At 44.1% G+C, this 71,150-nt stretch overlaps 3 protein-coding genes and 1 non-coding gene across 5 annotated transcripts in view; all 4 read right to left on the bottom strand.

The window, feature by feature from the left end:
* The window catches only part of Ube2a (ubiquitin conjugating enzyme E2 A), an 88,861-nt gene extending 79,143 nt beyond the window's left edge, over nucleotides 1-9,718 (bottom strand). The window contains exon 1 of the mRNA XM_036175050.1: nucleotides 9,667-9,718. The gene's annotated coding sequence lies outside the window, so the exon portion shown is untranslated. The remainder of the gene's footprint in view (nucleotides 1-9,666) is intronic.
* A 2,430-nt stretch (nucleotides 9,719-12,148) lies between these two features.
* Slc25a5 (solute carrier family 25 member 5) lies at nucleotides 12,149-15,639 on the bottom strand. Its single transcript, XM_036174544.1, has 4 exons — nucleotides 15,400-15,639; nucleotides 13,924-14,410; nucleotides 13,118-13,258; nucleotides 12,149-12,564 (listed from the first exon to the last, which is right to left on the bottom strand). Exons 1-4 carry the CDS (start codon nucleotides 15,508-15,510, stop codon nucleotides 12,407-12,409), a joined length of 897 nt encoding a protein of 298 aa, XP_036030437.1. The 5' UTR covers nucleotides 15,511-15,639; the 3' UTR covers nucleotides 12,149-12,406.
* Nucleotides 15,640-27,331: 11,692 nt separating this feature from the next.
* Slc25a43 (solute carrier family 25 member 43) lies at nucleotides 27,332-62,437 on the bottom strand. Of its 2 annotated transcripts, XM_036175261.1 has the most exons (6): nucleotides 62,046-62,357; nucleotides 54,293-54,534; nucleotides 48,766-48,938; nucleotides 45,299-45,307; nucleotides 29,314-29,448; nucleotides 27,332-28,118 (listed from the first exon to the last, which is right to left on the bottom strand). In XM_036175261.1, the coding sequence occupies exons 1-6, from the start codon at nucleotides 62,318-62,320 to the stop codon at nucleotides 27,918-27,920; spliced, it is 1,035 nt and encodes a 344-aa protein (XP_036031154.1). In that variant the 5' UTR covers nucleotides 62,321-62,357; the 3' UTR covers nucleotides 27,332-27,917. The 2 variants fall into 2 exon arrangements, with proteins under 2 accessions (XP_036031154.1, XP_036031155.1); XM_036175262.1 differs by lacking the exon at nucleotides 45,299-45,307 and having other exon boundaries at nucleotides 62,046-62,437.
* Nucleotides 35,634-35,758, bottom strand: LOC118574905. The gene has a single exon (XR_004943782.1). It is a non-coding gene; the product is annotated as a small nucleolar RNA SNORA51 (small nucleolar RNA).
* Nucleotides 62,438-71,150: the final 8,713 nt, after the last annotated feature.

Raw genomic sequence — 71,150 nt, 5'->3', positions numbered from 1 at the left:
AGCCACCCAAGTGTCTGGATAATGCATTTAGCACACATTTGGTGCTCTCTAGCCATAACTCTCCAATCTATATATGGATGTTATCTCTTGACCCAAGAAACATTTGCTGAGTGTTTATTATGGATTTCAACAGTGGGGAAAGTGGCAAACCTTTGTAGAGGCTTTCAGTTAACAAAGCGCCATCATAGCTGTTTTATTTTATGATTGTCACAAAAAGCCACTTGCATTTTATCTTTCAACTAGAAAATTGTAATTCAAATTACTTCCTGAATATAGTCTCATCAGGAAAATGAAAGAATGACAGATCCGATTACTGTATTCTTTGATCAGCCCCAGCCCCACCCCTATTCTGGACTCTAAGATACGAAGTCGGAAAATGAGGCTCAGAGACTAGACGTGGTGTGCCCAAGGTCACACAACTTAGTGTGCATGAGGGATTTTTCAGACTCAGGCTCTTGCTCTTCACATTTTCCCAGGGCTGTCTTTCAGAGGGCAAGAAGTTATAAGGGGTTCTACATTAAAGCTGGGGCTCAGCAAATGTTTTTGTTGTTGTTGTTGTTGTTGTTCTGTTTTGTTTTGTAAATCAGTGAACTCCCCTGCACATGCCTCTGAGGTGGGTTACACTGACCCCATCTGGGCGGTCAAGGCTCTACGGGGCAATTGAGGCCATTCAGGCACTCTTGTAGTGCCTCTTTTATTACCTCGAAGCACTATGTCATTAGGGCCCTGGAAGTCTCCTTTAGCAGCTTCTACAGCAAGTTGAGGCGTGCCAAGCGTTTGTTGGACATGTGCCATTGAAGGAAATACTAGGTATGCTATTGTTGAGGAGCTAAGACTTGCCTAACACACCCCACACACTTAGCCGACCAGCCAGCACATGCCCAAATTCTAAATTATACAGTGCTGATGACGTTTTTGAGGGTTCAGAAGAGCAAGCGAGTGGCTGGAGCGGTGTTGGGAAGGCTTCTTGGAGGAGGTGGGTCGGACTGCATTAGTTGGCAGGCAGCCTGTGTGGTGAACAGACTGCGTGGTGGAGGAGCGCGCCCTCTGCAGGTCACTTCGGGAAGAGCGGCTAGAACACCCAGGTGGCCCGGGGAGGCGGAAGTGACGGGTATTCCGCTGCCGCCACTCCTACCGCTGCACCACGCTGTGCTGCCGCCCCTTTCTTTGCTTCTCTTTCGTCCAGTCCGGCGCCAAGCGGCTTCCAATCCCCATTAGGCTCGAAGCAATTGCGATTTCCGCTTGGGGCGTTCCCAGCCCTCTCCCTTATTCGTCCTTGGTTCTAGGCGTGGCGAGCCGGGCGTTTCCTTCAACTGCTCACCGCTTTCCCAGTGGTGATTATGTCCTCCACCATGCTGAAAGTGCCCTGACAAACTTTCCCAGGGAAAGTCCCGGCATCTAAGAGACCATATGGGCGGCTACTGAAGGAACACTTAAGCATTTCGTCTTTTAACATTCTTCTGGCAAAATACTAACTCATTTAATCCTCACCACAACGCTAGACAGGTGGCAATCGCCATTTTTACAACAGAACAAATGAAGTGCTGAGAGTTTAGTGTTTTGCCCAGAGTCTCACACCTGGAAAGGGGCAGAACCACTGCACAAGCACCTCGCTATAGGCAATCCTGAAGTATGTTGGGTTAGTACCCAAACAGGCCCATGTTTCCTGGTCTGAGTCCTGCTCACTTCTAAATCCTCTTTCCAGACACCACCCCATCCCTCTTGAAGTGGAAATCTGTATGTTGATTAGGTGGTTTTTTTGTTTTGTCACTTTGACACAAGCTAGTATTATTAGAGAGGAGGGAACCTCAATTGAGAAAACGCTCTGATCAGATTGGCCTTGTACACAAGCCTGTGCGCCATTTTTTAAATTGTTGGTTGAATGTGGAAGGGACTAGCCCACTGTGTATGGTGCCATCCCTGGGCAGTGGTCCTAGGGTGTATAAGAAAGCAAACTGAGCAAGCCAAGAGGAGCAAGCCAGTGAGCAGTGTTCCTCCATAGCCTCTTGCATCAGTTCCTGCCTCCAGGTTCCTGCCTTGAGTTCCTATCTCCGAGTTCTCCTCTTCACCATGGACTAAATCTGTAAGCTGAAATAAACCCTTTCCGAAGGTGTTTTTTGTTTTTGTTTGTTTGGTTGGTTGGTTTTTTTGGTTTTTCGAGACAGGGTTTCTCTGTGTAGCTTTGCACCTTTCCTGGGACTCGCTTTGGAGACCAGGCTGGCCTTGAACTCACAAAGATCCGCCTGGCTCTGCCTCCTGAGTGCTGGGATTAAAGGCGTGTGCCACCAATGCCCGGCCGGTTTTGTTGTTGTTGTTGTTGTTGTTGTTGTTGTGTGTGTGTGTGTGTGTGTGTGTGTGTGTGTTTGTCATATTTTATTGCAGCCGCAAACCTGACTAATACACTTTTCTTTCGGGTTTTCAGCTGTGGACGTCAAAATGTTCAGCTGCCTCAATTTCCCCATCTGGGAAATGGTGATCACAGAACCTGCATTGTAAGGCTTGAGGGGAGGGATTAAATAGAAGCCACGTGCAATTAGAGGAAAGTCTGCCTTACAGCAAAAGCTGAAGAAATGACTAGGCACCTCATTGTGAGAGGGGACAGCATATAAGAAAGAACAGTCCCCACTGGCTTTTAAAGCAGGTCAGAGCCTCATATCCACTCTAGGTTTTCATCTGCTTTCCGTGGCTGGGCTTAAGAGTAGGGCACTTTAGGCTCAGGCCTAGGAACATGTCTGGTCTAATAAGCCCTAGTTAGTCACATGGGTGTGCATTTGGTATAGCTCTAATGGCAGTGTCCCCAGGTGCTCCAGTAATATGATTGCTCTTCTCCCCTTGGAGTGGCTTGAATCATCTTATGTGACAGCCAGTGTTCATTATTGGAGCCATCACAAGCAGATGCCCATCAAGTGCTAGCTATATGGAGGCTCTGTGTTAGAAGTTCATGAAGGAATGGCCATCATATGTTTAGAGGGTGGTAAAAGCATTTGAAGTGGAGTCATCTGTGCTTTACACAGGAATGGGAGGAGGTTGTTTCATGCCCCTGCCTCTCAGATCATCTAGCTTGCAATGTAACAACAGGACAGAAACCATGCTATTTCCAAACTCCTATTGTGTCCAGATCTTCCCTCTAAGCAGTCCGCTTAAAAATAATAGATACAAGTCAGAAAGGCAGGGGAAAGCTTGCAGGGGAATCGACCCTGAAAGAAAGATTATAGAAGTAAGAACAGCCGATGTGACCAGAGACTGGCAAGTGAGACTACGCGCATGTGCGCAAGTCACAGAACAGAAGGGGTGTGCTCCAGTCTCTCCATCAGAGGTGCAGGCAGGTGCTGGTGAGATGGCTCTGCAGCTGAAGTGCTTGCTGTTCTCCCCCATGAACTGACTTTCACCCCTGGCGGTTGAAGGAGAGAACTGAGGGAACTGATTACAAGTTGTCTTCTGGTTTCCACAGGCACACAGTGCCATGCATGCATCCCACACACAAACAAGTAAGTAAGTAAATAAATAAATAAATGTTTTTAAAATAGAAGAGCTACAATTAGAGAAAATAGTCCAAAGCCAAAGCCTTAGCATTTTTTTGAGTGCCACCCTGACTAAAAGTGAAGGGTGCCCAATGTCACTTGCTCTCGTGCATGTACTTAGTAATTGGGGCCTCACCCAACAGGCTAATCATTCTAGCCTGAGCCTTGTATCCCCGCCACCATGAGAGGTGTTTAGCATTCTGGGCTAAGACCCATTGTTTAAAAAGCAAGCCTAGGGCTCAGTGGACAAAGGTGCTCATCAGGTCAGCCTAATGACCTGAGTTCCATCCTGGGGACTAGTACACACACATACAAATAAATAAATAAATCTTAAAGGAAAGTGTTTTGAGAAATATCTTAGAAACCCAACATTCTCTCAGGATCATATTGGTGCTGCCAGGAGCAATTGTGTCTCACATCAACAGAATTCTAAGTTATTTACATGCCATATTCTCTAGGTCTATGAAGTATTTGAAGATTACCTGTCCATCTGACCTATGTTTTATTTCTGTAAATCTGGACAACCTAACTAATATAGCTATAGAAATGACAAGCATGGGTGACTATAGCTCTGTAAGTCTTATCTACTTAAATAACCTAAGGACAAAGGCTTCACACTGACAAAATAAACAGTCTGTAAGCAAAAAAGAAAGAAAGAAAGTGTTTTGGAGATGATGAAGATATTTGAATAAAATAAAACTTAAATCTAGAGTTTTAGGTTTGAATATTTTGTGCAACAATAATTCCTACATTGGCTAAAATAGAAAACCACCCACAAGCTAAAAATGGACTGTAGTGGGTAGCCATTCCAGTTTTGATCTGGAAGTTCCAACCCCCATTGAGGCTTCAGTAACTGTCACGCCTACAAGGCGGGGCTGAGAGAGGACCCTGAAGACCCGAGATCAGGATGCACCAGCTCTCTTGGTTCATGGACCCAGGACGCTGGAGGTAGACCAAGCAGAGTTCTCCAGAGAACACTGCCAGACTGCGCTACACCTTTCCCAGACCCTGTTACCTATCCTTTCACTTGTAAGTTACCCTACAAAATAAACCTCCCTTTTAACTACATGGAGTGGCCTTAATAATTTCACTAATAATGGACTCTGTAAGCAATGCTTTTTGTGATTAAAATTTCTATTTGGTGTTTGTCAAAAGGACTTTGTTGGTGGGTGCTAAACTATCTGACTTTTATTGTTATTTTATTTTGACAGGCTCTCCATATGTAGCCTAGGCTGGCCTTGAACTCAAGATCCTCTTGACTCTTGAGTTCAGGAATTACAGACACACACCACCATGCCTTGCTTGGGCTTTCACATTTCAATACATTTTATGGCTCATCCCTGATAGATTGCCTTGAGCTTTTCTGATGAGTCAGATAGTACAGAGCACATTCCTTTACCTTGCTATGTCTTGGTTTTATCAACTGTAAAATGGAGCAAACAATAGCACCTGCATCTCAGGGCTGGTATGTTGAATTCCTGTAAAGTGTGCATAGTGAAACACCTGCCATAGGAGAGGTCAAAATAATGGGCCATGATCCTGCATCTGTAGCTTGAGAGGAACCCTTGGTATGCAGTAGCAGCAATGATTTCATAACCAGAAGCACATTTTCTTTTCTTTTTTTTTTTAGTTGTACTGGAATTTTTTTTAAATTTATTGTTTAATTACATTCATTATATTCATTAGTTATACTCATGATACTAATTACATTTGTGGTATTCATTGATTACATTTGCAGTATTCATTTGATAATTATATTGATGATATTCATTAATTACATTAATTGTATTGATTTATTACATTCATGATATTATGTCCTGATACTACTGTCCATTTGTGGGATTTTTCCATCACACAAAACAGAGATTCTGTACTTAGGAAATCATTGCTCTATATTCTTTTCTTCTCCATCTTGAGATAATGTCTAATCTTTCTGTCTCTGAATTTGTATATTCTATATATTTCATGTAATACAATTCTATAGTATTTGTCCTTTTTTTAATGTAAAAACATTTTATGTACAACTGCAGGAGAAATAATACTCAGATAGCTTGAACATTAAAAATAGGTTAAAATTCAGAAGTCCAGGGTTATTTGAAACTGGAAAATATTTTCTCTGTAGAAAATAGTAAAAATGATAACATTTCCCAATAAGCCCTTTTAAGCCAAATATTAGTTGAATAATAGATATAAATATTGATTAGATTCTGGGATACAGATACCTGTCTTCATCTGTCTTGCTCTAGAAACCCCAAAATAACTATAGCCCCATTTAAGAAATGAGCTGGATATGCTGGTACATGCCTGTATTTCCACCAGCCCTCAGGAAGCTGAGATAGGATAATCACAAAGATTGTCAATTCCAAATTAACCTGGGTACATAGCAAGACCCTGCCTCAGCCAATCAACTAATATAAAATTTGCCTTCCTGGAAAAAAATTGCTTTCTTGGATGTAAACACACACACATGTGCACACGCATGCACACGCACACTGCTGCCCCCCACCCCCACCCTCGTGCACAAAGTAGGTTTCCTGATGGAAAAACTGACTCAAGACAAACATGGAGCTGAAGTAGGATTAGAATTTCTTTGTTTTGTTTTTTTTGTTGTTGTTGTTTTTGTTTTTAGAGACAAGGTTTCTCTGTGTAGCTTTGGAGCCTTTCCTGGAACCTGCTCTGTAGCCCAGGCTGGCCTTGAACTCACAGAGGTCTGCCTGCCTCTGCCTCCCTAGTGCTGGGATTAAAGGCATGTGCCACCACCACCACCCGGCAGGATTAGAATTTCTGTGGCTAATTGTCTAAGTGGTAAGTAGGGTGCTTTTACCCATAAGCCCAAATGCTTTTTATCCTGACCTTCATTTCTTGAAGCTACTTACTACAAGGCTTTTTAAAAAATATCTTGCAGTGCAGACGATTGAACCCTGGCCTTTGGCTGCCAGGGCAAGCACTCTACCACTTCGCTACCTTCCCACCTCTTCCAGCTTTACAGCTCAGTTTTTACAATGAATGGACTCCTGAACCCTGAGCCTACTTGCAAAAGTGAAAGGAGATCATTGCCTTTAAAGGTCTCAGGGGCTTGTCTCTTCGCAGCAGTTTCTTTCTCTAGGGAGTGAAATCACAGGATTGGGCAATCAGGTGAGGTCCTCGCAAATTCCTTGAAATACTGTGAGAGCAAAGGGAGCTGCAAGGGCCCTGGCAATTGCACGGGGTTGGCTGGCTGAATGGCACAGACTGCTTGGGAGGAGGCCGGATATGCTTTTGACCTTTGCTCCCTTTCATAATCAGTGTTATAAAATACAACCACATGTGCCGATTGTTCAGTCCATTCCAGGAGTGTCCTTTTCTTTCTTTACAACCTGTATCTAATTTACTTTCTACCCAACACATGTGGAGTTTTCTTGAGACTGGTCTTAAAAAAATGTGCAAATCGGGCTGGGGATATAGCTTACTAGAATTCTTGCCTTGCATGCAGAAAACCCCTAAGTTCACCTCCAATACTGAAGAAGAAAAATGTACAGATCAAGGATACATCATTTACACTAGCTTTCCATCAGTGATATGAAAACAAAATATATTGATAAAGCAATTAACAGTTTTAAGAAGACTAAAATTGTCCAGCCTAGTTATGTAGAATGTGACTAGCATAAGTGAGTCCTTGGTTCTGATTCCCAGCATAAACAAACAAACAAACAAACAAACAAACAAACAAACAAAAACCAAATAAGACAAATGAACAACTACCACAAAGGCAAAACAAGTGGTTCAAAAGTATTTCTAGAATAATGGTCTAGCCTACCTTGGGGAAAAACAGACACGGATTAAAGGGATTAGTTTGTAGCAAGGCCTTAAAACAATGCTACAGAAACTGAGGCAACAAAGCAGCTAGGTAAAAGTTGAGTATCAAGTGAAACACTGTAGCTGTAGCGTTGGAAAAGTCAGTGAGCGCTCAGGCCTGAGCACGAAGCCTAGGAATGGTGTGTTTGGCTCTGGGAGAGAGCAAGTAAGAAGGAAGTCCCAGGCTTAGATCCTGCCACTGCCCTGGTATGCTGCGCTGGCTCTAAACCCCTTCATCTCCTCCTCTAAACCCCTTCATCTCCTCCTCCAAACCCCTTCATCTCCTCCTCTAAACCCCTTCATCTCCTCCAAGTCCACAGCAGGAATGGATCCAGGTTTAGGATTTGAGAGCCTCTTAAAACAAAAAAACAAAAACAAAAACAAAAACAACCTTATGAAAATTTTTACCAAACCATCTAAAGTGAATGCATTGCAGGCCCCTTTCTAGGGCTTGGAAGGGGCCAGTGCAAGGGATGCTGGTGAGGAGGACGTATCCTCAGCATTGTCTCGGCGAGACGGGCTGTGCTGCTAACATGTCTCCCTTCTCAGCAGCCAGCCATTGGCGCTCATTCAGACAGAAGAGTTTTCTTTTCACTCCCAAACGTGAGGCCCTTGGAAGTTGACCTGTCAAAAGCTATCTGGAAGAGACTTTTCTTTGGGTAGGCAGTGAAATGCTTTTAATATTTTTAATATGATCAGGTTCTAAATCTCACAGTGCTAAATGTCTTCCCTGAGTTGGCAAATGGCCTAAGGGATTGACTCTTCCTCCCCAACCCCAGAATGGATGTTCAAGGCTCTCTTCCATTGCCCGCTCCGTTGATAGTCATGGGGGAAACCATAGATTAATAGGCTCCTTTAATTCAACTCAGTTTTGTCTCCGAAAAGGGTCCAGTAAAAGCAACCACCCAATCTGTCACTTGAACGGTGTTTCTATCTGTTGCTGGGATACCAAAGGCTCTTTTGAGCCTTTGGCTAAGAGGGGCACCATGCCTCTGACCTTATTCACCTGCACACACACAGCAAATAATGGCTAAAATGACAGGAAAACACATCCAAACATTTGGAGTGTAACACAAGGCATTCCCAAATTGCAGCATCCATTATTTGTTGTTTAAATAAATTTCAACGTGCATACAGAAGTGCGCATTACACATAATAAGACAAGGCTTTGGAAAGACGGATGTTAATTATTTGGAAGTAAATCGAATCACCTCTGACCTACCACCCTGAGCTGTAATTTTGTGGCTCTGCTTGGTCCTGAAATTGATGTAAATCTTTACATTTGTAATTTTGCTTACCCACCCACCCAGTCTGTAAATGACTGCTGTGAGTCAGAAATGAAGCAGTTACGATTGTGGTAGGTATTTTCAACTGTGCTCTGGGAGAATTAAATCACCTAACCCAAGTCTTTTCATTGCTTCAGCATTTTATGTGAAAATGATGGAGCTGGAGGCTATATAAACTGGAAGGGACTTTAGAGTTTATCTTCTCCCCAGACTCTGTCTTTCATGGATGACAAATTAAGGCTCTGAGATGTTAGAAATGGTTTGATGATTTGCCCCCTGGTTGCTCAGTGATCATGGCTAAAACCCCAAAGGAAAGTACTGTTTTGGGGTGTTAATAAAGAGCCACACTCAGCAAACGGTGCTCAGAGTCTAAAAGCCACCGCTTCCCTGCCCTCTTGCCTCCGACAACATCTGTGAGTCTTGGCTCCCGCTGAGTGACATGCTTCTCAAAAAAAAAAAAAATGACATTTTAAAATCCAACTGGTGAGAATATGGTTCTGATAAATCAGCTACTGTTGTAACAACAAGCATCAATTTGATGAGGATGGGTAGATAGACCAGAAATTGCCAATAATGGTGACTTTTGAGGAGGGATGCTAGGCATGGAAGAGGCAGATGGATGGAGAGATCTTTACTTTGCATTTTATGCCTCGTCTTTACGATTTAGCTTTGATTATGATGGACAGACATTAACTATATTAAAAAACTAAATGGCAACTTATAAACACCATACCCACAAATATCAAAGGAGAAATAGAAAGCATCCTAGTAACACTGATGCCTGAAAAGCCATTGCACAGTCCATCAATACTTTGAAAATTTTTTTTTTTTTTCTCCCAAAGTATCCGTAACAGCAGAGGAGACTGAATGGACTTCCCTGTCTGGGGGAAGTGCCAGCAATGGTCCTTGTTTACAAGAACTCACTTTGCAGTTTAGGTTTTAAAAATAGTTTCTAATTAATAAACCCCTAGTCTAGCACATCTGCATCTCCTTTAATACAAAAAATAATGGCTCAAATGACTTACCCTCCACGAAAGCTGTCCCTCTGGGAAGCCACCTCTTGTCTTTCCCCGGCAGTCTGGAGCACTGGCAGCACTCTGCTTCCAGAGACCGAGTGGAGTGGCCCTCCGGAATAGAAAGCGCGCTGTGCACAAGCTGACCTGTATTCTGGCTCTCTCACCTGGAATCAGGCTCCACAGATCCTGTTATGCATTCAATAGTAACAAAACAACAGCATAAATTAGGGTGTTGCTAAGATTGTGTACCATCAACGTTTGCATGAGCATAATGGACGTAATGAATTCTATAGCACTATCCTGCACAGCTTGGAGAGATTAAAATCACTTTGTCTTTAAATTAAATTTCAAAAATCATTGAACAACAAGAATAGCAGGAACAACAACAGAAACCCCACCACCACCACCTCATCTGTGTCAGCCACCCAATGACAGGAGGTACCACTTCTTGCTTCCTGATCATTAATGCCCAGTCCTACGTTTATTTTAATAGCTGGCAGCTCAGTGAGTACACATCTATTGTAATAACCATAAAGGGGGCTTGGGTCCTCTGTCCTCTTGTATTGTGTTTGCAACCCTAAGTGGAGAGCCTCTTATTCCCTTTCAGGAACAAAATCTATAACTGAAAGGCCTGAGCTGAAGTTTATTTTATATCAATGCTACACAAAATGATATGTCTAGTTTTTTTTAAAGGTGGGCTTGAATTTATTCATAAGTACTGCCATACTTTGTTTAATAGGAATGGGTGCTGAATGGCAAAATGAAACCTCACATTGGGGTGTTGATTAGATGCCGTATATCACACCCACTACTCAACAGCATTCTTTATCCTCACAGCACCCTCCAAGAAATATGGCTAGCATCACTGTCTTGCCATTTTACCAGTGAGGTAACTGAGGCTCCTGGAGATTAACTGACTTGTCTGAGGTCATACAGTATGAAAATCCAGGTACTTCTGATCACAGAACTCTGGAAGCTCAACTACCTTCTGATGATCACAGGTACCATTTAGGAAGTGCTTATTACATATGTTCTGGAGCATCTGGTTCCCATAAACAATTTAGCCTTTGCAATTACCTCCTGAAACAGGTGTCATTACCCTCACCTTATGCATAAGAAAACAGAGGCTTAGAGAAATTTAGTAACTTGTCGAACCTAGAGTTCAGATTTTACTCTAGGCCTCTGTGATACCAGAAAAGCAACACTTTTAAAATACTTCCCTCCAGAAACATCTCAGATGATGCTCTTTTTATCTTCTGTGCTGGAACGGGGACCAACCACTGGAGAAGAATGAATTGAGGCAAAGCAACACCAAGTGCCATCTTCACACAGGAGAGAATGGGGAATGCTGTCACCTCCTTGTCATCAACACAGTGCTCTTAACTAAGCTACACTGTGACTTGGGTGCCTGGCCAGTAGGTGCACAGCAAAAAGCCTTAGCATCACCCAGGCATTATTAATAGGTCCCATTATTTGTCAGTGAACAGCCTTAACACACCAGTGAGTGGCGTTCATGTGTCCTGAGCTTTATCTGCAAGTGTACCCATCTTACTTCCTATACGTGTTGAGACTTGACTGGATGGGATACTTCATTCTGCATATAAATCCCATGGTACAGGCAAAATCCACTGTATTTCTGAGCCCTACTGAGAGCTTCTGAAGTTGCACACACTCCCCTGTGGACCCCAAATAAGAGTTTATTCAATAGAAACAGGAACATTCTTCCCTGAGGGCTGTGGGCATGTCAGGCAAGATGCAGGTGCCGCTTCTTTCTTAGTCAAAGGAGTTCCGAGGTTGTGGCTGTCATCCAGCTCTCCATAATCTTGAAGAGCACTGCAATCTCAGCACTACAGAGCAGTGCCAGCCCTAATCCTCTGCTTTGAATGAGATTAAATAAAAATGGCTCGAGCCAGGTGAAGATGAAAGAAGGCAACTGGATGAAAACTGAGAACTGTGATCACCTCCTATCTCAGAGAAACATTTAAATAAGGTGATGTTAGCCATTCAAAAGTGAACAACTTGGCTTATGGTTCTTGTTTAATAACCACAGGAGTAGGAAAAGCAGATATATGATACTTTTGGGGGGAAAGCTCATACAGCTAAGACAGGCTACAGACCAACAATGTTTAGATACACTGATCCCAAATTTTATTTCGCTAGTGCACTGGGAATATTGACAGGTACATATGCAAGCTATTCATTGAAAAAATTGATTGCTGACAATTGGTTCTAAAAGTTCATCTCATCTCAGCCGGGGTGGGGGGTGGTGCACACCTTTAATCCCAGCAATCGGGAGGCAGAGCCAAGCAGAGTCGAGTCTAGCCTCGTCTACAAAGTGAGTTCTAGGACAGCCAGGGCTACACAGAGAAACCCTGTCTCAAAAAATGTGTTTCTTCACCCAACGAGATACTGCTGGCCTCTATTCAAATGTAGTGCTTACCCACACACAAAGCAGATTTTTATATGGAAAGAAACAACAAACAAAACTATCTTTAGATATTTTTTATTTCTTCAATTTTTATTATCAGGAGTGACTGAAATAAAAAATATAATTGAGTCCCATCATTATTGTCATTATGGAAATGGCTTTAAGAGAAAACTGGTCAGATGAATATTATTGCTTCCCACTTCTCAACTGGTAAATAGTTGCCATTGATAAAACAGACAAGCCCAGAGAATCTGTCCAGAATGTTCAAGATACGGTGTATTATACAACATGCCTGTTCTCAGGAGAACACCTAAGACATAATTATGTGTACTTCTTGATCTCATCATACAAGACGAGCACAAAGGCACCACCCATCCCCCTGAGAACGTTGGACCATGCACCCTTGAAGAAAGCCTTGCTTCCTTCGTCACGAGCGATCTTCCTCCAGCAGTCAATTGTGCCTGTATACATGATATCAGCTGCAAAGAATAAAAAGACATGGAGTTGATGTCTAGAGGCCAATGAACATCCCCATGTTCACAGCACTAAAGAAAACAGTCCCACTTTTAAAAGGTATTTTCAGTTTTTTGGGGGGGGGAGTCATACTGAGGACGGAACCTTGGGCCTTGTGCATGCTAGGAAAGCTCTCTACTATTGAGCTATTCCAAGTACTTAATGTAAGTTTTCAACCCAGTATTTACACATTAGCACAGGCAATGCTTAAGTATTAATGTTCTGATAGGAGTACAGGGATGAACTCTTAATACAATAAGGCACTCCAAGTCATAGGCATCCAAAAAGCTGCTTGCTCACAAGGCAGTTGTGCAGCCAACATGGATGTGGTCACCTTCATCCCTTCACTATCTACAGTGTTTTATGACACTGGAGATTGAACCCAGGACCTTGAGTATGGTAGGCTAGCATTCTCCCACTGAGCTGCTTCCCCAGCCCCAGCCTGCAGTTTTAGTCATCACTAGTTTGTGGCCATAACTTGCCCCATGCCCATGACTTTTAGGCTCAAGCAGAACTTACTTCCTTTGCGTCCTGACTGCATCATCATCCTACGGCGAACTGTGTCAAAGGGATAGGAAGTCAGGCCAGCAACAGCAGTGACAGACTGTGCAATCATCCAGCTGATGAAGATGTGGGTATTCTTGGGATCTGGAAGCATTCCTGAAAATAATATCTACATTTAGGTAGGTGCAATGATTTTTCAAATCATCTCTTAAAAGCTTCAGGCCAGGTGGCAGCGGCGCACACCTTTAATCCTAGCACTTAGGAGGCAGAGGCAGGAGGACCTCTGTGAGTTTGAGGCCAGCCTAGTCTACAGAGTGAGTTCTAGGACAGCTATGACTACACAGAGAAATCTTGTCTCAAAACAAAAAAACCCCACAACCACAGCTTCAGAGCTTAGCGTGGTGACACAATGGTACAAGCCCGAAATCTAAGGCACTTGGGAACCTGAGGCAGGAGGACCTTGAATCTAAGGTGAGCCTGGGCTAACTAAAGACCTTATCTAAGAAAGAAATCAGGAGCTGGGTGTGGAGGCCCACGCCTTTTAATCCTAGTACTCAGGAGTCAGAGGCAGGTGGATGGCTGTGAGTTGGAAGCCAGCCTGGTCTACATAGTGAGTTCCAGGCCAGCCAGGGAAACACAGTGAGACTGTCTCAAAGAAAACAGAGGAAAAAGGAGAGAGAGAGAGAGAGAGAGAAAATAACCAGGGCTTGGGGATACAGCTCAGTACTGGATTAGTAAGCACACGACCCTTAGGTTGAATTCCCAGCAGTGCAAACAAATAGCCAAACCTCCCATGCCTTCTAAGTATATAGCATACTTACCCTTTGCAGTGTCATAGATGCCAAAGTAGGCAGCTCGGTAGATGATAATGCCCTGTACTGACACATTAAAGCCTTGGTACAGGCCTCTAATCCCATCAGATTTGTAGATCTTAACCAGGCAGTCACCAAGGCCTTTGAATTCCCTTTCAGCTCCAGCTTTGCCCACATCAGCTGCTAGACGGGTACGGGCAAAATCAAGAGGGTACACAAAGCACAAGGATGTGGCCCCAGCGGCACCACCTGATGCCAGGTTCCCAGCAAAGTAGCGCCAAAACTGGGTCCTCTTGTCCACACCACCCAAAAAGATCTGCTTGTATTTATCTTTGAAGGCAAAGTTGAGAGCCTGGGTAGGGAAGTATCTGATGACATTGGCCAGGTTACCACGCCAGAAGGACAGGACTCCCTGTTCCTTGGGGATACGAACCACGCAGTCTATAATGCCCTTGTATTGCTTATCTGCCGTGATTTGCTTGCTGGCATGCTGCACCTGATGGACAGGAAAAAGGCAATAGGGACAGTTATAACCACAGGGAAGGGAAAAAAGGAAGAATATAGACATATAACCTTTAAGGTTGGTTCCTCTTTCTCCAAATCTAGCTTTCAGAATCACACGAGCTGGACACTCCTAAGTGCAGACACTATCACAGGGGTTAAGAATTGATCTGCACCATCAGAAGAAGAGGCAAGCCTCTTCTGTGTGGGGCACTCCCAAGTGGATCTATGACCTTTAGACCTGGAAGAAAGGTCATTCCTTGCATGTCAGGTTCAGAGGCATTAGGGTGGGACCTGCATAGGACTCGGTCACCTTGGTGAGCACGGTTAACTTCTCTGGTCTCCTGAGCCGCTTCCCTTTCGCCCCACCCCCACTTTTGTCCTGGGAGGGGGAAGGGTGACTAAACTTTCGCTCACGAGTGCCCTCTAGAGGCACAGCGCGGCGAGTGCGCGGCAGGAAGGCCGGCGAGGGGCTGCGCGGGGGCGGACGTAGCAGGCACATGCTCTCTCTTCCCAGCGTCCACTTCCGGCCTGCCGGCCGGCGAGGTTACACCGCGTTGTTCACAGGCGGCGCGGCCGCGGAACCGGTCCGCGTGGCCTGCCCAAAGCTGTAATCTCCTTGCCGTGACCTTGAGGTTCTCGGTAAGGCCAGGTGTTGTTTTCCAGGGCCTGCTTTCAGGCCTATTGCCCTTACCCCTAAATCCGGGCTAGATGGTGCCTCTCCGGCTGCCCTATCCTAGTTCTCTGTGCTGGGCATGGCCCCAAGCGCCTCGGCTCCCTCTGGCCCCCGATCACTTGCGACACTCCAACTCCAGGTCCTTAAAGGCGCCTTCCTCCAGCTTGCCTTTTGGTCTGATTCTGTGGCCAGACCCGGCCTCACCTTGCCCCATATCTAAAGATTGAGCCCCACTCTCCCGCTAGGGTACCCCCCTTTCTGTTCGGATCCCCGACTTCCTGCCTGGGCCCCTTGATCCCAGGACATACCTGCAGCAGCAGCTTGACCCGCTCGATGGGCGCTACCGCCGTCTTGGAGATGGCCGCGGCCACTCCACCTGCCAAGAAGTCCTTGGCGAAGGATACAGCGGCATCTGTCATGTTGAAAGAAAAAGAAAAGGCAGAGGACTGCGGGACAGGGCTGGGTTGACAACCGGCTTTGACTCCCGGGCTCTGGGGCGGAGCAAAGCAAATGGCCGATTTATATAGTGGCAGCCGGGCGCTGAGCTGCCGGCGTAAGGGGCGGGCCGAGGCAGGCGCCCAGCACAGGCGCGCAGAATGGCTGAGCTGCTGAGTGGCTGGGGACCTGCGGGAGGAGTCTAGGGAGGTCGCCCTCCTAGCCTCTCCTGCCCTTGCCACCTGATCAGGCCAGAGTAAGGGGCGGCCACAGGCAATACCTACCTACCTACAACTGGGACGCTGGATCCTGAGAAGGGTCTGGGAATGGCGAGGAAGGGTGAAGATAAATGTGCCCAAAGGAAAAAACAAAAAACAAAAACTCGGGCCTAAGGCCAGGCCTTGGGTGAAGACGCTCCAGACAGACAAAACCTTCCCAAACCTCAGGAATCGAAATAAATACCTAATGGAATATTAAAAAGATTCCATTCAGACACACTGACTGCAGGCCACTCACGCATTTTTGTAAAAAAATTACTTGGAGACCCAGGACTGGGATTACAGTGAGGCACACGAATCAAGGTCACGCTAGTACAGGATAGGATCCTGTCTTTGTAAAGTTTTGAACATTCATAATCCAAGGATGTTTGCATTGTTTTTTTAGTTTGTTTGTTTTTTGTTTTGTTTTTCAAGACAGGGTTTCTCTGTGTAGCTTTGTGCCTTTCCTGGAACTCGCTTTGGAGACCAGGCTGGCCACGAACTCACAGACTCAGCCTGCCTCTGCCTCCAGAGTGCTGGGATTAAAGGCGTGCTCCACCACAGCCCGGCTTTTTTTGAGTTTTTAAAACACTGCACCGAGATTCATTTATCTTGGTTGCTGAGTTGTTCTCTGTCAAGTTCTGTGAACTTCACCCTAGACCTGGCACTACCCTGAAGCTTGTCCACAAAGCCAGAGAGAACTGAGGTATCAGCAGGGTGTGATCCTGTCAGCTTGCCCTAGACTGGTTTGCAAACAGTGTAACAAAAATCTTTCAGGGAATTGGCCTAGGAGAGTCCAAAGGACTGGACTCAAGGGGAGGAAATGATTTTAACTGGAAGCCAAATAGAGAGTATCCAGAAGAGTAAAGGGCTTAAAAAGGTTAAGAATGCAGTTGGCATTTGACTCTGGACTCCAGGTAAAGTGCTTTTGGATTGAATAGATTGCTGAACTCCATCTGTAGTGCCAATGGACCTGTGTTCTTTGAGCCCCCTTAATCCCTGAACTGAATATTTGCCACAAATGCACTTAAGATCAGGAGCACTCCCTCAGGTTCAGAATGGCAGCAGATAGTGTGATCACAAACCTGCTTCCTTTTTTTTTTTTTTTTTTTTTGGTTTTTCGAGACAGGGTTTCTCTGTGTAGCTTTGCTCCTTTCCTGGATCTCACTTTGTGGACCAGGCTGGCCTCAAACTCATAGAGATCCGCCTGCCTCTGCCTCCCTAGTGCTGGGATTAAAGGCATGCGCCACCACCGACTGGCGCACAAACCTGCTTCTAAATAATTGATTTTTATAGAAATAAAAACTTCACTGCATTTGAAGGGTAGGTGCCCAAATTGCCCTCAGAATTGCCAAAGGCAAAATGCCAGCAGGCCTGTCTACACTTAAGACTTTTTAGTTAGGGTTTCTATTTCTGTGATAAAACACCGGGACCAAAAGCAACTTGAGGAGGAAGGGTTTATTTCATCTTACAGCTTGGAGTCCATCATCGAAGGAAGTCAGGACAGGAACTCAAACAGGGCAGGAACTCAGAGGCAGGAGCTGATGCAAAGGCTCTGGAGGGGAGCTGCTTACTGGCTTGCTCCTCATGGCTAGCTTTCTTTCTTACAGAACTCAGGGCCACCAGCCCAGGGCTGGCACCACCCACAAGGAGATGGACCCTCCCTCATCAGTCATCAAACAAGGCCAGTCTGATGGGAACATTTTCCCAACTGAGGTCTCCTCTTTTCAGATGACTCCAGCTTGTGTCAAGTTGATATACAAGTAGCCAGCATAATTTTCTTGCCTTCTCCCACCCCATCTACATCTGTCTAGTCCAGCATTCTCCAGGGGTTTTAGGCCCTTCTGTGAGTGTAGTTTGTTAATTGTTAGCTCCAAGAAGCCCAGCAATGCAAAATGATGGGCACAAACTATAGGTATTTGAAGGAGCACTGTGTCTTTTTCTTAAAAGTTTCAGGGATCTACCTTATTTGAACCAGTATATCTACCGTATGCATGTGAGACATGTGCACTCTACTGCTCAGCTACAACCCCATCCCCTAGATTTTTATTTGTAAATTCCCTTGGTATATGTGCCTGTTTGGGGGCCGGTACCATGGTGGTTTTGGTACTGTGGCTCTGTAGTAGAGCTTAAAATCTGGTCTTGTGATCCCTCCAGCATTTATTTTTCTGCTCAGGATTGTTTTGGGTACTTGGAAATCTCTTGGGCACTCATGTACATTTTAGGATCCTTGGAAGAAATGCCACCTGAATCTTTATAGGGTTTGCTTTGAATCTTTAGTTTTGTGATATAACTCTCTTTACAGTGTTAATCCTGGTGACCTATAGCATGGGAGAGCTTTCTGTCTCTTAAGGTCTTTTAAACTATGCCTTAAGCATTTTAAAATTTTGATTATAGTTTTTCCCTCCTTGGTTATATTTCTTCCTAGGTATTTTTTATTTATTTTTGCATGAACTCACGTACATATTTGGAGACCAGAGGTTGATACTGGGTCTTTTCCTTGGTTGTTTTCTACCTTATTTATTTATTTATTTATTTATTTATTTTATGTTTTTCGAGACAGGGTTTCTCTTTGTAGCTTTGCACCTTTCCTGGATATCACTCTGTAGCCCAGGCTGACCTTGAACTCACAGAGATCCACCTGCCTCTGCCTCCCGAGTGCTGGGATTAAAGGCGTGCGCCACCACTGCCCAGCTTCTTTGTTTGTTTGTTTCTTTCTTTCTCTCTTTCTCTTCCTTCCTTCCTTCCTTCCTTTCCTTCTTTTTGAAACAGGGTCTTACCATGTAATTCTACTGGCCTGGTAGTCACCATGTACACCAGGCTGGCCTGAACTCACAAAGATTCACCTGCCTCTGCCTCCTGGGTGCAGGAATTAAAGATGTTTCCCACTACACTCAGCTGAACAATTTTTAAAAAGATTTATTTATTATTATGTGTATATCTGTGGTGATATTTTGCTTGTGCTCTTAACAAATGAAGCTTGCCTGGAGATCAGAATGCAGAGCTAGCTACTAGAGGTCAGGCAGTGGTGGCACACACCTTTAATCCCAGCACTAGGGAATCTCATGCCTTTGAGCCCAGTACTTGGGAGGCATGTGCCTTTAATCGTAGCACTAGAGAGGAGGAAACAGGAAGGGATATGGCTGGGTGGAGAGAGGAATGTAAGGTGAGAGGAGGCCCTTCCTTTGGTCTGAGGATTCCATAGAGGTCCTTATGTAAAATTTAATTATAAAATAAAAAATTTTAAAATGAGAAATCTTTCTAGTGGCTGGCTGTTCTGCTTCTCTGGTCTTTCAGTTTTCATCCTGCTGTCTGACTGTGGGTTTTTATTATTAAGATCAATTAGAATTCATGCTACAGGGCTGGAGAGATGGCTCAGAGGTTAAGAGCACTGACTGCTCTTCCAGAGGTCCTTAGTTCAATTCCCGGCACCCACATGGTGGCTCACAACCATCTGTAATGAGATCTGGTGCCCTCTTCTGTATACATAATAAATAAATAAATCTTTAAAAATATATAATTAAAAAAAGAATTCACGCTACATATATCTGTGTACTTGTGTTTATGTGTACCCCATGTGTACTGGTGTGCAGATGCCCAGAGTTCAGAAGAGGCTATCAGATTTCCTGGAACTAGAGTTATAGGTGGTGGGAGCTGCCCCAAATGAGTGCTGGGAGCTGAGCCTAGGTCTTCTGTAATAGCTGCAAGTGCCCTAACCACTGAGCAATCTTTGTAGCTCCAGTTTTTGTTTTTTGTTTTTCGGTAGTGCTGGGGCTGGAATTCAGGGCCCCGTAGAGACTAGACAAACAATCTATTATGGAGCTACATTCCTAGCCTTTAAAAAATTTTTTTGTCATTGCAAATGACAGGATTTCATTATTTGGATAGCTGAGTAGCATTCCATTGTGTGTATGGTTCATATTTTCTGTCTACTTGTCAGGTGATGGACATTCAGGCTGTATCTACTTTGAGCTTCTTTGTTTGTTTTTGTGTTTGTTTTTTGAGACAGGGTTTCTCGGTAGCTTTGAAGGCTGTCCTGGAACTCGCTTTGTAGACCAGGCTGGCCTCGAACTCACAGAGACCCACCTGCCTCTGCCTCTCGGGTGCTGGGATTACAGGCATGCGCCGCCACCACCACCCGGCTTACTTTGAGCTTCTTGTGACTAGTGCAGAAATGATTGTGGGAAAGATGTCTCTGCCAGGCAGTGGTGGCCCACACCTATAATCCCAGCACTTGGGAGGCAGAGGCAGGTGGATCTCTGTGAATTCAAGGCCAGCCTGGGCTACAGAATGAGATCCAGGAAAGGCGCAAAGCTACACAGAGAACCCCTGTCTTGAAAAACAGAAAACAAAACAAAACAAAAAGATGTCTCTTCCACGTGCCAAATTACGTTTCTTTTGGATACATACCTTCTAGTGAGACTGCTGAAGTATACAATACACCTGTCTTTTGAGGAATCTCCCTAGTTTCGAGGGTAGTATTATTAATTTACATCCTTACTAATGCTTACCAGTCATTACATCACTGTGGTTTTGGTTTGCACTACCTTAATAACTAGTGATGTCAGACATCTTTTTGTTTGTTTGTTTGGTTTTTTTCGAGACAGGGTTTCTTTGTGTAGCTTTGCACCTTTCCTGGAACTTGCTGTGTAGACCAGGTTGGCTCGGAACTCACAGAGGTCTGTCTGGCTCTGCCTCCCGAGTGCTGGGATTAAAGGCTTGCACCACCACTGCCCGCCTGACATCTTTTTTTTTTCATGGTGATTGACCAATTTACATGTCTTCTTTAAAAAAAAAAAAGATTTATTTATTTATTTATTATGTATATAGTATTCTGTTTGTATGTATGTCTGCACACCAGAAGAGGGCACCAGATCTCATTACAGATGGTTGTGAGCCACCATGTGGTTGCTGGGTATTGAACTCAGGACCTCTGGAAGAGCAGTCAGTGCTCTTAACCTCTGGGCCATCCCTCCAGCCCTACATGTCTTCTTTTAGGAAATGTCTGATTAGGTTGATTGCTATAGCTTCCTGGCCTTCGGACTGAGATCAAGTGTAGGTTTATTGCTCACTTTTAAATTGGATTATTATTACTGTTTCTGTTGAGATTGTGAGTTCCTTGTATTGTGGATGTCAACCTGTTTTCAAGTGTATGCTTTTTGCAAAGTTGGGACTTGAACGTAGGGTCTCATGCATGCTAGCTAGGCAAGCACTGAACTATATCCCCAACTCCCTTGTACTATTTTTGCAACATTTTTTAAAGTGTGAAAGTTAAAAACTTTCAAAAGAAAAAGGCCAGGAACAAGAGGTCAGGAGAATAGAAAATGATATTAATGATGGTGATGATTATATTGATGACTTATATTTGGTCAGTTCATTAGAAAACTCACTTCTCCAGTGAGACATGTCAGGGCTCTCTATTAGTAACTATTGTGCCTCTGGGGGATATGGAAAATACAAGTATAATAAAGAAACAGGAACTGAAGCTAAGGCACTGTCTGGTAGTTCTGAAGAAAAAAAGAAAAAAACAGGAAAAAGCTCAAGCAATACCAAGGCCTTGGATATCTATGTACCAATGCCTAGAATGTAGGCCATACAATGAATTTTATACAAGCAGGAAAACACAATATTATACATATTGTTCAGTCACCGTGGGATGGGACTTCTGGCTGATATGGTCAAGGAAAGGGAAACCTGGCTGAGAGATACCACAGGGAAGTGAAGAACAATGATTTCTCAAGAAGGTTATCACCATGGGGCTGGAGAGATGGCTCAGAGGTTAAGAGCACTGACTGCTCTCCAGAGGTCCTGAGTTCAATACCCAGCAACCACATGGTGGCTCACAACAATCTTTAATAAGGTCTAGTTCCCTCTTCTGGTCATACATGCTGTATATATAATAAATAAATAAATCTTTTTAAAAAAAGGTTATCACCAGTAATTCATTGACTGGAATGTGAAAAGCATCAAGAAAAAGCTGGACATGGGAGTATATACCTGGAATCTCAGCACTCTGGAGGTTGAGGAAGTAAAACTGTGAGTCTGAAGCCAGCTGGGATTACATAGTGAAACACTGTCTCAAAAATAACTAGAGGAGGGTAAGCAAGATGGTGCAGTGGTGGAGAAAACAGACTCCAATAAGTAATCCTCTGACTTTTACACATGCACCATTGCACGGAAGTGCCTGTATTCACTCTCACACATGATGTGCACACACACACAAAATCATAAATAAAACAAGCTCTTTTTTTTTTTTTTTTTTAAAAAAAAAGGGGGGTCCTCACTATGTAGCCTTGAACCTAGAGAGATCCAACCGATTCTGTCCTCTGAGTACTGGGATTAAAGGCATAAACCACTGAATCCAGCTAAAATTAGCTTTTGAAAAATGTTACTAAGAATTTCACGGGGGTGGCATCCCATGTAATCTCAGCATTCAGGAGGCTGAGGCAAGAATATTGCAGTTTCAGGCTAGCTTTTGGTAAACAGTAAATTTCAGGCCAGCATGGGCTGCACTGGGAGACCCTCCACCTCTAAAAACCACCACAAAATAGGACCAAAGAATGAAAGGGAGATAAGAATATGTAGTTGTGGACATGCATAAGACATTGCTCAGCAAGATAAAATGAACAGTACTGCATATAGCATGCTGTCAAAGACCATCCATTATTATTTCATTATTTAGATAGCAGCATATCTGGTACGTTCTTTTCAGAATTTAATTACATATATTTACTCATTGTATGTGTGTGGGCATGTATGTGCTATGAATTATGTGTGATGAGCTCAGAGAACAGCTTACCAGAGGCTTTTCTCTTCACCTTACCATGTACAGCAGTAATTCAAGTCAGATCATCTGGCTTGTGGCAAGCACCTTTTCACAGTCCACATCTGTTAAATTCTTGGCCCTTTCCCTGATAATCAGGAGTTCTCATACTAATGAGAAACAATGAGGTATGTCACCAGGCTGGACTTAATACGGACAATAGATAAAGAAGATCTGGTTAATAAGTGTGTGTGGCAAGAATCTGGAAGGGTGTGACTGCGCCACCATCTGTCTGTCTCTCCTAAGCAAACAGCATGCTCACATAGGCTAGGTAAAGTGTGTGCATATATATGTGTCTGTGTCTATGCGTAAGGTAGAATTTAGAGAAAAGAGAATGTGATATCCTGGTCAGATACCAAAGAGAGACAATTCATGAGGGAGAGGAGTCCAAAGAGAAATTTCAGATTTGTACAATTTTGAAAAGTTCTGATGAGAAATTAAAAAGGGAAAGACACCTTGTAAACTACAATGTACACATAGGTTATTTTCTGATGAGCACAGTTGTTTTGTTTTGTTTTGTTTTCCAAAATACATGTAAAGGTAACAGAAGGACACCTAGTCCTCCCAGGACAAAGACCAACATACTATAGACTTCTGGGAGTTGACTCACAAAAGGCAAAGTTCAGAATAGGCTCAGGCTTGTAAAATGCGAAGGAGCACAGTAAAGGGTTCTAACATTCTATTTAGAACAAGACATTTAAGGGTGCAGAGGTAGGATTTAAAGGTGGTGTGTGTGCAAGAGAGGACTGGGAGTGCTGGATTCACTGAAGGCTCAGCAGTTACAAGTACCAAAGAGCACTTGCTGCTCTTGCAGAGGACCCAGCTTTGGTTCCTAGCACCCACATGGTGGCTCACAACCACCCGAAATTCCAGTCCCAGGAGATCCAATACCCTTTTCTGGTATCTTCAAGCACTAGGCACACATGTGGTGCACATACATACATGTAGGCAAAGCACCAACACATACAAATAGAGAGAGAGAGAGAGAGAGAGAGAGAGAGAGAGAGAGAGAGAGAGAGAGAGAATTGGGAGATCTTTGTTAATTGGGAGTTGCCAGTGCCAAAAAGTGCTGATGATTCTTGCTTGAGTTGGACTAGTATGGTATAGAACATAAGATTAGGGAAACTTTCTGTTCCATTTTGTCTTTGCTGGCCAACCTGTAGTGTTAGGTTCAGTTCTGGGTGCCACATTTAGGAGGAAATTAAGAAACTAGGACAGCTGACTGGTGGTGGCGTGCTGGGGGATGTCTTTCTGTATGCTGTGAATATATGTTGTTCCCACTGGTTAATAAGCTGCGACTGGGTAGTGGTGGCACATGCCTTTAATCCCAGCACTTGGGAGGCAGAGGCAGGCTGATCTCTGAGTTCGAGGCCAGCCTGGGCTACAGAGTGAGGACAGGCACAAAGCTACACAGAGAAACCCTGTCTCCAAAAACAAACAACAACAAAAAAAGTTAAATAAGCTGCTTTGGCCTATAGCAAGGCAACTTAGAGGCAGGCAGGAAATCGAAGGAGAGAGACAGGAAAGAGAAAGCTAGAATCTGGGGAGATGCCAGCCACTACCAGGAGAAGCAAGATGTGAAAGTACCAGTAAGCCACAGCTATGTGGCAACTTATAGATTAATAGAAATGGGTTAAGTTATAAGAGACAGCTAGCAAGAAGTTTGCCATAGGCTATACAGTTGATGGTTAATATTAAGCCTCTGAATGATTATTTTATAAGCAGCTAAGGGACCATCGGGCCAGGCAGGACTGGAGGAATGCAGACTGTGGGGCCGGGTGGGACTGGAGAAAATTTCTGACCACAGCGGCACACACCTTTAATCCCAGCACTCAGGAGGCAGAAGCAGGTGGATCTCTGACTTCAGGCCAGCACAGAGTGAGTTCCAGGACAGTCAGGGCTACACAGAGAAACCCTGTCTCAAAACAAACAAACAAACAAACAAAACAAAAGAAAGAAAGGAAGGAAGAAAGAAAGAAAAAGAAACCAAAATAGATTCGAACAGGGCCATCATGAAAGTGAAAGTGAAATGATATCATTATATCAGATGAGAAATGGCTGAGTGAATGAGAGCCATTTAATTGAAAAAGTGCTTTGAGTTAAGGAAGAGTAACATGTTTTATTCCTTAAGTCACTTCTGGAGTATCATACCACACTTCTTTATAATTCTTCTGAAGTTCTTTTTTATAATTTTATTTGATGTGCATTAGTGTTTTGCCTGCATCTTGGAATCACAGACACCTGTGAGCTGCATGTGAGCACTGGGAACTGAACCCAGGTCCTCTAGAAGAACACTCAATGTTCTTCACCACTGTGCCATCTCTCCAGCCCCCTCTTCTGAAGTTCTTAGTCCTGTGTGGTGCACACTGGTAACCAGAAGTCAGGAAGGCAGAATATCTTATCCCACCTCTAAGGAAATAAAAATAGCTCTAAGTTCATTTTAGAAACAGAATTAGAATTTTAAGGAACTGTTCTGAAACTGCAGGAAAATGAGACACATTCTTGATTTTATTGAAAAAAAATTGCAACTCAGTGAGCCTAGAGATATGGCTTAATTAGTTAGTAAGAGCACATACTGATCTATAGAAGAAGTTTCCAACAACCATGGTCAGCAGCATATAACCACCTGTAACTCTGGATCCAAGGGATCTGATGCCTCTGGCCTCCATAGGTGCCTTCACTCACATCCGTGTACCCAACACACAAATAACTAAAAGTAACTCTTCAAAAAACCAAATCAAACCAAATCAAAACATCAGCAAACCCTGCAGCTAAGAAAACACCTCTGTGCCAAGTGGCATCTCTCTTGTATTTGTGGAAAAATACAGAGTACTAAGATATAAATAATCTGAGGCTAGATTTCAACTTTTGTCAAAAACTACACTCATAGAATTCAGCATTTTAGCTGGGCTGTGGTGGCACACACCTGTAGTCCCAGCACTTGAGAGGTAGAGGCAGGCGGATCTCTGTGAGTTCGTGGCCAGCCTGGTCTACAAAGCGAGATCCAGGAAAGGTGCAAAGCTACACAGAGAAACCCTGTCTCGAAAAACCAAAAAAAAAAAAAATAAATAAATAAAAAAATAAAAAATAAAAAAAATCAGCATTTTCTGAAATTTTGTTTTGTTGCTTCAAAGAAAACAACAATGGACAAACATGGAGTGTTGACTGGATGCAGTATTTGCCTCACACTAATACATCAGGCTACACATGTCAACACCACTCTACAAAACAGTTTGCTACAGGAGTTGGAAAATGAGTTATTTTGTATATGTAAACCAGACTAAGGTCTGAGAACTTAACCATAGTTTTATAACTTTGATTAGGAATAAATGACAGTTTTCTCTCTTTGAAAAAATTTAAGGAAAAAATTTTAGACTTATTTATTTTACGTATGTGGGTGTTTTTCTGCATGTATGTATGTGCACCATGTGCATGTCTGGTGCTTCTTGAGTTCAGAACAGGGTGATAGATCCCTGGGACTGGAGTTACATACAGATGGTTGTGAGCCACCATGCAGGTAGGTGCAGGGAACTGAACCCAGGTCCTCTGCAAGGCAACAAGTGCTCTAAATTGCAGAGCCAACTCACCAGCCCCAATTTTTTCCTTTAGAAAATAAGTTTAATAAAAAAAATACTTTCAACGTTCTGAAAATCTTCATGTATATGGTAGAGGGAAGGAACAGAAAATTTGTCATGTCAGAAATATATTTATTTATTTACCTCTTGTTTTTTTTTTGAGATAAGATTTCAATATGTATATGAGGAACTTGAACTTACTTATGGAGCTGAGGATGGCCTTGAACTCATGATCTTCTTGCCTTAGCCTCCCAAGAGCTGTGACTGCAGATGGGTACCACCATTATCTTGTTATATATTAATGCATTTTAAAATGCATACAATGGTATTATTAGAGAAGTATATTTATATAAGTTTTACATGGAATTCCCATTTGAGTACATTAAAACAAAACCAACCAAACAAACAATAACCTCTTCAGTGGGTGATTAGCCTAAAGGATTTTTATTTCATGCCATTTGGGGGGAGTATGTGTGTCATATGTTCTATTTATCCTTTCTAGGCAACTAGGACATCTTGTGAGAATAGCGGAAGATTATTGAATAATTTATTTTCAGGGTAGGAAGTTAAAAAGGCAGATAATTAAGGCTGATGGAACTGTGCATGACTTGAGTCAGTGCATCATTAAGAAGTCATGGGGCAGGGGTGGCGCATGCCTTTAATCCCAGCACTCAGGAGGTAGAGCCAGGTGGATCTCTGTGAGTTCAAGGCCAGCCTGGTCTACAGAATGCGTTCCAGGACAGCCAAGTCTACACAGAGAAACCCTGTCTCAAAAAAAAAAAAAAAGTTTCTGATTTCTCTCTCTCTCTCTTTTTCTCTCTTCCTTTGAGACAGGGTTTCTCTGTGAAGCTTTGGAGCCTTTCCTGGAACTCACTCTGTAATCCAGAATGGCCTCGTACTCACAGAGATCCACTTGTCTTTGCCTGTCCAAGTGCTGGGATTAAAGGTGTGCACCACCACCGGGCTCCAGGTTTCTGAGTTTTCAATAAAGAATGAAGGTTCCAGACTAGGTGGTGGTGGCTCATGCGTTTAATCCCAGCACTTGGGAGGCAGAGCCAGGTGGATCTCTGTGAGTACGAGGCCAGCCTGGGCTACCAAGTGAGTTCCAGGAAAGGGGCAAAGCTACACAGAGAAACCCTGTCTTGAGAAAAACAAACAAACAAACAAAAAGAATGAAGGTTCTGAGGATAAGCATTGCAGTACACACTTATAATCTCAGCTGGCTGGGAGTCTAAGCAGGAAGACCATGACTCTGAGAGCAGGCTGGATTTTGTAGCAAGATCATTAAAAAAAAAAAAATCAAAGTTTTCACTTGGGGTTTTTGATAAGGCCTAACTGACATGGTAGTTGGTGCTCTCAGAAGCCAGCAAAGGTATGAGTTTAAGAAGTTTGTGGGGAAGCCACAGGTCAAAGTGAGAAAAACTTGTCCTACTCTACCTACACTCCCATGGCTGGGCTCATGACATGGTCTCTGCCCTGCTACTTCAGCTACAAGATGCTCTGAAGTGTTGTGGCAAAGCTGCTTCCTGAGGTTTCTCCTAGGGTATACTGCACATCTGATTGCCACTAGGCTTCCTTATAGTCTGGTGGAGTGCCATGTGACAGAGCAGTGTCAGAAAAGCTTTTCAAGGCACAGGGTTCCCAGGTGATGTATTGTTCCTCCTGATGGGCACAGGTAAGAGGCCATGGTCATCTGTGATTGCACACGTCTTCCACCAGCGCTGTTCCAGTCAGCTTTACAGGGTTGGTTTTTTAGATTCCAGTTTTCTGGGTTTGAAGAACTTCTTTAATTCCCGTAACTCCTGGGGCTTCAAACTTTGGTCCACCCCTGGGGTCAATTTATAGGTCAGTGGGGACAGGATGTAACCATTTTGATAAAGAAAAATTCTCTTACAGAACTCAAACATACTAAACATAACTCCAAAATATGGAACTACCTGTTAAACAGAAAATAAAAATGGCATTAAAATCTTTTATTTATGTCTCTCTCTCTCTCTCTCTCTCTCTCTCTCTCTCTGTGTGTGTGTGTGTGTGTGTGTGTGTGTGTGTGTGTGTGTGTGTTTGTGTGTTTGGGCACCCATGGAAATGGAGTTATGTGTGGTTGTGAGCTTCTCAATATGGGTATGGGAAACTGAACTCAGGTTCTCTGGAAGAGCAGCAAACACTCTTAATTACTAAACTATCTCTCCAGTTTACATGTTAAATAGCTTTTTATAAATAAAATTTTTTTTCTTTGTTTTTTTTGGAGACAGGGTTTCCCTGTCTAGTTCTGGCTGTCCTGGAACTCACTTTGTAGACCAGGCTGGCCTCGAACTCACAGAGATCCACCTGGCTCTGCCTCCCGAGTGCTGGGATTAAAGGTGTGTGCCACCACTGCCTGGCTAATTTTAAATTTATTTTTTATTGGTATGCATTAGGAAGTATATGTTTAATCTTTTCCCTTTAGCCAATTTAATTAACAGATCAGGGAAGCTACCCTTAACTGAACTCAACACTTTGGAGCCATGTATCAAATTATTAAGAAAATGTGCTTCTGCAATGGAGTTGCACCAGGATAAACTAAGATAATAGCTGTGGGCAGTACTGCATAGTAATTATTTTTGGAATCAAAGAATATAGAAAAAAGGAAAACTGGTAAAGTGTGGGAGGGAAGAAGGACATCAGAGCCACTGAAGGGCATGCCCTGGACAAGCACTGGGTCTACATTAATATGCATATAGTTGATCTGCCACTGCTCATTTCTATATGCTGGTCTTGACCGGATGTTTATGTGTGAATATCCATGTTTTCACATGGTTAGTTCAGAGTTCTTGCTCTTAATTCTGGTAATGGAAGACTATGGAAATATGATGCAATCATGTATTATATTTGTATTTCGGCAGACAATTTTAGAAGGGAGCTGTATTCTCCTTAGGAGCTCATATGTGCCACAGTTAGAAAATTCTAGTTGAGACTAAATGCTCAGTTCTTCTAGGATGGGGTGTTAGATTGTCCACTATTGCATTCATCACGGTTGATGGGCAGTGTCCACTAGTGGTAGATTGGGGGGGGGTATGCAAATTGTACTGGGGTGATAAGGAAGGGAAGAAACTGGAAGAGGTGGAGAAGCAGGAGATGGGCCACCCTTCTCACCTTTAGTAAGTTAGCTGTCAGTCCGCTCCAGAGCCCCGGTACCCCTTGGGTCTTCACTATCTGCCGGAAGCAGTCCATTGCTCCTGAGAAATGGACATCTACTCCTCCACAGTGGGGAAGATAAGGACTTTGAGCCTGGCAGGAAACAGAAGGTATGAGGAAGTAGTTTAAGTAGGAATTGAAGTTCTACACAAAGTAATTAGGGTCTCAGGTTTGGACTCTGGAAGCTCTGGGCCAAGATGGCAGCAAAAAACCAGTAACTTCAGAGTTCATACTCTTCCATGGTCTTAGAATGAAAAAAAAAAGGTGTTTCTTTGTTTTTCTTTTTTTTTTTTAAACAAAGTTTCTCTGTTTAGCCTGGCTGTCCTGGAACTAGGTCTGTAGACCAGGCTGGCCTCAAACTCACTGAGATCTGCCTGCCTCTGCCTCCCGAGTGCTGAGATTAAAGCCACCACTGCCCAACTAGAATAACATTGTTTTGAGACAAGGTATTTCTTCTGTAACCCAGATTGGCTGGGACTTTGCCATACTTCTGTTTCAGCCTCTTGAATGCTCAGATTATAGGTGTGACCACCATGCCTAACTTAGACCAGATATTGATTTGCTATAGAACCATGATGCCTTCCTTGTTCACATATTTGTGGTGTATTTTGCTTAAAAGAAAGTAGGCATTTTGGACAGACTCAATTTTTTTTCTGAGTTTTTTTTTTTTTCTCTCGAGTCAGGGGTTCTCTGTGTAGCTTTGTGCCTTTCCTGGAACTCACAAAGATCTGCCTGCCTCTGCCTCCCGAGTGCTGGGATTAAAGGCGTGCACCACCACCACGGCCTGGCTCAGACTCAATTTTATATTTACATTCCATTCTAGCCTATGCCTAATGGACCTGTTACATATTTCTATGCCTTTAACCTCTTTTTGAGATTTATTTATTTTTTGTTTTACCTATATTGGAGATTTGCCTGCATGTATGGCTGTGTACCAGGTACAAGTGAGGATATCAGATGCCCTTAGAACTGGAGTTATAGATTGTTGTTAGCTGCAAGGTAAAGAAAAGTGGTTTTAGCTACTGAGCCATCTCTCCAGCCCCAGACTTTAACCTTTTTTGGTGGCCTCCCGACTCCTTATTTTAAGGGATCCCGCTCCGTGGTAATATAAAATTGTGTACCCCAATAAAGCTTGCCTGAGGAACAAAGGACAAGCCACTAGATTAGACATAGAGGTCAGGCAGTGGTGCCCACACCATTAATCCTACCACTAGGGAGTCAGAGATCAGAGTGATCTCTGTGAGTTCAAGGCCACGCTGGAAACAGAGCTAGGCAGTGGTGGTACACACCTTTAATGCCAGTACTGGAAAACCCACATGCCTTTAATCCCAGGAAGTGACAGCAGGGTGGAGAAAGGTATATAAGGCATGAGGAGACAGGAACTAAGGCAGTTCAGCTGAGACCCTTTCAGGTAGACTCAGGCTTTGAGTATGAGGATTCATGGAGTTGGTGAGGTAAATAGGTGGTGGCTGTGTCTTGCTCTGCTTCTCTGATCTTTCAGCTCTCACCCCAATATCTGGCTCAGAGTTGTTTTATTTTTTTTGTTTTTTTGTTTTTTTGTTTTTTGAGACAGAGTTTCTCTGTGTAGTTTTGGTGCCTGTCCTGGATCTCACTCTGTAGAGCAGGCTGGCCTCGAACTCACAGAGATCTGCCTGCCTCTGCCTCCCGAGTGGTGGGATTAAAGTTGTCTGCTACCACAGCCCAGCTGGCTCAGAGGTTTTTTTTCTTTTTTCTTTTATTATAAGACCATCTAAGATTCGAACACCTCTCCTAAGAAATTACCACATAGGGGCTTATCTTCCCACAACACAAATGTTCCAGGTTTGAGAGCAGCAGTATTTGTGGCATTCACCTGGTTGCCTATTGCTGTCTGACTCTTGTGACACAATTGTTCATCTGGGCCTCAAGCTACTCCATACCCTTGTCCCGTTGTCATTGTGGACCTCCTGGCCACCCTTGGACAGTTACTGGAGACTGACACCTGGTGGTTCAGTTTAAGGCCAGCTTCTCCATCATCTTAGGAAACTTTAGAAAGGAAAGGGAAAGAAGATATTAATCTGGAGATGGGAGATATGCTGTGGGCATGGCCCAGGGGGAGTTGGGAGAAGGAAGTGAGGGGTGCATATGAAGCAGATACTTGTACATGTGTATCAACTTTTCAAAGAGTAAGAGAATGCAAAAAAGGACAGTGTGGGGGTGGGGTGGGGGTTTAGCTCAGTGGTAGAACATTTGTCTAGCGAGCGCATGACCCTGGGACCCTGGGTTCAGTCCTCCCCCCCCCAAAAAAGGACAGTTTGTGCCAGTCTCAGTGGCCGTCATCCTCAGTGGCCCTCACTTTTACATCTTTGGTCACCTTTCCTTCAGCCACTCATGAACTTCTTGACTGCCCCAGAACTACTGATAAAACTGTCATCATCAAAATGGTCAATCCCTGAAAATAACTCTCTTGTCTCTATAATCGCAGTACTTGTGAGGCTGAGGCAGGCACCCCCCCCCCCATATACACAGTTTAAATGAAAACAAATCTATAGAAAAGAGAACAAAACAAGCTGGGGGCTGGAGAGAGATAACTCAGTGGTTAAGAGCACCTGCTGCTCTTGCAGTGGGCTAAATTCAATTCCCAGAACCTATGTTGGGGTAGCTCACAACTGCCTCTAACTCCAGTTCCAGGAAGATCCAATACCCTCTTCTGATTTCTGTAGGCATGTACACTCATGTGTACATAGCCACACAGAGACAGACACACATGTGTATAATTAACTATAAATCTTAAAATAGAAATAATAAGCTACTGCTGAATAAATTCCAGAGGAACTATACTGAGTGAGCTATTCTCAGAAGATAACATTACAGAGATGGAGAACACACAAAATATTATCATCTTAGGGGTGGTCCTGGAGGCCTTGACTGCAAAGGCAGTGCACAAGAATTGGGGATTGACAGAGCAGTTCTATGTCTTGATTGGGGTGGCAGTCACACAAACCTATACACCCATTCAAGGCTCCTAGAACTCTGCACCAAAACAAGCTAATCTGACTGTTTTGATTTGGGAATCAGAGAGTGGGCCAAGAAGCAAAGGGTTGAGTCTGTTTATCACTCTCGTTTCCCAAGACAGAGCAAGCCAGGTTAACCACCCAGGGAGGAGGTGATGGGTGTGCAGTGAGGAGTTTGGTAAGGTTTGAAAAAGTTTTTATGAAGGACACCCTGAAGACTAGCTCTGCAGACTGAGGAGTGGCACAGATTTGCGGCCATGAACTTTCCGTGGCCCCCAGCTGCCCTTCCATGCATTCATCTTCAGCAGTACGAACCCGAGGGAATTTGTGGGGTTGACGATAAGCTGAGGGCCAAGTGGCATGGAATGGGAGCAAAAAAGCCACCAGAATGAAAAGCAAGAGGCCTGGAGTTGCAGCTCTCTTAGTAGAGTGCTTGTTAGCCCTGAGCTCCATCAGCAGCACCGCATGGACTGGACGTGGTGATCCATGACTGTAATTCTCGCACTGTGCCAGTGAAGGCAGCAACATAAAAACTCCAAGGTCATCCTCAGCTGATATCAAGTTCAAAGCCAGCCTGGGATATGTGAGACCCTGTCTCAAAGAAAAGAATGAAAAGGGGCTGGAGATAAGTCCAGTCAGTAAGATGCCTGTTATACAAGGTCGGGTTTCAACTCCCAGCACCCATGGAAAAAGATAGGCATGATGGTGCCTGCTATCCCAGTGCTGATGAGGCAGAGACAAGGTGATCCCTGCAGCTCAGTACTCGGCCATCATAGCTACTTGCTTAGTGCAAGGTCCCAGTGAGAGACTCTCTCAAAAAACAAGGTGGATGGCTTCTGAAGAACAGCACCCAACACTGACCTCTGGTCTCCACACATGCGTGCAAACATATGACATGCACCAACACAGACAAACTCACAGAGTGGAGGAAGAGGGAGAGAGGGAGGAAGGGGCAGGGAGAACATGGGAACGAGGAACATGAAACCAAACAGGATGCTGGTGGCCTAGACATAAAGGAGCGAGCCAGTGACCAGAGGCATTAATGAGCTGAGGGACTGTGGTGAATAGAACTGTAAGGTGTCTTTGTCCTTGATGTGGGTCTTACATTGGTACTTTTTTTTTTTTTCTCGTGCTGCTGGGGATTGAATTCATATACTAAGCAAGTCCTCTTCTGGGTTCATTCAGCCCCGTTTGTGTTTCAGTAAATAGCCCCATCCTTGATTTCATTCAGCTTTGCTGTCCCTCATCTACATCCTTACTGTGCCTCCCCACAGGGCTTGCTACTTTTATACCATTCTCTAAGCGTTGGAGCCAGACAGCTTGCGATAACTCACTAGCCTGTAACCTTCAGCAAATGCCTTGATCTGTCTGAGGCGCCCTTTCCCCTGTAAAATGGAGTAATAATAACATGTACCTTATAGGATTGTTGTTTATATTAAATAATTTAGCACATGCAAAGTGCTTAGAACTATACTTGATATAGAGCAAGCACTAAATAAGTAATTGCCACCATTAAGGCAATCATCATTATTACAATTATCTCAACTTGGAGAAGAGACAAGTATGCTGAAGACCAAGCCAACCTGCTAGACTGGACTGCTAGATTGCTGTGGTCTGAAATTGAATCTTCCTAGCAAAGAGAAACAGAACCATGTAGATGGCTAGTCACAAGGGCCTGCACTTAGGGTTTCTTCTACACAAACCCAGGCAACTTGTTGCAGGAATCTTAAAAGTACTTGTTAATGAAATCAAACCTGAGGCCAGCTATTGGGGTGAATGCTGGAAGATCAGAGAAACAGAACAAGCCACGGCTATCTCACCTTGCTAGTTCCTCAGGTGATTCTGTTTCCTCAGGCTGGAAGCTTCTGAGTCCTCATCCAGATTGAATCTCAGCTAAACTGTGCTGCTCCAAAGCCTGAATGCTTCTGCAGCCGAATGCTTATCCAGCCAAATGCTGAACCAGGCAAATACTTCTAGTTTCTGGTCCTTACACCTTATATACCTTTTCTTTCTGCCCCCACTCCCTGGGATTAAAGGCGTGGGTCACCATGTTTAGTTGTTTCTAAAGTGGCCTTGAACTCAGAGATCTGGCTAGCTCTGCCTCCCAAGGGCTGGGATTAAAGGTGTGCACCACCACCGCCCAAATTCTGTTATGGCTTACTCTTCCCATTTTCTAGCCACCATTTCTGGCTCTGTTCTAGTGGCTGTCTGTTCTCTGACCCCAGATATGTTTATTTCAGGGAACACACAATATTTTGGGGAACACAATACCACCACAGCAACTCTCTAGGCTAGTAAAATGTAGCCACCTGCTTTGGATCCTAGCCCTCAGGAGGAGCACGCTGGAGCCTGTAGTACACCACCACCTAAAAGAACTCAGGAGAACTAGGCCCGGCTCTGCAACTCTCAGTATAACCTTGACTAAGTCATTGACTTCTTTGGACCTTGGTTTCCTCTCCTGTGTACTAAGGAAACTGAAATGAAATGACCTTGAAGACCCTTTCCAGCTTGTATAATCCTTGTAGCTGGCCCAACTCCACATGCCTTCTACCTCTGGGACTTGAAATCTGCCATATTCTCTGTCTTGCCACATTTGTCATAATGATGAGAAGAAATGGCATTTTCTCAGGGAAATCTTCTCAGATACCTAGACTAAGCTTATCAAACACTTCTTGGAGCCGGGCCATGGTGGTGCACACCTTTAATCCCAGCACTCGGGAGGCAGAGGCAGGCAGATCTCTGTGAGTTCGAGGCCAGCCTGGGCTACAGAGTGAGATCCAGGAAAGGCTCCAAAACTACACAGAGAAACCCTGTCTCAAAAAACCAAAAAAAAAAAAACAAAACAAAACAAAACACTTCTTGGTCACCATGCTCCTCATGGCATTTGATAAGATTTTGCAATGATCTGTTGTGTATAATTATTTCTTATCCCCTATCCTGCTGGGACCTATTGAGTGACCACATCTGTGTTGACATGGGTCTTTTCCAAAAGCCCACTAACATTTCTTTCATACTGTAGGTGCTTACTATATATTGAAAAACAGGAAAAAACACTTCAATGCTAAGCATTTGAAAGTTTCTAAACTTCCCAGGCCCTTCAGAAGAGGTAGCATTTGCTAAATATTCTTTCCATGAATATTGAAATAGTTAAATACTATTTACAAAGATACAACTCATATATATGTACACATATACATGTAGATATGCATATCACATATATGCATATCTTAGTTAAGGCTTTATTGCTGAGAAGTGACACCATGACCATGGCAATTCTTTTTTGTCCCATGTCTCCCCATTCACAATACAGATGAGGCACAACGGCTGGGGTACATGGGGTAGGTTCATTCTGCTTCCTCTTTCTATATAGTCAGTGTAAGAACATACCCTGTGGTAAGCACAAGGAGGCTGACCATGGCAACTCTTACCTCCTAATAGTGCCACTCCCTAAGACCCTATGGGGGCCATTTTCTTTTAAATGACCACATATACTAGCATGTTTTTTGATGACAGGGTCTCATGTAACCTAAGCTGGTCTTGAATTTGTTATATAGTTGAGCATGACTTTGAACTTCTGATTCTCCTGCCTCTACTTCTTGAGTGCTAGGATTACAGGTATGTACCACCATATATAGTTTATTCAGTGCTGGGTTGAAACCTAGGGCTTTGTACATGTCAAACAAGGACTCCACAAAATAACTATATATACCCAGTTCACTATCTAACATTTGGTTAAAATACTACTACCTAAGGAATTTATTCTGCAGTTATATCTGCATGTATATGAAACAATATATGTTACAAGGATGTTTGCTACTGCAGTGTTACTAACAGCAAAAGACTGGAGCTAAGTCTGGATGTTCACCAGTAGGAAATAAGACATGTTATAGAATACTATGTCTTAATTAAGAATATGTGGCTACTTCATCTGGATGGATAGGGTGTTACCATCAAGACATATTTTTTTTCTTGTATTTTGTTTTTTCTGGAGCTGAGGACCGAACCCAGGGTCTTGCGCTTGCTATGCAAGCGCTCTACCACTGAACTAAATCCCCAACCCCTCAAGACATATTTTTTAGTGAAAAAGAAAGGGTGTAGAACAGTGGTTCTCAGCCTTTCTAATGCTGCAACCCTTTAACACAGTTCCTCATGCTGTGGTGACCCCCAACCATAACATTGTTTTCATTGCTACTTCATAACAGTAATTTTGCTACTGTCATGAATCATAATATAAGTATCTAATATGCAGGAGATCTGATATGTAACCTCTGTGAAAGAGTTGTTCCACCCCCGCAAGGGTTTGCAACCAATAGGTTGAGAACCATGGGTGTAGAAGACTATGCACAGTACACTGCTGACTACCTAAAACCAGAAAGAACACAAGTCTTCACCTTTATGTAGACCTTTGCATAAGCCATCTTTGGAAAGATACAGGGAAGAAAGTGAGAACCGTGGTGTTGTCTCTGGGAGAGAGCTGAGTGGGGAGGATATAAAGGGTGAGGAGACTGGGTTTTCAATGTGTGTTTATGCCACTGTTTGGATTTTGTGTGCATGTATTACTTGCTGAAAAGAGAATGCTTCATTGTAGGAGTTTTAAGATAGCAAGACAAAGGTATAGTCCCAGATACTTGGGGGTGGGGCAGGAGAATCACTTGAGGCTAGGAGTTCAAGATCAGTGGGTCAGGGAAGAGAAGGGAAAAATAAATAGGAAAAAGATGGTTTGTCAGTGTAGCAAACAGGAGCTCAGAACTTTTCAGCTTGTCACTTGGAAATGATGTATAGGATTCAACATGAACGCAAAGCTGTGCAATTCCCAAACCATCTGAAGCATGTATGTGGAAGGCAGCCACGGTAAGAGGCTTGAGTCCTTTGGCAAATAGCCACTGTGCTGGTTAGTTTTAACTGTCTTTTTGATAGAGTTCACCTGGGAAGAGAGTCAGAATGAAGAATTATCTGGCTTACATTGGCCTGTGGGCATGTCTGCAGAGGACTGTCCTAATTGTTGATTTATGTAGGAAGAACCACCCCACTCTGGGAGCGCTATTCCCTAGGCTGGACTCTGACCTACACAAAGGTAAAGAAAGCTAGCTGAATTCCAATGGAAGGAAGGAAGGAAGGAAGGAAGGGAGGGAGGGAGGGAGGGAGGGAGAAAGGAAGGAAGGAAGGAAGGAAGGAAGGCGGGCTGATGGGTTTATTTTCTATGTTCTTGTCTGTAGATATGATTTTTTTAAGTTCCTGCCTTAGCTTCTTCACAATAACAGACTGTAATCTGGAATTGTAAGCTGAATAATATCCCTGTTCTTCTGAATTGCTTTTTGTCAGACTATTTTATTATCATTTCATAAATGAAATTAGAACCAATAATTAAACAACAGCAGCAATAACAAGCCATTAGTAATATTGCAGTAAATGGATCTTTCTGTCTTGTGAACCACATGACTCATATCCCTTCTGGTGTAACCAGGCCCCATATAGATGTGCTGTAGCAGGCGATGCTCTACAGTAGCTGGATTCACAGGGTGGGCATGGCAAGCTGCTCTGCAGTAGTGTGCCCATGAGCTCACCTTGATTCTGCCAGTGTAAATGTCTTACATTTCAGCATCAGGCCCGAGGAATGACGAGCTGCTCTGAAAGCCTGCCATCATTTCAGGAAAGGTGAGCAAACACAGCAGATTAGTTTTGTGCTTGTGAAGAGAGGAAAGGAACAGTCAATGCCAGTGTGGCCACTGAGGGCTTGGGGTGGGGAAGCGCAGAGCATAGCTGAGACCCCAAGAGAAAGCATTGGAGATGCAGGTAAGCAGCTTGTGAGGAATCAGAGGCCCAGGGGCTTGAGCCAGAGGAGCTCTCCCGCCCCCCACACCGGCAGCTATGGCTACATTTTCTAAGAGCAAACTTTGACAGCAACATCTTGACTGGAAGGGAGAATGTACATGAAGAAAACAAATTTGGAAGATGACAATCTCCAGGAGGCTGAGGACATACAGGTATATGCAGGACCTGAGCTTGGTGGCTTGAAAAGGCAGGCACTTTTCAACTGAGCTGTATCCCTGACCCCTGTTACTTTATTTTTAAAATTTGGCCTGGTGAGATGGTCCAGCCAGTTAGGGCGTATGATGCCAAGCCTGGCAGTGTGGAGCCTACATGGTGGGAAGGAGAGAAGTGACTCCTGTAGGTTGTTCTCTGACCACTGCATGGATGCTGAATAGGTGCTCCAAGCACATTGAGAACAGCATTTGCAATGTGCCCGTGTTCAATGACGCCATTCAGTCTTTGCACAGGTACTTGCAGAAGGCACAGTTCTCTGTCTGATGCTGTATGGACTATGAGGAAGATGAGGCTCAGAGGTCCCATGGCCTATTCCTGTCCATGCACAGGATTAAGGGCCATGCTGGGACCATGTCATCACCCCTGTGAGCTAATCTGTTAGTCAGAGGCTCAAGGGGGACACAGTCATGAGCATAAGTAACTGGCAGCTGTAACGATGGGAAAACTGGTGAAAGTAGATGCTTCATCCCCAAAACAGCTGCAATGAGCCAGTGGGGTCAGTCAACTCCATATTTCCATATTCTCCGGACAACTCCATTTTCACATCCTTCAGACAGCAGAGGTCTCCCAGGTGGCTGTTGACCTTTTATGTTTGACAGCAGGTGTTTCCTGGGGCCTTTCTTCTCTTTCCTTTATCTTCACTTGCTCTTTTGGGAGCTGGAGGTTGGAGAAGGTCTTATCTTAGCTGCTCTTAGTGTTTAGACAGAGCTTAGCATGAAGTGGCTGTTTAGACTCCCCGATTTTTATTGCTTCAAAGGAACAAGCCAGCTCAGGTCAGGAGAAAAGGGCAGAGTTCAGTTCACTTGGCTGGGAAGGCCCTCCTGTTCCCTCCTTGCCTGGCCTCTAGGGTCAGTCTTGTTTCCCTGATCAAGAACTGCTATCCCCAAAGTATTTAGGGCACTGTATACTTTTTGAGCGAACGGGTGGGCAGGTTTTCTTTTCCCTTCACTTTAAAAATCAGTGCTCAAAAGCAAGCCCGTCTTGCCCTAATGAATGCTCAGATATCCACCTGGCTTCACCGTTGCTAAGGCAGTGACACTCACTTGGGCAGAAGCGAGTCCTCAAAGGGCCCAGACATCAGTGAGCTGCAACAAAGGTAAGGGGCACAGTCCCCCTCAGCACCCTTAGAGCTCAGCACTCAACCCTGTACTTCAGGACATTTCAGTGGTCTCCTTCTTCTCACTAAGAATAGATGCTGTGCCATCCAGGAGACACTCAAGTGGGCAGAACCATTAAACTCCATTAGCATCCTCTACTAGTGGCCAGGAGAGCAATTTCCTTACCTTTCCTGGGGTCTTGCTCCTGCTCCCTCCAGGGCTCTTAGGACTTCCTTCTCAGTCCTTTGATCAGCCTGTGGCTGCTAATGGTCTGTGCCTGTGCTCTGTGCCTTCCTATGCTTCCTAACTTGCCGATGAGGCTTCCAGGGCCAGGTTGCTTGCTACTGAGGTCCAGAATAGCACAGTTTTCATAAGAATATTTTTCCCATTTTAATCTGAGGTAACTAGCTTCTGGCCCAAACCAGGCTTAGTACAGTGCAAATATTTGTGTTTCCTCCTGATTTCTGTGTTGAAAACCTGATCCCCATGTAATGTTTCAGAAGGTGAAGCCTTTGGGAAGTAATAAGATCAGGAAGCCAGAGCCCTCGGAAATGAGATTAGTGTCCAAAAAGCCATGCCAGGAGTTGCCCTGTTTCTTCCACCATGGAAAGACACAGCACGAAGGTGTCATCTAAGAATGAGAAGTGGGCGCTCCCTAGATGTCAGCTTTGCCTTGACTTTGAACTTCCCAGCCTCCAGAACTGTGAGAAATCCATTTCTGTTGTTCAGAAGCCACCTGCTCACTGTTCTAGAGCAGCTCAAGTGCAGCAAGCCTTCCGCCTGTCAGTTTCTGGGCCTTTTCACACTGTTCTTTTTCTCCACTGTGCACTGAAATTTCGAGCTGCCAGTTCTCAAGGTCCAGCTCCCCCCCTCTCAGCAGAGGCAACGGAACAAAAGTCTAAATTAGCTAATTACCTAGCATCTAGGAAAGAGCCCTGCACTTCCTACTGGGGAAGGAGAGAGCCTGCTATAACATATACTAGCTATGTGACTCCTGGGCGAGCAGTTTCCCACCCACGAAATAAGAATCATGATAGTTAGTACTTATTCTGGAGGTCCATAAAGAGGATTAAATGAGTTAAGAGTTGGGGCTGGAGAGATGGCTCAGTGGTTAAGAGCACCGACTGCTCTTCCAGAGGACCTGAGTTCAATTCCCAGCAACCACGTAGTGGTTCACAACCATCTGTAATGAGATCTGGTGCCTTCTTCTGGCCTGCAGGGATATGTGCAGACAGAACACTGTATATATAATAAATAAATACATCTTAAAAAATGCCTTCAAAAAAATTTCTCTATTAAAAAAATGAGTTAAGAGTCTGCCTTGTGTATATTATCTGACCTGCAAATGGTAGTATGTTGTCATTACAGTTCCTTAATCCACAGCAGGCTTTTTACTGTCTTTATCTCCTGTGACAAATAAATCCTCATGCTTCTAGCCCTGACAAAAGCTTCAGCAAAGACAAGCACAGATTCATATACATCCTTACACTTCCTGAAAAACAATCACCTAAGGACTATCTATTAGATGGTGCCATGCTGTGATAGGTCAAGTGTGCCCCCCCCCCCCCGATTTTTTTTTCCTGTCATCTTTTCTTGTTTGGCTGAAACAGGGCCTCACTAAATTGCCCAGACTAGCTTTGAACTTGCTTAATATAGCCCAGGCAGATCTGAAAGTTTGATCTGAAAAGCCTGATCCTCCTACCTCAGCCTCCCAGATGTTGCGCCTATAAGCTTTGGACACTGTGCCTGGCCCTTTCTTGTCCATTTGCCAGTCTTGACCAGTTAACAGCTTTCAGCCCTGAGTTGCACAGGGTAGGAGACTGGACTGCCAGAACAACAAGAAGAGGTTTCTTTAGAGAAGCAGGCTGGGAAGAGGGCAGGCTTGGGTGTTCTTACCTTCAGCTTGTGTAGGGACAAGCGCACAGACTTGAGGTTCACTCAGTGCTATAAAGGTTCAACTCTGTACTCACAGGGAGATCCCTTAAGCCTGCCTTCATGAGCATTTATTTTTAAATAAGTATCAAGTGCCTGTTACATGAGACTACACGTTACAGGGATATACAAAAGTATAACATATACTCCCCATAGGCAAAGAGCTTGCAATTTAGAGAAAGGAGCCAGACATTTATAATATAAGGGATCTTGTGACATGGTCCCTAAGAGAGCTACATAGGTTGAGTATCCTTTGTCTAAAAATGATTGGGACAAGAAGTGTCTCAAATTTTGAATATTTCTTAACTTTGGAATATTTGTTCATAATGAGAGATCTTTGAATGGGAGCAAAGTTTAAGCATGAAATTGACTATGTTTCATATCTCCCTTGTTAGCACGGGGGTCACTTTATGCAGTCTTATACATTTTTATTTTGTGTATTATTTTTCATTTTTATTATTACCTGTGTATATGGTGTATGAGTGTGTATATGTGTTAGTGCATGTGTGCCATGGCTTATGTGTGATGTGTGGAGGTGAGAGGACAATCTCAGATGTGGTCCTTGCTTCCATTTTATTAGAGACAGCATCTCTGTTTACTGTTGTGTGTGTGTGTCAGGCTATCTAGGCCATGAGTTTCTGGGGATTCTTTTCATTCTGTCTCCCATCTCAACATAGGAGTGCTGGAATTATAGATGGACACTACTGTGCCTAGCTTTGTATGGGCTTGGAGAATTCAAACTGAGACCCTTGTGAGTATGTAGTAACCATCTCTTCAGCCCACATACAATCTTTTTAGTGTTCCTGTGTTTTGTTTGCAGTCCTTTACACGAGGTCAGTTGTGGAATTTTCCATCATGTGTATGCTCAAAGTTTCTGACTTTGGAGCATTTTGGATTTCAGAGTTCCATAGTAGGGGTGCTCAAAGCTAAGTGAGCTAAAGTCACTGGGATTGAGGAGACTGCCTCTGCTTGGGAAAATAAGAGGCGATACCAGGAGGTAGCTTTAACAGAGAAGGGACAGCAGAGCAATGATGTTGATTGAGATAAAAAAGAATAGAAAGGAAATTATCAGAATTAGGGGACCCATGGGTAGGCTAACAGCATCCTTTAAAAGGAGTTATTCACCTACAAACTTCTTGGAATGCAACTACTGTGCCCCTGGACATGGGGGTGTAAGTGGAAGTCGCTGACAAACAGCATCTACCTTTTCAGAGAAGGTACTCTATAGTTAAAGTTAGCTCAGTTTTTTCTTCCCCAGAATTCCTTCCCCAGTGGTCTGCATTGTGGTTCTCAAAGGGTCCCATATGGGCCTTTACATGGTAAGTGCCGTAGGGGTGGGAAAAGCCAGCAAACGAAAGCAACAGCTCCTACTACCAAAGCAAGCTGAGCTGAACCTTTACAGACAGCAGCGAGGCCGAGGCCGAGGTAGCTGCAGGAACAAAGGCCTGTGGACTGGAATATAAAATACGGTTGGTCTTCAGGGCTTGGGGGAGGGGAACTTCTTCACTATTGCAAGTGGATGGTGAATTGAGCAGAGACCAAAAGAAGACACGTTTAGCTTTGCCTAGTCAGTACTTTTTTTTTTTTTTTTTTTAACTTGCAACCTTGAAAAATACCAAGATTTTACATTGGAATCTGGATTTAGAGGCTCCCTTGAAAACTGAGCTTGCATTTCTAAATGACAACCATCCTTTGGAGAAGAGAAGCTTGCAGCTTAGCTGCAGCCTGCACTGACTCATTTCACTCTTTTCTGGTATGCATATTTAAATGCTAATCACATTCTGTGAGCACAGAGTTTAGCTTTCCAGAATGCTTTCAAAAGGCATGACGGCTTAGAATGCATTTGAAGGCTTATTGTTTCGGGCTGGGTGCCTGTTATCTGGGTTTCCCTAGCTCTCCTGTCCATTCTGCTTCTGAATTCCTACAGACATTTAATTTTGCAACTCCCTATACAAAGGACCTCTACACAAAAGAACAGTGAAGCTGGTGAGGGAAACATGCCAGACTAATGGGCTGTCCTTTATTCTCTAAAGGTGATGGAGAAGGAGCAACACAGACAAGGCTAAAAGAACATTTGTTCTGCAAGAAACTCATGGGATAGGCTGCTGGGGTGGAAATGAGTGCTGATCCCGGCGGCAAACTGCCTGGCCTTTATCCCGCGTCAGTTACTCCAAGATGGGTTTGTAAGCTACAGGACCTTGGAGGGCCTCTGTTTTTCTCCTCTCGACCAGCAAGATGGCTCAGCAGGTGAAAGTGCCAGAACCTGCAGGGTGCACAGGGAGCACTGCCTCCCTCAAGTTGTCTGAGTGCACCGGGGCCTGCAATAAAACAGGCTTAGTACTGACAGTGCTCATTTGGCACTTGGTAAATAGTTGTAAGGATGGGATGATGTAATGAACATACAGCTGGCCCAGTGCCTACGGTATCTCCCTGCTCAGTGCTGATGATCACTTTCAGAATCAATCCTAGGGAACAGGATGTGCTACAGTATGAGCTGATAAGGTCCTTGATTGGAGTCAGGGCAGGAAGAAAAAGGGCCCTTATGGGAGAGTTAAGAGTGCAGAAGCAAGTGGGCTTTGGATTGGTTGGGTGAGGGGACAGCAGAGCCGAACCTAACTTCTGGCTGCTTAGCTTGGCTGTGAGGGACAGTGATGGCCCTGAAAGGGAACACTCTAAGAAGACAGTTTTAGGGGAAGAGTAGTAACTGATATACAGTGTGCTGGAAGTGGCCCTGGAGATGTGACAGCGCTGGTCAGCAGGCTGTGAGAACATGGGCCCAGGACTGAGGGAGGGAGGGAAGCCTTGAGGAGGTAGCATGGAACACAAGAAGCTCTGAGTGGATGGATGGAGTGACCGTGTCCCACTCAGCAAAGGTTGCTCAAGGTGGTGAGTGTCTGGGTCAGACTGGAGTCTGTTTGAGCAGGCTGGGGCCTCTGTTTATTCACTGACCCTGTGCGTTCTGCTCAGTCAGCTGAACCACTTGGGTCCCACCTTTGTCCTTCACTTCATGCACGTTCAGTTCAATGCTGACCTGGCTCAGTCCTGCTTACCTTGTGAGCTGTGCTGGCGGCAAAGTCCTCTGGGTACAAACCAACAGGCTGATACCCAGTACGAGCAACAGAGTGGGTAGCAGGCCGAGCGGACAGGGTGCACATGGACCTCCTTCCTGATTCATCCAGAAGGCCTATCAGACTCTGGGTCCCATGTGGGCAGAGGCTCCCCAGATTCCCAGGACAATGTTCCCCAGCCTGTCTTACCCTCTCACATACTCTTGCCCATGGAACCATTATATGTTTTCTTCGGATTCTTTGGTCCTTAATAGGGGCTTACAGATTACTACATAAATTATCAGCATTTCCCCCATCTTCTTTTTTCTTTTCTCTTCTTTTGAATCCTTCCCCTTCCTTCTTTCCTTCCTTCCTTCCTTCCTTCCTTCCTTCCTTCCTTTTTTTTTTTTTTTTTTTTTTTTTTGAGAGAGAGAAAGTCTCACTGTGTAGCTCTGGCTGGTTTTGAACCTGCTGTGTAGACCAGGCTGTCCTCAAACTCACAGAAACCCATCTGCCCCTGTCTCCCAAGTACTGCGATTAAAGGGTCATGCCATCATGCCCAGCATATTGTTTCTTCAATACACTTAGTACTGCCAGTATCTTCTGGCCCAGGCTCTTAGCCAGCTGGGGAGATTCAGACAGAAGGGCCAGGCTCTGTCTGGAAAAGCTCAGGTTAAAATGCCCGGAAGTGTGAGAAGATTTCAGGCAGGGTCGTGTTAGAGTCTGAGAACACACCAGGTAGAGGCACTTCATTCCACTTGGGCATGCAGCTGACCCTTCCCCCACCAGAAACATTCTCTCAAAACATGCACATGCATAAATTATTTACCTCTCCATCCTCCAGCATGCCAAACAAGAAAAAGAAAAATAGAGTAAAGTGAGTATAAGCTTGGTGAAGGAAGGGCTCAGGTGCTTAAACAAGACTTCTGATTATTGGCATTAGTGTTCAGAAGGGTTCCAACCTGGTGTGGTATTAAACAGACAGATTGGATGCACGAGTGTCTGGATAAAAGCCTATTAAGACAACCAGGCACTCAGACAAAGGTGCCAGCCACTGTGGGTGCTGGGAAAAATTCCCTGTTTAGTTGGCTATCCACCAGACACCTGCTGTTGATTTGCTTCATGTTGGGCAGTGCCATGGAGAAAATCAATGGAATGCAAATGTTATCATTAACTGCGTTCAGGTCACAGCAGCTAGGTTGCCCTGTACAAGTCCCTTGTGACAAATTAAGCTGGTAAACTCTGCTTAATCCAGTGGGGGCAGATGGTTTTTATGGTGTTCTCTTCTAGATGAATTTTGCATTGTGTGCTTTACGAGAAAAACAAAAGACTGGAGGTGTTTCCTGTTGCCTCTGGCTCCTTATCTTCCTAACTGAAAATGATTTTGATCTGGGATTGTGAGGTTGGTAACTGTCATTGACTGAGCTTCTGGCTCATATACCTTTTCACGGCTCAGATACTCTTCATTTACTGCAGTGACACCTAGTGGTCAGAAAAGGTAATGCCGTATTTGCATTTAAAAGCTCCTGGCTTTATCCTGGGTATTAATAAAAAAAAGTATGTGTACAACGGACAAGTTATTATATTTATTAACCCACGAAAATAACATTCTTGCTAAGATCCATATTAATTGACTTAACTGTATTTTCAGGTGGTATTTATGACGTCATTCATAATTAACTGCCTATCCTGTTTTACAGCTTGATTATGTTGCGTTTTTTAAAACAACCACTATGATTTTGCATTTATCTGAAATCTGGTTTCTCTGTTTTTGTTGTTTTCTTGAGGCTATATATGAGGATGACCTTGAAGTTTTGGTCTTTTTGGCTTTATCTCCCAAGTACTGGGATTACAGGGATGTGCCACCAAACTCAACTCTGAATGCAGTATCTTGAAGCTCTATGTATGCATTGTCTAGAAGGTTCCCATACAAAGGGAAAAATGATTAAGACTGCACTCAAATTTTCACTGCCAGTATCTCTTGCCCTTGTTGGTGGCAGACTATTATGGGAAGGGTATAGCTTATTATTGTATATATGGTAAGGGTGCTTAGTAACCGAGGACAATGTGCAATGCATGACGAATGTTAATGCCTTTAATATATAAAGACCTGTTACCAATCAATAGGAGAATCTAGATATCACCCCAAATTGGCAAAGGGCACATAAAAATGATAAAGAAATGCAAGGGGCAACTGTGAAAAATGTACACCCCCACTTATAAGCAATGGATTGGAATTAAAGCAATGTAAGCACATTTTCACTACTGTATTCACAATGACTGAGAAATGACAGGAGATGTCAGCGGCAGGAGGTGGATCACTCTCCCTTATTGCTGGTGCAAATGAAGCCTCTAACTTTTTTTGGAGTCTAACTTTCATTAAGAGCCTGGGCATGGTGACACACGCCTTTAATCCCAGCACTTGGGAAGCAGAGGTAGGCAGATCTCTATGACTTTGAGGTCAGCCTGGTCTACAGGACACATAGAGAGACGCCATCTAAAAACAAAAACAAACAAACAAACAAACAAACAAACAAACCAGCAAACCAGGAGAGAGAGAGAGAGAGAGAGAGAGAGAGAGAGAGAGAGAGAGAGAGAGAGAGAGACTCTGTGTGTGTGTGCACACGGCTCATGCTTAAACTCCAAGGACCCTGGACCCTAGAGGCTGAGGTAGGAAGCTCTTAACTAGTTTGAAGCCCTTCCTGGGTCATGTAGGAAGATCAAGGCCAGCCCTGGCAAATTAGGGAGATCTTGGTACACGTACACACACACACACACACACACACACACACACACACACACACACACAAATGTAAGGGCAGGGGGTGTAGCTCAGTGGTAGTAGAATGCCTATCTAATTCACACATGTTCAATCCTCAATACCTACAAAATAAAATGATTTAGACTTATTCAAGTCTTGTAACCTTTAAGTGACTTTCTAGGGATATGATTTGAAAAAAACAGATTTCATTACACTGTTGTTATACTTAAGAATTAGTAATAGTCTCATTATTTAAAAACTGAGAAATTTTAACTATTTCTAACACATTCATATGGTGAAATAACATTTGATAATTAAACACTTAATGGCCTGGAGCCGTATCTGCTATGTGATAAGTGAAAAAAGCAGATTACTAAAGTTGGCCTAAATAATTTTTGACCATGTTTTAATATGTGCACTCTTTTTGAAATCAGAAGTTATGTTCATTTGAAGGGACACTAAGGAGACTTCATTTTGTACCTGCACTACAGTCACATCAACATGGCAGTGGTTCACCTGGACCAGGAGAGGAAAAAGGCGAGCCAGACAGATGAGATGTTTTGAGGACCCGAGTGGCAGAGTGGAGTGTCATCATGTCTGAAGACAGCACTGACCACACTGGTCAAAGGATGCTGGAGTAGAGAAATAGGAAGTGGGGAGGAGCATAGGAAGTCCCCGGAGGGACGACTAGTCAGAGTCACGTGGAGAAAGCAATGAGGGTGATTCCTCATTTCAAGTTGCAAATGCAAATGACTCCGGATTCATTTCCACAAAGAGCTTCAGGGACACACGGAGGACATACAGAGGCTAAGGAGGCAGATAAGCCAGTGGAGTGAGCAGGGTGAGGGAAGGCACAAAATCGCCAGTCCAGCTTGGATTTCCATTACCCACACGTGGCTGTAATCAACACCTCATGTTACATCAACTGATCAGATTTGGTTTTGTTGATAAGAATTTAGGCTAAGCTAGTTCTTCAATTTGCCGTCTTCACCGTTTGCTTTTGCCTTTGTGCTCCATAGTGAACCTGCTTCCCCGGGGTAGTTGTTAAGACAATGCATGGCCAGTTGCACCAAGTTAGAACCCATTTGAAATGCAGCTTCTTTTGGACGTCCCTTGCTGTTCTATGGTTCTTGGTTTATCTTAGTCCTAGCCAGCCAGTTTTACTGAGGGAAGGCATGGTGACAAGAAAGAGTGCTATGCCCTCCTTGTGGTGGCTTCAAGAGGGCAAGTAACTGGTTGCATACTGCAGTGTCCTCCTTTTCTGGTATTGCAGGAAGGAGAACTGTAAGTGATGTATTCAGTGAACAGGAAAGAGAAGGGAGACTCATCTGGAAGCTTTCTAGAAGATAGCTAGTCGCTCTGAGGTTAGCAGAAGTGTTACAGACTGCACAGTATTTGCATAAGCAGCTGAACTCTGTAGACACATGGCATCAGTGGTGGGGTTATAGGGCAGGATGGGGAGTGGAATCTAGCGTTCTTTGTGGTTACCTAACTGCAAACGCTTCAAGCCCCACCTCCCGGCCAGTGATCCGCACCTGCATCTTTCTCTTCACAGTGTCAAAGGGGAAGGAAAGAGTCTGGCTCACAGCAGCAGCCACGCAGACATTGGCAAAGTTCTGCAGGTGGGAGAAGCGGTCCCGGGGTCCATTCCAGATTTTCTCCAGGTTCATGTATACTAGAAGGGAGCCAGCAGAGAAGGGAACAGCACCTGGGAATCAAGTACAAGGAGACGTTGCTGTCTGGGGGGGGAACCACTGGAGCAAAGGAATGCCTATGGGGGAATATACAAGGGGAAAAGCAGGGGTCTGGGGATATTTAAAGCCCTCCCAGCTAAGGAGAGGGCATTTTCTGGGGTGGGGTGACAACACCATATGGTCAAGATGCCTGAACTGGTTCATTCAAGGTTGGTGCAGTTTATTGTCAACACATAGTACATAAAAGACCTATAAGCAAATCGTGAGAGCTGGGTGTGATGACACACACCTATAATCCTAGCACCTAGGAGGTAGAGGCAGGAAGATCAGTAGTTCAAGTCCATCCTCACCTACAAAGCAATGTTTATGCCAGCCATACTTGACTGCATGAGATACTGCTTCAGGCAGAAGAAAAAACAACCCCAACTAGATGCTGAACTTAAGTTTGTGATACAGATGTTGAACAGCATAGGGGTGAAGTGCACTGGTGTTGGCAACTTACATTAAAATCACCAAAGGAGCCAGGTGGTGGTGGTGCATGCCTTTAATCCTAGTACTCAGGAGGCAGTGGCAGGCAGATCTCTGTGAATTCAAGGCCAGCTTGATCTACAGAGAGAGTTCCAGGACAGCCAAGGTCACACAGTGAAACCTTGTCTCGAAAAAAAAAAAAATCACCAAAGAAAAAGAGGGACTGATGGATGGCTCTGAGGGATGTATAAACATGTGGTCTTTAGTGAGTATACAGTTATTTACAATTTTTAGAACTGTGTGTTTGAAATACAAAGAAAGGAGAATAGAATGAAAAGAAACATTGGGGAGGAAGACACTGGGGGAGCTGGGAGTCATTTCCATGGTACTGAAGGGCACCTGCTATTCCTGCAGAGGATCGCCTACATCAGGTGGCTCACAACCACCTGTAACTCCAGCTCCAGGGAATGTGACACAATTTTCTAGCCTCCACAGGCACACACACACACACACGCGCGCGCGCGCACACACACACACACACACACACACAGTTACAAAGAAAATAAAATTCTTTAAAAAATTACTTCCATAAAGGAAGTCAGTAGGCAGCGCTTGATCCTCCAGTTTTGGAGGCTAGAAAGGGAGTGTTCTCTAGTGCAAAAGGAAGCATTCTGTGATAACTGTGGCTATGGATGTTACCTGACCTTGCCTGGATGTCTTAGGGCCTGGTTAGTATCTTACACTGTGGTACACTCACCTTCCTAGTTACTAAGATGATGAGCAAATAACACACTATTTGGTACTCTCCCAAACTTCCAGAAACTTTCAGAGCCATCTCCGGTTTACAGATGGACTAATTTGTCCCTGAAAAGTGAGATTTGGGCTAGAGAGATGCTTCAGTGGTTCAGAGCACTGGCCATTCTTCCAGAAAATTGAGGTTCAATTCCCAGCACCACACTGTGGGTCAGAACCACTTGTAACTCCAGTTTCAGAGGATCTGACACCTTTTTCAGGCCTCCATGGGTACTGCACACATGATACACAGATATGCATGTGGGCAAAACACCCCTACACATAAAGTAAGAAGTAAAACTATAAAAAGAGATCTGCTAGATCAGATACAGCTGCAGATATAGCTCAGTAGTAGAGTACTTGCATTGCAAAGGGGGGGGGGCAGAATCCAAGTGGGATGTTGTTTATCTTTAGGCATTGGTATGATTTAATAAATACATATTATAAATGTATTAAAAAGGACTCACCAATTTTCTATTTTTACTAAAAAACATTTGGGGAAGCTGGGAGTGGTAGCGCACGCCTGTAATCCCAGCACTAGAGAGGTTGAGACAAGAAGAACAGGAGTTAAAGGCCAGCCTTGCCTACATAGTGAGCTCAAGCCTAGCCTGCACTACATTAGACCCTGTCTTGAAATAGGAATTGAGGGACCTTTTGCTGTGTGTTGAGCCCTATGCCAGGTACTGAGATTACAACTCAGTTCTGGAGATATTTACCATCAAGTACAGGAGATAGCCAGGGAGTATTACATATGACATCCTTGATATGTACCTACAGTGGGCTATACAAGATGCTTGATGCACACAAATATCAGAGTGATCATTTTTTTTTCCCAGAAGAACCGAGACAGAATTGACAGAAAAGAGAATTATCTCTGTCTCTCTGTGTTATGTTAGAGATTGAATATATAGTCCCAACCCCACAATACCCACCACCACCTTTTTAACTCTTTGACAGGGTCTCAGGAAATTGCCTAGTCTTATTTGAACTCTGTAGCCCAGATGGGCCTTGAACTTTCACTTCTGCCTCCACCTCCTGAAGCTATCGGGGAGGGGGAGGAGAGAGGGATTACAGACCCAGCATGTCTATAGTTGTTTGAGATAGGAACACTATGTAGCCAAGAGTAGCCTGGAACTCATGATTCTCCTGCCGTAACCTCTAGAGTACTGGGATTGCATCATATGTGTGTATCACAACACTTGGTTTAGAACAGAAAACTTTTGAAGTGGGTCTTGAGCAAAGAGTGGGTCCATCAGACACCGGGAGAGTGGGAAAGCAAGTCCAGGCAAAGGCTGTGCATACTACCACGTACAAAGAGTGTGATCCTCTAGGAAGCACACGGATTACTATATGACTTGAACTTGAGAGCAAGTAGAGGCATGCTACAGGAGAAGATTGAGGTAGGGCAGACTGGCAGAGGGCAGCCCGGAAGAATCTAGAATGCCATAGGAATTTTGCCCTTCCCCCTTAGCTTCTAAGGATTGCAGTGGAATGAGGGCAGAACATTTGGAAAGATCACCCCCATCTGGCATCAGTACACAGGGCACACCGGGCATAGGTCCACAGATAGGAACAGAAGAGACTGACTCTGTAGAGTCAGTAGGAAAGACGACAGGCACTTGAGCTAAGGCAGAAGAGCTGGCTTGATGAGGGGACAGGCTTGTGCATTAAAAGAGGTCAATGTGACAAAGCTTAGCAACTAGAGGGGAAACAGTCAGAAGAGGAACCAAAGTGGTTCCTGAGTTTCTTCAAGCTTGGGCCACTGGGAGAAAAGAAGACAGTTTTGTTTTGTTTTGTTTTGTTTTGTTTTTAGTTTTTTTGAGACAGGCTTTCTCTGTAGCTTTGGAGCCTGTCCTGGGCTCACAGAGATCCACCTGCCTCTGCCTCCCGAGTGCTGGGATCAAAGGCGTGCACCACCACCACCCGGCTGGAAGGCAGTCTTATTTACTAGGGGATGCATAAAGAAAAGAAAATTTGAAACTAAAGAGGACATCAGATTTTGCAACTAGGGAACATGGAGGTCCACATGTCCATTAGAGGCATGGTTCCATTAGGAACTGGCATAAGTCAGTAGCTAAGGGTGAAGGTTCCAGAATCATAGTGTCAGGGTATCCCACTGCCTGTGTGACCTTGGGCCAGGCATGCAGCTTCCAATATGCACCTACTTCCTCATCCATAAATGAAGAGGTTGTTCAACAGGCAAAAAGTTAGACAGCCCTGGTAAGATGGCACACATCTGTAATTCTAGCACTTAGGAAGCTGAGGCAGGAGGATCAAGCATTAAAGGGCAGCCTGGACTACATAGCAAGTTCCAGGCCAGTCTAGGTTACTTAATAAGACTTTGTCTCAAAAATGAAACAAACAGTGAAATGTCAGATATGAAGCTGAAGCTCAACATGGTGGCTATAGTTAATAACAATGTATGGCACATTTCAGATTCTTGATAGGAGAATGGGGGAACTCACAATAGAGAAACGATAAATGTTTGAGGTGATGGATATGCTAAGTGCTCTGATTTGATCATCATTGAATATATACATGTATCAAAATATTAAATGATAGCCCATAAATATGTACAAGTATATATCAATTAAAAATAAAGAGAGCTGGGGGCTGGAGAGATGGCTCAGTGGTTAAGAGCACTGACTGCTCTTCCAGAGGTCCTGAGTTCAATTCCCAGAAACCACATGGTGGCTCACAACCATCTGTAATGACATCTGGCGGCCTCTTCTGGCCTGCAGTCATACATGCTGTATACATAGTAAATAAATAAATAAATCTTAAAAACAAAACAAAACAAACAAAATCTGTAAAAAAAAATAAAATAAAGAGAGCTGGAGAGATTGGCCAGCAGTTAGTATGCTGTGTTCTTGCAGATGAGTTTGGATTTCAGCACCCATGTGAGAACATCCATCCAATGTCCTCTTCTGGACTTGATGGGGACCCACATTTCTGAGCATATAACTCTGCATATATAGATCTATACATATGATTAATAAATAATAAAAATAAACTTTTGTGGGGGGAGGGAGAGTCTTCAAGAGTGTGGCCCTGGTAAGTTGACCATGATCCTGTGGATAGCCCTATACCTATAAATGTGTGTGTGTGTGTGTGTGTGTGTGTGTGTGTGTGTGTGTGTGTGTGTGACAGAATGGACCTGGCAGGTTACTAACAAAGAAGACATTAGTTGAGGAGGGGGTAGATATCTTGGAGGAGTTATGGGAGGAGTAGGATTATGATCAAAATACATTATGTGCAATTCTCAAAGACTTAATAAAAATATTATGTTAAAACCTAAGAATAAAGATAAAAAATTTTGAATGAGAAATCGTAGTCAAAGCTTCTAGAAAAGTACTTAGTACCCAGTGAGTACCCCTAAAAATGTTAGCATTATTATTAAATATATTAGGAGTCAAAATATACTCATGCTTGATGAAGCTACTAGCTTAGGGTAGAGTCATCTAGAGAGGGGATGCAGGGTAAGAAAGCCAATGTAGAAGGCTGGATATGGTGATATGTGCTTGTAATCTTAGTACTCAGGAGACAGAAGTAGGAGGATCACTGCAGGTTTGAGTCTAGCCTGGTCTACATAGTAAGTTCCAGGCCAGCCAGGGCTATAGAGTGAGACCCTTTCTCTAACAAACAAACGAATAAACATAAACATAAACACCAACGAAAAACAAAGCCAATGAAGGTAAAAATAAAGCTGAGGAGGAGCCTGGGGACGAAACATAAGCAAGCTGGCAATGTCAGGTGACCCAAATGAGCCAGATATGTTGGATAAGAGAGATGTGAAGACACCCAGGAGACAGTGGCACCCTAGAGACCAAGTCTCTAGAGGACAGGGTGACTAATCTCATCTAGTACTGCGTAGATGGACCGAATCCTTCTGAATTTGGCAAACAGAGGCCCTGTGTATGTGCAGCTCTGTCAAAGGCTATACCTGTCACACACTGAAGACTCCTGTCCACTGGGCAGTTTTGAGGGCTTTTCTGAGTCACTTGCATTGTTTGACCTACAATCTTGAGGCCTCTGAAATTGATTTAAATGTTCATGAAGGTATATAATACCTTCACATGTGTCAAGAAGAGATCAAATTCCACCTTACCTAAAACAGTGAGGGACACCCCTCGATAAAGGGCCAGGAACCCTTCTTGTTGATAAATAGTAGAAAAAGCATGGATAAGACCCTTGTAAGATGGTTCCAGCATGTTCTGCACAATCAGCCGGGTTTTGATGAGGTCTGTAGGGTATGTGACAATCATAGAAACCATGCCTGCGAGACTTCCGGCCACAATGGAGCTCCACTGGGAAATACGGCCCAGGTCATCCATGAACAGCACAACAAACCTGGAGGGGGAAACAGAGAAAGCTCAAGATATGAGCTTTGGACTATGCTGGCATGCTTTACACCACTTCAAATGTCTCCTAGCATTTGGAAGTGCTTTACAATGTGAAAAACACCACAGAATTCTACTGGGATTACTGAGCAGTAAATTTGAATTCCACTATCGTCATATAATGCTAGCTAGCTTTAAGGAAGAGCTGTCCAGCTTCTGACTGACGTCTTCCCCAAATTCTTCCCACTTCATTGCCAGCATTTTCTCCTTTTATCTGTGTAACCATCTAACTTGCTGGTGGCCTGTAAAGGCCCCGAAGCACTTGGCACTTGCTACACTGGAATGCATACTTTCCATACTCTTGAAGTTTAAAGGGAGTAGAAATTCCTGAAACAACTACAAAATGCAGAAATGTCCACTCTTCTCTAGCACTGGGAATGGAACTCAATGTCTTCTATGCATTAGGTATACACTTCTGTTACTGAGGTACATGCCAAGTCCAACATCCCAGAAATTGAGTTCTGAGCCCAGCAGTCCAAGCCAGTATCAATTTAATCATAGCCATGGGGCTTTGGCTTCCTGCAGAAGGCCCTACATCCAGCTAGCTGTTTAGGATATAAGGATTAACTAGCTAACCTACAAGGAGGTGACTGGTTGGATGACAAGGATGCCACCAATTTAGTTGTTTCAATGCCTTGCTCCCACCCCAGAAATGCTGTCTGATAGTCATGTGGTGGTTGGACTTCTTGGTTCTGGGAGATGTCTGATTGGAGAATTGGAGTGGAGCTGCGGTTTTACTAGTTATCAGAAAAATAACATAAAACCAGTGACAAGATATCCACTTCTCATCCAGCAGACTGGCATCATATCAAATGATGGAGAGACTGTGTGGAAACTGACACCTTACCCTTTGCTGGAAGGAATATAAAATTGGCAAGGTCATTTTGAAATATCTAAGTAAATTTGGAGAAACATATTTTCTACCATGTAATTCCATTTCCCAGTTCATAGCCTAGAGGAACTCTTAGAGATCTACATGTGAAGACACACTACAAACATTTATTTTAAGAATGAAAAGCTCCAACAATTAAAAAGTGAATAAATATGTAGGGGAGTGGAAAAATGATGGCATTGTCGTTCAATGGATCCCATCTGATTAAAATGAATGAGCTTAGACAAATCATAGAAACACATGAAAGAAGCCATAAAAGCATGAATGAACGAAAGAAGCTGCACTGTGGTATCTGACAACCATAAACAATACAACCCATTGGTATTGGTTGAGGTAAACAGGTACCTAGGAGGAAGTAGAAAAGTTAACCCCTGGGAAAGTGAGGAGGGGCTAGAACCAAGAACGAAAATTTAGAGGACTCTATCTTCAGGCAGGCTTTGTTATATTTAAGGTAGATACATGGGTGGCAGGTCTTGTCACATCACATAGGCTTGTAGTCATGGCTTCTCGGGAGCTTGTGGCAGAAGAGGCACTTGAGCTCAGTAACTCGAGACTGCTTGGCTAAGACTCAAACTCAAAAATGAAACAAAGGGACCGAGGATGGAGTTCAGTGATAGCATGATTATTTAGCATGCTCAAAGCCCTGGATTTGATGCCCAGCATCACAAAAAACAAAAACAAAAGCTAACCAACCCCCCCTCCACACCCTTCTAAACATCAACAAAGATATTTTGGGCTTGGTGGTATGGACCTGCAATCCCGGCACTTGGGAAACTAAGACAGGAGAATCTTTTTTTTTTTTTTTTTTTTTGGTTTTTCAAGACAGGGTTTCTCTGTGTAGCTTTGCACCTTTCCTGGAACTCACTCTGTAGACCAGGTTGGTCTCAAACTCTCAGAGATCTGCCTGGCTCTGCCTCCTGAGTGCTGGGACTAAAGGTGTGTGCCACCACCGCCCGGCAAGACAGGAGAATCTTTTTTTCCCTTTTTTTTTTCTTTTTAGATTTATGTATATATGTATGTATGTATGTATGTATGTATGTATGTATGTATACAGTATTCTGCCTGCATGTGCCCCTGCAGGCCAGAAGAGGGCACCAGATCTCATTACAAGTGGTTGTGAGCCACCATGTGGTTGCTGGGAATTGAACTCAGGACCTCTGGAAGAGCAGTCTGTGCTCTTAACCACTGAGCCATCTCTCCAGCCAGACAGGCTGGAGAATCTTGAATTTGAGACCAGTCTAAGCTACAGAACAAGTAAAAGATCTAGAACACAAAGAGAGAGACGGTCTAAAAATAGTATGTAAAGCGTGGAAGGTAGGTGTATGAGTGTTTGACAAACTAGTCTTTGTATTTCTCAGTAGGTTTACAATTTAGTTAAAAATTACTTTGCATGGACTTTTCTAAATGCAAACCACCTGCCTCTGCCTCTTCAGCAAATCCTACTGGCCTGAGCAATCCACAAACTACCCTCGTATAAGCCTTTTTGGGAAGCAGGACATCCCCAATCATGAGTGCCTACCCCAGAAGAAATATTTATAAGAGTACTTCTACATAGCACACCCTTCAAGGCTACAAAAAAGCAAGGTAACTCCTAAGTGATGAGGCTGGAAAACTAGGAAAAATTGTACTTTCTGCCATAGAATGGTACAAGGAGGATACCGAGAGCTTGGAATAAAAGTAAGTGAACAGAGTTGGGCTAAAACAATAAGTTTATCTTTTACAAAATGAAAGCATTCCCAGTTCTTTGGTTCTCAAACTTCCAGTGGAAGGGTAGGTTTCCTGTTGTTCAGATGACAGCTGGCCTGATGAATAATGAGTGGCATTCAGATGAAACCATCTGAAGTTCATTCGTAACATCTCCTTCAAGGGCTTATTGGTGCATCTCAATTGGAAACCTGGCTCTGCTCCCAGCACTGAAGGGAAATGATATACAGACAATTAAAGCTGGCATTCACCAGTGGGCCACTGGCCTCTGTGTTAATGCCGGCACACTGTTTCTTTTCCCTGGCCTGTAGCATGAATCTTAAAGGTACTTGTTAATAAAAACAAACCTGAGGCCAGTTATTGGGGTGAATGCTGGAAGATCAGAGAAGCAGAACAAGCCACGGCTATCTCACCTTGCTAGTTCCTCAGGTGATCCTGTTTCCTCAGGCTGGAAGCTTCTGAGTCCTCCTCCACATGAATCTCAGCTGAACTGTGTTGCTCCAAAGCCTGAACGCTTAACCAACCAAATGCTTAACAAACTACATGCTTTTCTCACTTAGTTCCTGATCCTCACGCCTTATATACCTTTCTCTTTCTGCCCCCACTCCCTGAGATTAAAGGTTGGGTTTCTGGGATTAAAGGCATGGGTCACCATGTTTAGCTGTTTCTAAAGTGGCCTTGAACCTCAGAGATCAGCCTGGCTCTGCCTCCCAAGTGCTGGGATTAAAGGCGTGTGCCACTTCTGCTATGGCTTGCTCTGACCCGTTTTCTAGCCACTATTTCTGGCTCTGTTCTAGTGGCTGTCTGTTCTCTGATGCCAGATAAATTTATTTTGGGGAACATACAATATTTCAGGGGAACACAATACCACACTGGCCAGTCAACCTGGAGGGACAGGAGACACACGAAATCGAAATGATGGTCTGATTGTCTGCAGCGAGCTGGAGAAAACCCTACTTGGAGCAAAAAGCAGCACCGTTCTTCCTCACTGTCCCCTTCGTAGTCTCTATCCCATGCAGCCATTCTAGGACATGGGCTAATTTAGTGCCCATTTGTTGACCATGATGCACCAGCTACTGCACTAGTTCTCAGCACAGAATACCTAGGAGAGCTCAGCAGTCCTGACAAGGAAATGACTGGTAGAGGCATTTAGAGGGGAGGAGGCCCTTGGTTTACTAAAGTACTTGAACTGGGAAGAGGAACCCTATCTCATTATGCTGGTTTGTTGTATGAACTAGTCTTAACTACCGAATGCAGAAAATGAAAAAGAAGAACTGAGGAAGTTCTTTCTTCTAAGACTCCTAACCTCTAATCTTCCCTTAGGAGAGCAAAGTCAAGGGGCTAAAGAGATGGCTCACTGGTTAAGGGCACAGCTGCTCCTGCAGAGGGCTGGGGTTTGGTCCCACAATGGCAGTTCACAACCATCTGTAACTCCAGTTCCAGGGGATCTGGTGCCCTAATCTGGTGCACCTATGTACATGTAGGTAAACACTCATACACATGTTTGAAAAACAGAGTCAGTGTAGATAACTTTGTTAGGCTACCAATGACATCATTGTGGTCCTTATATGTTAAAACTCTGTCTGACTGGCTGGGGAGGCAGTGTTCTAGTTTTGATCTTCCTCATGTACATACAAGCATAGAAGATTTTTTTTTTCAGTGAACCCGAGATCAAATGCACTGGTGATCTGCAGGAACTCCTTCCTTTCAGCTAGTGAAGTCTACACACACCCTGGATATGTGTGATCAGTACTTACAATTCTAACACAAGCTTATGGTTGGTTATGAAATGAGGAAATGGGGGTGGCTCTGAAGAATTCACAACTCAGGGACCCAAACCAATATATATTCAGACACACAAGCAGTTGTGAAATAAAGTTGGAAGAGGACCTTCTTTTTGATGCATTTAAAAGCCACCCATTGTATCAGCTATCATTTGCTTGTGACAGAAACATAGCACCGAACTTTCTAACCAGTAATCTTTCATTGTCGATCCAATGAAGCAGACATTTTAGCTGTGTAGTCATGGATAGAGCCCTGGACTAAGGAGCCAGAGGATGTTTTCAAGTTCACGCTCCGTCACTGTAATTGTGGATAATTTTTCAACCACTCCATTCACTGAGTATGCTGGATGTTTTGTTCCAACCCATGATCAGACAGTGTACCGATATTCCCTGCCACCTGTTTTGCAAATTCATGGTCAGGAGAGAGTGCAAATGAATGGGTATAATGAAAAGCTATGACTACCTTCTTTATGTAGGAAGGATGGCCTCACGACTGATCAACCTTTCTAACTACACCTTGTCATTCACCAGAATGCTTCCTTTCAGTTTTCAGAAAGAAAACAATCTGTCAGAAAAAAATATTAGCAAGTCTAGTCTACATAACTCTTTGCTCTTCTCTTCTCTCTCTTCTGTCACCAACCCATTTCAGATCACTCTGAGCTGCTGCATGGTGTGACAGGCTGGACCACCGCCTGCGGTCTTTCTCCTCTTTCATCCTACCCCACCACCACGAGGCAATCATTCCCCTTGAATTTCTAATCACAGCACTGCCCCCACCCTGTGCAAACATTTCCCACAGCCACCCTCACATACCAAGTCTGATTTCCAAGAGCTCATTCCAACCTGCTTTTCCAGCCGGTTGTGCAGCATGCCTTTCCTCTTTGCCTGTGTTGACATTACCTGCAGCGCCTCATCTTTGCCCTGAGACTCCTACTCACTCTCCCAAGGCCAAACTAGATAGTTTTTTTTCTCCTCTGTGAAGCCTTTCTGTCTTCTCATCTCTCATCTGAAGTGTACATTTCTATAGTATCTTTAAAATTCATTATTTTTTATTTTTATGTGCATTGGTGTTTTGCCTGCATGCATATCTGTGTTGGTGTCAGAAGCCCCGGAACTGGAGTTATAGACAGGTGTGAGCTGCCATGTGGGTGCTGGGAATTGAACCTGCATCCCCTGACAGAGCAGCCAGTGCTCTTAACTGCCGAGCTCTCCAAAGTGTACATTTCTATAGTACTTGATCCACTGGCTATATATATATATATTGGAGCTGAGGATCGAACCCAGGGCCTTGCGCTTGCTAGGCGAGCACTCTACCACTGAGCTAAATCCCCAACTCCAGCAATTTATATTAATTAAATTAAATTTTATGTTTGGGGACTGAGATATACCAGTCTTTTTTTTTTTTTTAACTACTTTATAAACTGAGGTAGGGGGCCCATACTGCGTTCATTCTTTCACTGTCTCCAGCATCATGTACATGGTACTTACTTCTGCATCCTTACTAATGACAATTGAGTGCAGAAAGGTGGCATGATGTACTGCACAGTATGAGGTTTGAAATCAGAGGGCCAAGTAGTAGTACTGCCACTGACTAGAGGTGTCCCAATGTGAGCTCGGTTCTGTACTGAAAGTGGACATAGTACTTCCTGTCCTATGGACTGTACTGGGCAGGATGCAGAAGTTGTAAATGATCTATGTATGTAAGACAGCTCATAGAAAAGCCATGTCATTAGAATCGGGCTTTGAAAATCTGTGCCCTCCTAGTTATCCTTTGTACGCATTCGGTCTTATCCAAAGAAAGATTTCCCTACTGCTTTGTGGAGAAGAGAGGGAAATAGGGAGAAATTGAATCATTAAAATTCAAGAGTGCATGCCAGATGTTGCTTGGGTAACAGCAGAAACCACAGAAGACGGCCTGGAGTACTCAAAGGTAAGGATGAGTCCTTTCAGAGTGCCAACTGCCAGGCAAGCCTTCCAGCTCTGGCCTCCCAAGTAACAGTGTCAAGGTAAAACCTTTTGACCCTCTTCCAAGACTGTTCTATGTGGTTAAGGCTGACTAGTTCTTAGGGCGGGGAATACAGTGGCAAAACACCTGACTCGCCTGCTGCAAGGCCTGGGGTCTCATCTCCAGCACTGGAAACAAAATGAAACAAAACAAAACAAAACAAAACAAAAAGTAGCCTGACCAGCTCCTGCCTGTAGGCTGTTTGTCTAATTGAGAGCCAACGCCAGCCTTTAGGGCTGGCACTATGCCTATCTGATGAGGAAGGTAGGGACTGTCGTCCCCAGTAGAGAAATAGCCCCTCCTCTAGTGATGCCATCGCTGGCTTTCTTCTCTTAGGCTTCCTTTCCAGCTCCCATGCAAATATTCTTGAGCTCTTGTTAAGGTCACTCCCATGTGCCCATCATTTGCATCTCTACATCTTTCTCTAAGTAGCAGTGCTTGATGTGGGAGAAGGTGAGGAAAGTCCACAGGATGAGATCAGTGGGTGGCTGGGGGTGGGAAAACACTGGGCTGAGGAGACAGGTCCCTGCTGAGGAAAAGGAAACTTCAGGCCCCATTGGATCCTAAAGCCAAGTTAGGCTGCGTCTGGAATCTTTCTGAGGCAAAAGACTGGTCCCTCTTCCTGTACTGAGCACTTACTCCTTGGGTACACTGGTCTCACAGACACACCTTCAGAGCATTCTCTTCTAAGCCAGCGAAAGCAAACATTTCCAAGTTACTGGACACTGGGAATGGTCAGACCTTACCTCCTTGAGAAACCTTTTTATTTCTTTACCCCAAATATCATTTGCCAATTCTGCCTCCTCCCCTTGTTCCTCCCAGAAACACTAAAGATTTCACAAAACTGCAACTTGCAGGGCGGGAGTCTCAAAAGCATGTGCAAAACTGGTACCTTGTTTTAAGGGCCACACATACAGCCTTGTGGCCCCAAGAAACCTCCCCCCCCCCCCCCCCCCGCCGCGTGATCCGGAAGGAAGGGAGGCTGGGACTTGTTAGGATTCCCAGTGCTGGTACATCAGGGTGGTGGCTCGGCCACCCCAGTCGGACCTCCCGACCCCTCCCTCTTGGGCTCTTACTTTCGGTAGGCTGCCAGCTGCACCATGCTGCAGGGGAAGAGGCGCAGGCATGCCACGCCGTTCCCCTTCCACAGGGCCCTCGGCCCCTCAGCTAGCCACACTCGGCGTCCAGTGGCCCACAGCCCCTGCGAGTGGCCTCGCACCATGCCGACCTGGGCCAGCACGGTGGCGAGCTCCAGGGGCGCGGTGAGGCTGAGGCTCAACGCCCCCGCCAGCCCTGCACACAGGAGCCGCTGGCTGCCGGTTAGCCGGCCATCCCGCCTCCACGTAGCCATCGAGACCCAGCCCCGCGCGGGCCACCTCGTGGCTGGTGTCCCAGGGCTCGCGGCGGGCCACCGGTAGAGTGGTCCGACCAGGCCCCGCCCGGCATGGGGCGGACTCTAGAGATGAACTAGGGAAGCCGGGCGGACGCCTGAGCTTCGCCTCCGGGCTAGGGTGGGATCGAAGGCAACTTTCTCAGGTGTCTGAGGCATGCCCAGTCAGTGTGTATTTGCAATGCAATTGGCAAGACTGGGGCTTCCATTTTCTGTGGCGAATAGTCACCCTGTCCTCTCAAGGCCAAGCCAGCAACACTTGTTTCCTAGGTATTCACAGGTCCCTCTACCTTGTTGCTTCTCTGTCCCTTTTCACATTCCATCTCTGCCTCCCTGACTGTCTTCTCTTCTATCAACCTCTTTTATTCTTAAACCCGACTAAAAGGCTGTGCAGAATGAAGAAAGGAGAGACCTTGGATAACAACCACAGCTGCTACCTAGCAGACACTTGCCAAACACTCGGTGCATTCAAACCAGCTTTTTAGCAGATATGGCCTCATTTGCAGAGGCTGTGGGTGTGGTTAAAACGTGAACTCTGTCTTAGAATCCTTGGCCCTGCAGATGACCGGTCATATGACATAAGGGATCTCTTTGTGCCTTGGTTGCTTCACCTGTACCATGGAGATGGAACTTTCTAGGAGTTGCTGTGAGGAATACATGAACACTGACTCGGACAGGTATCCAGTCTGTCTGTGTTGTTTTTATGAGGTCGTGATTAGATATTACCTTATAGAAGAGGAAACTAAGACAGGGAGATGATCACTCAAGGCTGAGTGTCCACTGCTGCAGGGTTCACATGCAGGTCAATTTTAGGCCTGCATCTACTAAGGGCCACATACAAGGGCTGCATAGTACAACTGCAGTGTGGACGTTCAGTGATTCTGTTAGGTAAGAACAGGGCAATAAAGATAAAAAGGTGGGTTGGGGATTTAGCTCAGTGGTGGAGTGCTTGCCTAGCAAGTGCAAGGCCCTGGGTTCGATCCTCAGCTCAAAAAAAAAAAAAAAAAAAAAAAAGATAAAAAGGTGCTGTGACTTGGCCAGAATCTAAGAAGGATTTTAATGAATTAAACACTTTCCACTTTTATTTCCATTTTTAAAAGGGCACAACAATAATAATTACAAGGAAAAGGACAGTTAGCAAACACACTGTTAGTGAAAGACATCCCAGGTTGCCTTTAGGTCTGCATCTCATTTTCTATATTGATTATCATGATGCTAATGGAACGTTTTCCTTTTAAGTTAGGCATATTCATACATGCTGACACATACTAATTGTACATATGCATGGGATATAGTATGATGTCTGAATATGTGTCACAGGAATTTCAGGTCCTTGCCTCAGTTCACAACTAAGAAACTGGGGAGATGGTTCAGTGGGTAAAGCACTTAGGGCAGGCATGACGACCCCTAGAATCCATGTCAAAGCTGGGCACAGGGGCCCGTGTTTGTCAGAAACAGTGAACTCCGGGTTTGGTGACAGAACTTGCCTCAGAAATTAAAGTGGTGCTGTCAGAGCGATGGGGTGCAGGAGAAGATAGGCAGGAGGAAACGTCTATGTTAATTTTAAATGTAAAATAAATAAGTAAAAGCAATATATTGAAAAATAACGAGGACAATGATCGCGGAAGACTCTTTTCTTTCTTTTTTTTTCTTAAAGATTTTATTATGTAAACAGTATTCCCTGCAGGCCAGAAGAGGGCACCAGGTCTCATTACAGGTGGTTGTGAGCAACCACATGGTTGCTGGGAATTGAACCCAGGACCTCTGAAAGAGCAGTCAGTGCTCTTAACCACTGAGCCATCTCTCCAGCCCCAGGGAAGACTCTTGATGTTGGCCTCTGGCCTCCACATGTACAAGCATGACTAAGCTTGCTCCTCATGCTCCCTACCCCTCCCCTCTTGCTCCCCACCCCTCCCCTCTTGCTCCCACCCCTCCCTCCCTCTCTTTGCACATATATGCACCAAAATTAGTGAAGGGCCTATTTTGCTTTGGCCAGAACTGAGCAAACAGAAACTTTGAATCCCTCTCAGCTTTGTCCAGGTGAAGTGCCAGGTTGGAAATAATGCATATATAAATGTAGCAGTGAGTGCAAGTTATTAGAAGCTGGAGATAAGTCTTTTTCTTGTGAGAAACCAGCTTAGCATCTGGTACCAGGGCTCCTGTGGGTGGCTTATCCTCACCCCACCATGGATTTTCCCAGGGGAAATTCTAATCCTTAGGGCCCTTGTTACATAGATACAATGCACGGCGATCAAATCAAGGCAATTAGCATATCCATCACTTTAAACATTTACAATAATTTATTGTAGATTTCAAAATAACCAAAAAGAGAATTTTTGAATGTTTCCAACACAGAGACAAAGAAACTTGCTGAAAAAAAGGAACCATTTTAAGTCTTGCAAGCGATAGGCTAAGAAAGATGAGGTCTATTTTAACCTCTCCAGTGTAATTTTTTCCTATGCAGATTCACGGAATATTAAAATGACTAGCAGCAAAACATGTATTCGATGCTTTCTGCATTTTCATGGTGACGTACTAACAAGATACGTTCTTATTTCCCTCAGCTGGTGTCTTTCTCTTCTGTTAAGCACTGGGCATGGCAGTGTCTCCACTGGGAGCACTTATTTGCATTACGGAAGCCGGGCTCTGCTCTGAGCAGCTAGGGGAATACTTATTTATCTTGCCTAGTGAGTTGTTGTGGTAAGGGAATTTCCTAGCTGTGGAAAGTGGCAGAATGTAGCTTTCCAAGGCTGAAGATCAGAAGATGCAGGATTGTAAAAGGGCATGAAATGGAGCTTTGGGTTGTGGCAAGGATACCTTCAGGTACGAGTTGTGCCCTAAGCACTCTGTTACCACTGGGATTAGGCCCCAAAGCTCTGTCGTGAAGCATCTCTGTGGGACTGCCGCTGCCTTATCCTGTGGCACAGAGAGTTGGCTCAATTGAGCAGTGTCAACTGAAAAAGAAAACCATTTTCTTTTGGTGCTATGGAGTTGAACCTGTGGCCTTGTACATACTAGGCAAGTACTCTACCACTGAGCTGCGACTTTTTCAAGTCAGCTTGTATGGGAACTTCAAATGTCCCTTCTTGGAACTGTGCACTCTGCCTTTTATTTCTTTTTCTTTATGGTTCTTTTTGTCTTTAGATTTTCAAATGAGCCAGAGATGGAACCACCTTAAGTCTAGAAAGCTATAGGCCAAGAAAGATAATGAGGTCTATTTTAGCCTCAAAAGCATATTTTGGTATGTTTTTCCCCCTGCAGTTAACACTGAACAGTAAAGTGACTAGCAGCAAAGTGTGTATTTGATGCCTTCTGTGTTTTCAAGATAATGTGCTCACAAGATGTGCTCATGTCTTCCTGAGCTAGAGTCTTGCTCATCTGTTAAGTACTGGGCATGTGAGGCATGTCAGTCTTTTTTTTTTTTAAATGTCCTGGGCCTGGAGCCCAGGGTCTCACACATGCTAAGCAAACAGATTGTGACGTGTAGACTCTAATTTTACTTGTTCTTTTTTTTTCATACCTATTTAAAAAATCCTCTACAACGATCCTTGAGACCTCCAGCCTTGGGAAGTGTGTAGCATGTGAATTTGAGATATTATACTAAAAGCAAACATATAACTAAAAAGAGATGCAGTCAGTAAAAAGTTGTAGAAGTGATATTGTGGCAGGAAGTAGGTGGGTGGCCAGCTGATGCCAGCCAGTAGGTAGCCTCCTGTCACCTCAGTCACTCCAACTGTCACCTTTCAGTTTCTCTTTTCACTAAAGAAATCCTTGGGGTTGGGGATTTAGCTCAGTGGTAGAGCATGAGTCTATGGGGGCCATATCTATTCAAACCATCACATGACTTAATCTTGAAAGAATCTCTGACTGTTAGGCATCACATCCTAAAAGTTCCATAACCTCCCCAAACAGTACCACCAGCTGGAGACAAAGGGTTCAAGTACATGAGCCTATGGGAGAACATTTCTCTTTCAAATCAACATACCACGGTAGTCTCTAAATCTTGAGATGAAGCCACAGTTGCTGCTATTGGCTTTGATGATAGGCCTACAGGTTCAAGAAGATCAAGGCTAGTGTATCAGATATCACTTAATGTTTCTGTGATAAGTGTATCTAGGTTGTTTCCCTGGTATTTCCAGGTTAGAACCTGTACATTGTTTCAGTTTCATGTAGATTGGTCTTTATAACACAGAACATTGATTAGCTGTTTACAGCTTACACGAGGATGAAACAGGATGTTACTGTAGAGAACAGAAAAATAATTTTGATATACCACAAAAGACGTTTGTAAAACTCACTGAATGTGGGGCTGGAGAGATGTGGCTCAGAGGTAAAGATCACTGACTACTCTTCCAGAAAACCCAAGTTTCGTTCCAAAACATTTATGTCAGGTGCCTAATAAATGCCTGTAACTCCAACTCCAAGGAGACATCTTCTGGTTCCCATGGGTACCCATATATATATATGGCATTAATACACAGACAATACTCATTTACATAAATAAAGATAAATAAAAAATTTTCTTTATTTGTTTTCCCAGGCAGAGTTTCACTGTGCAGCCTTGGCTATCCTGGAACTCACTCTGTAGACCAGGCTGGCCTTGAAGTCACAGAGATCTGCCTGCCTATGCCTCCTGAGTGCTGGGATTAAAGGCCTGCACCACCACTGCCCAGCATAAAAAAATAAACAAACAACAGGAAAAAAAAAAAAAAACCTTTTATGGGCTGGAGTGATGTCTCAGTCCTTAAACACCAATGCTGAAGACAAAAACCAAGCTGGGTATGTGGGGATGACACTTAGTGATAGAAAGTTTGTGTACCACACTCAAGGCCCTGGCTTCAATATCCAGCACAGGGAAGGGAAAATGGGGGGTGGGGGGGATGGGGACTTAGTTGACACGACCTTTGACCTTTGGGGAGCAAGACAGAGTTGGACTTGTACTGGTAACTTGCGGCTTGCTAGCAGGTAGCGTTGGTGGCCTCCCTCTCTGTCCGGGATGATGGGGTTTCCCAGTACCCACCCCTGCCCCCGCCCCAAAAGGTGCCTGTGGTTGTTGCTGTTTACAGTCTGTTGGATTCCTCAGGTGATGTGCTGGTGGTCCCCATCAAGCTCCACAAGTGTCCATTCTGCCCTTACACTGCCAACAGAAGGGCATCCTCAAGCGGCACACCTGATCGTACACAGGTGGGCGGCCTTAACCCTGCGAGACCTGTGGCAAGAGGTTCACCGGACAGGAACACCTCCGGAGTCACTCCCTGAGCATTAATGTTGGTGATGCCGCTGCCAGGCTACGTCCAGTTTCTAATCTGAGGGTCTGCCTGTCTTTCACTTCTCTGTCCCCCTGAGGTTTTTAGAGAATTAAATGATGTTTTCTTTTATGGGATTAAAGCTGGCTGGTGGTGTTTAGAAAGTTAACACTGGCATGGGAATAGAGAAATTTTCTAAGAAGCTTAGGTTTTGCTCAAGTATAGCTGGCATGAGGCCAGAACTGTCAGGGCTGGCAGACTGTGGGCCTTTCCCCCTGCTATGGACGTAGAGTAAGCTGTATCCCCAATTTTCCACCAGACTCAGCACACTGGGGTGGGAGAGTAACATATTTTCATTTTTACAGCAAGTACTCTTATCTTAACTGCTGAGTCATCTTTCCAGCTCCTTGACCCTTTTTCTGTGACATTTACTGTGTCCACTTGTGATGAGAGGTCCACAGATCCAACTGTTCAATTATCTCCAAAGGCTGTTCAGGAGCCTTTACCAGCCACCTGGCCCAGGGGCTGCGGCGCTTCGGGCTGTGTGACAGCTGTACGTGTGTTACCGACGCTCAGGACGAGGATGACAATTTGATGCCTGTCAACCTCAGCCTGGTGGAGGCTTCATCTGAAAGCCACGAGGAGAGTGACACGGATGACTGGCACATCTATGTGGAGTCTGGTGAGGAGAATGACCCAGCAACTAGCACTTTTAACCACTGAGCCATCTCTCTAGCTCCCTTGAGTTGCTTTTGTTAGGATATTGTATCACAGCAACAGCTGACAAACAGAGAACACACTACTTACATTCCTGGGGAATACTGAGTATAGACATACCCCAGAAGACATGTTTTATCTTTATGAGCAAAGCAGAGTTAAGCTTTTGACTCAAATCACTGTTGAACAGGTTTTGCAGCTACAGGGTCTGGTTGGATCTTTGAAAACCATGGTTATGGAACTGTCTTGTCCATTACAGAAGGACAGCATCTGGCCCCTTTTCTATTGAATGCTGGCAGAATACCCTAGTATGGTACCTCCTTTTGAGTTTCCAAAATGTACTCTTATGAGGCAATGCCATTCCTGTTGAGAACCGCTGCTCAAGCTGTTGCCTTTGCTGGGAATGCTCTGTCCATCCATGTTTGCAGAGCCCGTTCTTTCTTGCTTTCTTTCTGAGCTAAGTTTAAATGTCATCTCTTTTCAGAGGGCTTGACTGGGCACAGCCTTTAAAGCCCCCCCCCCCCACCCCAGTCGACTATATTGCTCCCTTTCAGCTCACTGCCTAGCTTTTAGTACGCTCTTTTCTTTCTTTCTTTTAGTTTTTCTTTAATGAATTGTTCTAGTTCTCTGTAACTGACACCCAGTTACCTCTCAAAATTGTTTCCCAATGACCAAGAAGGAAATTCAGCATTTAGCATGACTCTTCCTTGACAGCCTTTGTCTAAACTGTTGATCTTCCTCCCTTGGTTAATCTTTCCTGTCCAGAAGCATTTCTCTTAGTTGATTCCAGAACCTGACAAGTTGACAATCAAGATTAACCATCATTGCATTCATCTATTTTGTCTCCATGGACACCAGATGCTATTTATGCTCTTGACTCTGTGGGGGTCAAGTCTCACACTACCCCCTTTGGTGGTTTGAAGGAGAATGGCCCCTATAGGCTCATATATTTGAATACTTGGTTCCCAGTTGGTGAAACTCTTTGGGAAAGATGAGGTATGGCCTTGTTGGAGGAGGTGTGTTACTGGGGGCAGGCTTTTCCATTCCCAGTTAGCTCTCTCTACTTCATGGCTGTGTCTTAAGATGTGAGCTCTCAGTTACTGCTCTGGCAACGTACCTACCTGCCTGCTGCCATGCTCCCCCAAATATATCAATCAATAAGGCGGAGATGGCTCAGCAGGTAACGACACTTGTCACTAAGACTAATGACCTGAATTTGATCCAGCATAGAAGGAGGGACTCAACTTTTCTGAGTTGTTTTCTGACCACCACACAATGCATACTTCCCCCAATTAATAAATGTAAGTAAAAAACAAAAGTAAATCAGCTAGTAGATTGACAAACAAGCCACTATCATCCCTAGTTCACTAGTCTTATAGATAAATTCCATGGAAACAATCAGGGAACAATATTATATATGTTCAGTTAAATATCCAACCAACTCATAAGGCTACTATGAAAAAAGAAAATTACAGACTGTTCCCTTTCATGAGTATACACAGAGAATCCCAAAATAAAACACTTGCAATAGAGTTGCATTTGTCTTAGTAATAAAACAGAACTAATATTAGAAAAAAGCTATTAATTTAATAAACTAGGATAATAGAACAAAGGAACCCAAACTAGCACTTCTTTTTATGTAACAACAATTAATGAAAAAAAAAAGAGGCCATGAATCTGAATGAGAGCATGGAGGGTTTGGAGGGAGGAAGGCAAGGGGAAAATGATAGAGTTATGTTACAATCTCAAAAAATGTGTGTGTATACGTGTGTGTGCGCATGTGTGCGTGTGTGCGTGTGTGCATGTGTGTGTGTGTGTGTGTGTGTGTGTGTGTGTGTGTGTAGATATGTACATATGAGTACAGGTGTCTTCAGAGGCCAGAAGAGAATATCAGGTCCCTTGGAGCTAGAGTTACATGCAGGTGGTCATGAGCTGCCTCTTGTCTGTGCTGGAAATTGAACAAAGATCTTCTGGAACAATAGTACATACTTTTAAACCACTGAACAATCTCTCCAGCCCCTTAGCACCTCTTTTTCAATCTTGTTCTGTAATGAGGAGCAATAATAAAAATTGCAATAAGAAGGGAAAATAAATAAAATGTAGGGATTGATTGAAATGACAAATAATGTACTGTCTACATAAAAATATAAGAAAATCTATATGAACAATTGAAAAGGACTAGTTAACAAGGTTGGAGGATACATAAGAGCAATATAAAATATTCAATACTGCCACAATATGAGCCTAGAATAGTAATAAAAACTAAAAGAAATCCAGCTATAACCAGACAAAAGATGTGCAGATCCTAGATGCAAAACAATACATTTGCTCTCTGAAAAATATTTGTATTTGTTATTTTTTTCATTGCTATGACAAAACACTCAACAGAATCAATGTAAGAGGGAAAAGCTTATTTTCCTCCATGGTTTCAGATGTATTTCCATCCATCATGGTGGGGAAGAGCAGCTTCATAGTGAACAGAGTCTAAGATAGTGGCTTGTTCACATTATAGCAGGAAAGACTGGAATCAGAAACAGGTATATCTTTCAAAGGCTGTCCTGGAGTCATCTATTTCTTCTACCCAGACTCCACCTCCTAAAGTCTTCACTGTCTTCAAAGTAGCACCATGGTCTGGGGACCAGCTGTTCAAACCATGAGCATGTGAGGAATGTTTCATATTCAAATCATAAGAATATTAAAATTTCAATTAATGGAGGGGTAAAATCAGTTCATGTTTAGGGAAGTCTTACTAATGTAATGATATAAAACTCTCTATATTCATTTAGATATTTGATATAATTCCAGTTGACATTCCAAATAGGGCCAAG

The sequence above is a fragment of the Onychomys torridus genome, chromosome X (assembly GCF_903995425.1).
Source record: "Onychomys torridus chromosome X, mOncTor1.1, whole genome shotgun sequence".
NCBI lineage: Eukaryota > Metazoa > Chordata > Mammalia > Rodentia > Cricetidae > Onychomys > Onychomys torridus.
The sequence above is the reverse complement of the archived record's forward strand: the minus strand, read 5'-3'. Positions and strand labels throughout refer to the sequence as shown.

Bases quoted from the DNA above. Each gene is read 5' to 3' on its own strand.
- Slc25a5 (XM_036174544.1), bottom strand. From the start codon at position 15,510: ATGACAGATGCCGCTGTATCCTTCGCCAAGGACTTCTTGGCAGGTGGA. The intron at 14,411-15,399 runs GTATGTCCTGGG...CCTGTCCATCAG, and splicing joins GGGTCAAGCTGCTGCTGCAG to GTGCAGCATGCCAGCAAGCA. The intron at 12,565-13,117 runs GTAAGTTCTGCT...TATTCTTTGCAG, and splicing joins GCAGTCAGGACGCAAAGGAA to CTGATATCATGTATACAGGC.
- Slc25a43 (XM_036175261.1), bottom strand. From the start codon at position 62,320: ATGGCTACGTGGAGGCGGGATGGCCGGCTAACCGGCAGCCAGCGGCTC. The intron at 54,535-62,045 runs GTAAGAGCCCAA...TTCCCCCTCCAG, and splicing joins CAGCTGGCAGCCTACCGAAA to GTTTGTTGTGCTGTTCATGG. The intron at 48,939-54,292 runs GTAAGGTGGAAT...CTTGATTCCCAG, and splicing joins GGTGTCCCTCACTGTTTTAG to GTGCTGTTCCCTTCTCTGCT.